This window comes from Maylandia zebra, linkage group LG6, assembly GCF_041146795.1.
Source record: "Maylandia zebra isolate NMK-2024a linkage group LG6, Mzebra_GT3a, whole genome shotgun sequence".
NCBI lineage: Eukaryota > Metazoa > Chordata > Actinopteri > Cichliformes > Cichlidae > Maylandia > Maylandia zebra.
The window spans coordinates 16,868,186-16,934,634 of record NC_135172.1 but is presented as its reverse complement, the minus strand read 5'-3'; the positions used below and the strand labels follow the sequence as shown (position 1 = coordinate 16,934,634).

General features: G+C 41.2%; 3 protein-coding genes across 3 annotated transcripts; all 3 read left to right on the top strand.

Moving 5' to 3' along the window:
- The first annotated feature begins 2,327 nt into the window (after positions 1-2,327).
- fgg (fibrinogen gamma chain) lies at positions 2,328-5,616 on the top strand. The gene is made up of 9 exons (XM_004576415.6): positions 2,328-2,595; positions 2,680-2,727; positions 2,849-3,035; positions 3,157-3,241; positions 3,675-3,805; positions 4,080-4,213; positions 4,625-4,809; positions 4,975-5,252; positions 5,352-5,616. The coding sequence occupies exons 1-9, from the start codon at positions 2,533-2,535 to the stop codon at positions 5,534-5,536; spliced, it is 1,296 nt and encodes a 431-aa protein (XP_004576472.3). The 5' UTR covers positions 2,328-2,532; the 3' UTR covers positions 5,537-5,616.
- Positions 5,617-17,471: 11,855 nt separating this feature from the next.
- On the top strand, positions 17,472-23,357 carry plrg1 (pleiotropic regulator 1). The gene is made up of 15 exons (XM_004568375.2): positions 17,472-17,629; positions 17,835-17,941; positions 18,848-18,984; positions 19,203-19,256; positions 19,341-19,434; positions 19,572-19,662; positions 19,748-19,846; positions 19,958-20,050; positions 20,349-20,498; positions 20,793-20,894; positions 21,604-21,706; positions 21,821-21,929; positions 22,324-22,463; positions 22,563-22,756; positions 22,851-23,357. Exons 1-15 carry the CDS (start codon positions 17,621-17,623, stop codon positions 22,908-22,910), a joined length of 1,542 nt encoding a protein of 513 aa, XP_004568432.1. The 5' UTR covers positions 17,472-17,620; the 3' UTR covers positions 22,911-23,357.
- A 3,981-nt stretch (positions 23,358-27,338) lies between these two features.
- Positions 27,339-57,098, top strand: dchs2 (dachsous cadherin-related 2). The gene is made up of 20 exons (XM_004568374.5): positions 27,339-29,338; positions 31,930-32,121; positions 32,209-32,440; positions 33,085-33,321; positions 35,073-36,095; positions 36,185-36,372; positions 37,289-37,388; positions 38,046-38,203; positions 38,518-39,361; positions 39,555-39,794; positions 42,042-42,176; positions 44,913-45,122; positions 45,673-46,533; positions 46,609-46,722; positions 47,295-47,506; positions 47,593-47,744; positions 49,996-50,126; positions 50,275-50,561; positions 50,904-51,045; positions 53,577-57,098. The coding sequence occupies exons 1-20, from the start codon at positions 27,608-27,610 to the stop codon at positions 56,171-56,173; spliced, it is 9,786 nt and encodes a 3,261-aa protein (XP_004568431.3). The 5' UTR covers positions 27,339-27,607; the 3' UTR covers positions 56,174-57,098.
- Positions 57,099-66,449: the final 9,351 nt, after the last annotated feature.

The window sequence follows — 66,449 nt, the reverse complement described above, 5'->3', positions numbered from 1 at the left end:
AGGCTGCCGGACACTGGCGCCACCGGGCCCTCTGACCACCACCAGCAGGCAACGGGTGAAGTGTCTTGCCCAAGGACACAACGACGGAGACTGTCCAAGCCGGGGCTTGAACCGGCAACCTTCCGATTACAAGGCGAACGCCCAACTTTTGAGCCACGATCGCCCCAATAATGTTTGGTTTCTAAACTCTGGTCCTTGAAACTGCTTGTTTTAGGTTTTTAGGTGCTTCTCTGCCCCCACAGCACTTGATGTAAGTGATTTAATACCCATAGTATTTTTTTAATGAGTGTACGTGATGTGTTGGTTGTATGGTTGTTGTTTGTTTTGACATACTGCGAATCAATTTCCCATCAGGGACAATAAAGTTACCATTGACCATTGACCTGATCATTTGACGTGTATGAGCAGGGATTACAGTCACGTTCCCAGAGCATTGTGTGATGGCATATATTAGCTGATTTGTTGATTGATTTGTCAACAGGAAACCCCAAGGGTGAGTAGTATAAAGGCTAGCAAAAAATTCCTCATGATGTATACATGTATCAGTATGTGTATTTTTATGTAGCAAGAAGGCTCAGGGCTCAAATGCACTGGGTTCATTAACTCAGTTAGCTGTTATACTACTGTTATTGCAGTGTCTGCGGACACTGTGGAGTAAATCTGACTATGTGTTCATGTATTGTCTTATGGGTATTAAACAACTAAGTACTATTGATAAATGCAATAAAAATGTAAATTCCCTCAGAAACACAGTATTGTCTAAAAAATGTAATCTGCTAACACTCACCCTGCATGCAGATTAAATGCTCATTGATGATGAGATTACTTCAGATGGCCTGAATGGGACTATATGTCCCTCTAAAATAAAGCAACTTTAAAAAATGTTTTAAAATGGATTCATCCACAACAAAGCTGTTGTTAGTTACACTGATGTGTCCATGAAATTGGAATTAGCCACTGACAAAGAGTGCTGCAGTTACTCATTAATCATATCTGAGCTTTCTTTGACCACACGCCACAGTTTGGGGTTTTTCTTTGCTCTTTCACGTTGGTCTGTATTTGCTTCAGTTTGACTCCAGCTCAGACAACAATAACGCAGCAGCACATGTGCTCCTTATAAATTAAGCCTGTAACTTAGCTGCTTTGTTTTCCTAGAAAAGTAGATTTTTCCTGCAGAATTAAGGAAGAGGATCGTTAGTGTTCCCCTGCATACATACAGACTGCAAAGTCCACAGGGATTATTCCACTATGATTATTTCCAACAGCATTTTGTTCACAGACACTTTGTAACAGAAACTTGTTTTCATGAAACTTCAGTAAGGCAAAGCTTACTTCGGTGCACTTCAGTGCTGCTTATGTAGCTTATTTTCAAAGATTTAGATAGTTCTGAAAATGGTGTTAGAGTTGTCTGTTCTCGCTCAACAACAACAAAAAATAACCATTTAAAAGTCAGTTCACTGCATCAGTTTGGTGGTGTGTTTGGTGTCCTGTGTATACAGTATGTGTCTTGTGGGGTCTATTGTGATTCCACAGCCACTAGTGGTTGGTTTTACATGCCCGTGCAGTCAACTTTCAAAATAAAAGTTTCAAAGTATCACAGCCTGCCCTGTTATTGTAAAACAGTTTATCTAGTAAACATATTTTAGCGACATTATAAGGCTTGGTGGATTCACTACAGAAAGGTTTTAAAGGCTTTACAAGTAGGCTGCCCGTTGTAGTTATGATGAAGGCCTTTCCTGATTTATACCATGACCATATCATCACATGTCAGAAACCACAGATAACTACTTTGCTAGGGTTGGGGGACCCTTGTTAGGATAGTAAAGAATAGTAATAATTTTAACCGGCTGATTGAGAATCAAAGTGATCATTAAATAAAATTACTGTTGTAGGGAGAAAAGTCTCATTCATGCAAGTGTAAATTAAGCAAGCCAGAATAATTTATTAATGTGTAATTTTGGTTATTGTCAGTATGGACACTTAACACTATCTTTTGTGTTGTTAATAATTGTCATTTTTAATCAGTCTAAAATATAAAATCCAGTTTTTGTTCACAGGAACATATTATGGCATTTTTACAAGGATTGCTTGTTGTTTGTTTTATGGAGCAAAGATTAAGAAAGGTAAATAAACTATGTTACAATCTGAACTCTTGGCTAGAACGAGCTCAATTACGCTGGTTTCCAAATTCAATAATACTGTCAGGTCTTAAAGTGCAAGATGAGTCACGATTTCTTCAAACTTGCTGACAGCCTTACCATCACCAGAGTTTACAAAGACGTACAGTACATGGCGATCTCATACAAGTGTCCTTTACCACAGCTATGAGTTTCAGACCGCGTCAGCTCCTGACAATGATGGCTGTTGGACATTTGAGTCACAGGATTTTCACAACAAAGTGAGTGGGATTGTTTACCTATGAACCCCTTATCAAAGTCTGGACTGAGGACCTTGTTCAGATAAATAACCAACAGAGTCGAGCTGCTCTTCATTCTCCAACGAGACGAAACCACAACTGGCAACCAAAGAAACATGGCTCCATCACTTCTTACAACAGCAGGGGGACTTTTATTACTTTTCTCTTTCTCGTCAGCAGTAAGTCACTGAGCACTGTTGCACTTTTGCTGATGTAGTTTTATTGAGCATAAAAATTGTATTGATTGTTCCTTTTTTGTGCAGCAAATCCGAGGAGACAACATACAAGAATGCAGGCTCAATGATGGCTTTGTAAGTGCGCAGCTTTAAGTCAAAGCTTTAAATGTTCTTTCGGGATGGATTATATTTCTATAAAAGCACACTATCGTAAAGAGTTTTGTTTGTTTTGTTGACATGCTCCATCTGTGTTTAGGGAAAATACTGTCCAACCACATGTGGAGTTGCTGATTACATGCAAACATATACAGAAACGGTGGACCGGGATTTGGACAGCTTGCTAAGGGAACTGGAAACAATTGCCAATTTGACTCGAGGGGCTGAAGAAACAATTACCTACATGAAAGATACAGCTGTGGCACATCAAAAGAGCTCTGACCCGGGTAACGCAGTTATTTTGTGACATCTAATCATCTTAACACTTACATTGATGCGATCAGGTTGAGCAGCATATTGATGCGAAATCGAGAATACGGTCAAACCGGCTCATTTTTTCCATTTCAGACGTGCATTTCAAAAAGTCAACAAGTATCCTGGATGATGTTGTTCGGTTTCAGAAGACCATAACTGCTCAAGAACGGCAAATATTGTAAGTTACCTTACCAAAAGTTCAATTTATACTCTTATAACAGTTAGTTACTCCACTGCATTTGGTTACAATGCTCATCTGTTGATTGATTTTTTTTAAATCAACAACATATAAATGATTCTTTTTGTTAATATAATGTGTTGTTGCTGAATAAACATGAACTTCTGTCACGTTCTCAATGTGCAAAACACAAAACTCTAAAGGAAGCTTGAAACTGAATCTCGATACATAGCAGCATCAGTGTCCACCTATTCCCACAGTTCAATGCACTCAGGAGACATTTGTTGCCCACCCTATGTCCCTAAAAATCTTTGATCTTATACGTTATATTAGATCTTTGTATAAGTTTGGGTTCATACTCAGGATTCATCTCAGCTTTTTATCTATGTATAAAACCAAGGTACATGTCATAGACTGTAATCCTCCCTTCCAGTGAACTTCAGAACGTAATCTCCTCCAATGACAGAAGAATGGCAGACTTGAAACAGCTCTCGAATCAGCTGCAGCAGAAATGCAATGAGCCCTGCAGAGACACAGTTGGGATCCAACCCACCACAGGAACAGGTAAAAAAAAGAAGAAACAGACCTCTAGGTCCGTTTCACAACAAGTTTCTCAATCTTGTCTCATCCAAACAACATTTGTTCTCTTTCAGCGTTTAGTCACAGGCTAAATCAATATGCTGCTTCAGAGCAGAGCAAACATTTATCCTAGATGTAATGTCCTGTGACCTTTTCTAGTGGATGTGATTACATAATTATTTACCCAACTTAGAAAATATTCAGGTTTTTGTGTTTCATAATAGGCTGCTCATTTTTTAAAATGCGTTTTTCTAATCAGACTGCCAGGACGTTGCAAACAAGGGTGCCACCACCAGCGGTCTTTACTATGTGAAGCCAATAAAATCAACGGAGCAGTTCCTGGTCTATTGTGAGATTGACAGCTTTGGACGTGGCTTCACAGTAATTCAAAGGGTACGTATCATCTGAGGCCATAAGTATCTTGATCTTACATTAAGTGATTCCTGTGTATTTATTTTGGGATGGAAATGAATAATAAGAGTCAGACAAAAGTCACGTACACGTGAAACCTAAGAGTAACCAAAAATCGAGGCTTTGGCTTTAAAAACAAGTCCTCTTCGGTGTCATTAGCATTTCTTTGGACCGTCCCTTTGACTTGAGAAATCACGACAGTGATTTAATAACAGAAATCATAAAATGAAACGTTTGTGATCTATTTTAATTAATCTCTAAATTTATGTAAAATTAAATATTCACTACAATTTTCATTAAGCCATGAAGGCATTAAATCATTAATGTTTTGTTAAGTAAGTGGAGAAACCACCCAATAAACTGATGAATCTGATCACGCCTTCCTGCCTACAGAGACGTGATGGCAGTCTGGACTTCCACAAGAACTGGGTCCAGTACAAGGAGGGCTTCGGTTATCTCTCACCAGATGACACCACAGAGTTCTGGTTAGGTAACGAGAAGATTCACGCGCTCACTACCAGCACCAATTTCCCCACTGTGCTCAGGATAGAGCTTGTCGACTGGGACGGCAACAAAAGGTACACACACACGATAACAGATTATGTAAGAAAGGGACTTGTGGACAAGGCAAACATGACCGCTCTAGTAGCGATGTTAGCTTAGAAGAAGAAAAGAGATGATTCAACAATTGTTACCAAAAACTAACTTTAGATCCACGATTCTCGGTGGCCGTATTTCTCCAGGTATGCCGACTATAACATGTTCAGAGTGGGACCAGAGATCGACATGTACCGGATGACCTACGGTTTCTACTTTGGTGGAGATGCAGGAGATGCATTTGATGGTTTTGACTTTGGAGAGGACCCCAGCGACAAGTTCTACACAGCACACAATGGCATGCAGTTCAGCACCTTTGACAAGGACAACGACAAGTACGACGGAAACTGTGCTCAGCAGGATGGCTCTGGCTGGTGGATGAACAGATGTCATGCTGCACATTTGAATGGAAAATACTACCAGGGTAAAACCCTCCTGGCTAAGAGCAGCCATAGTTAGCATAAACAGAGACAAATGTACTAATTAATGTGAGGTCTAAACTGTTTGCATTATCTTTATGCAGGTGGCAGGTACACTGAAAAGGATGCTGGTGAATATGGCTTCGACAATGGCATCATTTGGGTCACGTGGCACAACCGCTGGTACTCCCTGAAAGAGACCACCATGAAACTCATTCCCCTCAGCCGCATCACAACAGGAGGACAGCAGGCTGGAGTTAAACAGTTTGGTGGACTTGGAGATGCTTAAAAAAAGGGACCAGGTTTTTGTTATGCTCTCACTAACAGCCCTGAAAACTCCTTAGACTAAATAAAATGCCTCCATAGAAACTTACTGACTTTTTGTTTTTCTGTAATGTCTCCAGAATATCTGAGTTCCTTTTTCCTCTTCACTGTTTTTCACATCTTTAAATAAAGCTCTTTGCTTCTCTAGAAATGGGTGGTCAATATTTATATGGATCAAGTTGTTGTCAGCTCAGATATACATTAATGTAAAGTCAGTTTGGCTAGCTGCTTAATTATAAAACCAACAAAAAATATGTTTAAATGAAACAAAAATCTGTCTTAAGGTATAATGAACAGTCAGTTATATACACCTGTGTGTGAAGACATGCCCTGACATAAATGCCACCTTAAATACTTATGTTGTGTCCACTTTATTTGCTGTAATAAACCCCACAAACTGAATGCCACATCAAAGCCCTCTTACAGAACTTATTGCCAACTGAGTTTACTCTAAAAGCAACAAAACACGGAAACTAGGCCATGATTTTTTCTCTTTCATAAAATGAGCAGTTGTAAAATATCAGCATTGCCAGCAACCATCAAAGCACAACACCAAAAAGCTGGAAACACTTCAGTACGAGTACATAAAGGGTTCTTCAGAGAATATCTTCATTACAGTAATGAAACGTAAGGTAGGAGCTTAATAAGCATGCCCCTTATACCTTCAACCTTTTTATCATCGAAGAATTCATTCAATTTGCTGTCAGCGTTAATGTCGTTAGAATAACATTAACGCCATAACTGCATTAACACGTCAAATCTCCATATTTGCCCCCCGCCCCCCTCCAGATCTCCATCTCCATCTTTGCCCCCCTGGACACAATCAACGAGTTAACGCCATTTTAACGAGATTAACGCTGACAGCACGAATATATGTATATGTATGTATATATATATATATATATATATATATATATATATATATATATATATATATATATATATATATATATATATACAGTTTTTCACAGTTTTTCACAAATTAATTAGATCCCCACCCAATGCAAGGGAGGTTTATGCCATAGCTGTGTAAAAGCTAGTAAAAGTACTAAAAATACTGACTAGCAATTCTTTATTATTTTTTATGTGCAAGCTCTTTAAACATAATATTTTTAATGCCACAATATAGTTATTTTTGTTATTCATGAATTTTCACATTTACTGTTTTTCAAAAAGCAGAAAAAAATGCAGCTTTAAAAAAATAGTTATTCATTTACTTGAATAATAAATACATTTACTGAAAGAATTATTCCATTAATTTGTGAGAAGTTCAGTGTGCCAGATCAAATTTGTCTATTAGAAATTGAAATTTAAAAAATAGCAACATAATTTTTGTTATCGTCATTAACGATATAATTTTGGTTTAAAACAATTTCTTGAGAGATTTACAAAGTATTTGTGTTTTCCTGTTTTTATGGCAGGTGGTCTAATGAATTAGTTACTGTGTGATCTCAGCATGTTGCTAACTGAACAAACCGTGTTGTGTGCTTGTCTGACCTAAAGCCATTTGTCGTATTGTTGCAGAGTTATTGGAAAATCACTGCCGTGTTTCTTTTGAACCACACCAACACCATTTATTTATTTTGTATTGTACTGGTTGTTCTTGTCCAGACGCATCATCAGACTCACATCAATATCTCATGGAGTTCAAATTCCACCAGATCCTTTGTACATAATTATGCCAAATGACACATGAACTGCTATGAACACTGACCAAAGACAGTCGGTGATATTTTTGTTCTGTTTTAGGGTTTTTTTTAAATTGTTTTTATTAGTTTTTTTAACTAATCTCACAATAATGTCAGTAAAATATTCATCTTAAACTAGATTGTTTGAATTTGCCATCCCACGGCACAGGCATCGCCCACACACAGCTAGGTTAAAGTTTAGACTGGATAACCTTTGATAGATGTTCTCTTCTGGGCAAACATAGTCAGGTACAAGAGGAGGGATAACCAAACTATGGCCCGTGACACCCCCCCCCCCCCACCCCCCCACCCCAAATTAACAAATAACATTCTCATTTTATAAAAAAAAATGTTTTAAATTCTGACATTTCTGTGATGAATACTGTGTAAAAGTATAAATCATTCGGTGTTTTATATTTGTATTGATATTTTGTATTTTACTCCTCGATTGAAATTATGTTCCCATGTAATGATTTTTTTGGTTATGTTTACATCGTAGTCGAATGCTGTAGTTTGTAGTCAACTTTTACTTTTGTTTGAGTTATTTCGAACAATTATCGAGGTAAATAAAGTATGTTACAAAAGAGACTCGGTTTGAGTTGCAAATCCAAATCTAACAATTTCATCATCTCCTCAATGCAAAAAATGAGTAATTGTTATTGGGAACTTGCTTTGTTGTCATTAAGTGTTAGGGGCTGGGTCTGTGACCCAGCGTTTTGAGTTTATTTTGTATTTTTGTCTTTCTTCTGTTAAATTGCATCAATGTTAAGTTCTCATGTTATTTGGTTCAGGGTTCATTTGTCAGTTTCTTGCCCTCTTAATGGGGTTGGGACCATCAGTTGTGTTGTGCAGAAGTCATGTTGGTACACAGCTGACAGCCCTATATGACAACTGTTAGACTTCATATTATGACAAGAAACAATCAGCTAAGTAAAGAGAAATGACAGTCCATCATTACTTTAAGAACTGAACTGAAGGTCAGTCAGTCCAGAAACTTGCTAAAACTTTAAATGTGTCCTCAAGTGAAGTTGCAAAAACCATCAAGAACTACGACGAAACTGGCTCACATGAGGACCTCTCCACGAAAGGAAGACCAAGAGTCCCCTCTACCGCTGAAGATAACAGCACCTCAGATTAGAGCCCAGATAAATGCCACAGTTTATTTTAGTTCCAGTAGCAGACACATCTCTACATCAACTGTTCAGAGGACACTATGCGAATCAGGTCTTTATGGTCAAATAGCTGCTAAGAAACAACGACTAAGGAAAAGCAACAAACACAAGAGATTCGTTTGGGCCAAGAAACACAAGGACATTAGATGAGTGGAGATCTGCGCTTTGGTCTGATGAGTCCAAATCTGAGATCTTTGGTTCCACACGCTGTGTCTTTCCACGACGCAGAAAATGTGAACAGATGGTCTCTACATGCATGGTTCCCACTGTGAAGCATGGAGGAGGAGGTGTGATGGTGTGGGGGTGCTTTGCCGGTGACACTGTTGGGGATTTATTCAAAATTGAAGGCACACTGAACCAGCATGACTACCACAGCATCCTGCAGCAACATGCCACCCGTTTTATGTTTAGTTGGACGTCCAGGCGGTGTAAGAGCTGTTTGACCAAGAAGGGGAACAATGTCCTGGCCTCCACAATCACCTGACCTAAATCCCATTGAGATGGTTTGGGATGAGATGGAGGTGACGACCTCATGAAGCTCATCGAGAGAACACCAAGAGTGTGCAAAGCAGTAATCAAAGCAAAGGTTGTCTATGTTGAAGAATCTAAAACATAAAACATGTTTTACAACATACTTTTAGAATATTTCTGCTTATCTGAAAGTCTTTACACGGTTTACTCTTGTAGGATCTATTTCTCTTCTTACATCTTACATTTCCCTCTCCTGAATTTTTTCCTTCTTTTTGGCTATTATAAAAAAAATTCTGCCCTCCTTGTAAGTGTCCCAGGAACCACATGCCCGTCCATGTAAAGTTTATTTTCTTCCCACATCTTTGCAGATTTGAAAGTTAGCTGTAGCACTATAAACTAAAATCTTTCTTGTCTGCCTGATATGTGTCAACCAGCAGGGGGCGGACGTGAGTAAAGGTTAGGAAGCACTAAAGTCTAGGGTTAAAGTGTGCCATTCCACTACCTTCAATTATGCAAAATCATGCAAAATACCACACATTGCTGTCAGAATCAAAACTAAACAAAACCACATGAAAAGTGGTTGAAGTTATATCCTGATGATTTTAATGGATCTGCCTCTAAAAATATGCACTTGGAGAGTAATTTACCCATATTGTAATAATACAACACCACTGTTTCTCTACAGAAAAGGGAAGCTAATTGTCCCCCTGAGTTGCAGTAGCATAGGTCAATTGATCATAATGAACCTACTGGAGCACACAAGGCAAATTATTACGTGACTTACATCTAATGCCTTAATTTCTGCATGGTTTTTACTTGATTTTTTTATTTTGGTTTTCCTTACACTGCCAAGACAGAGCAAATAAGAGAGCCACCAAAAGTGGTCTTTACTATGTAAAACCATTAAAAGAAACAGAGCAATTCCTGACCTATTGTGAGACTGGAGCCTGTCCCAGGTGTAAAAACATTTGTTTTCTGATCTTCGATAATAATTTTTCATAAATTCCCTCTGTCGTCAGTTTTTGATGAAAAATCTGTCAGAATTTAACAAATGGTTCTTGTCTCTGCTCATTTCTTAATGCCTGACGTGATGGCAGTCTGTACTTCCACAAGAACTGGGCCCAGTACAAGGAGGGCTTCGGTTATCTCTCACCACAGAGTTCTGGTTAAGCAATGAGAGGGTTTACCTGCTCACTACTAGCTCTAACTTCCAAGTTGTGCTCAGGATACAGCTTGTTGACTGAGAGGGCAACAAAAGGCACACACACACAAACTCACACACACGATAACAGATTATGTAAGACAGGAATTGTGGACAAGACAAACACGACTGCTCTAGTAGCGAGGTTAACTTATAAGAAGAAGAAAAATGACTCAACAGTTGTCACCAAAAACTAACTTTAGATCCACAATTCTGTGACAGAGACAAAAGTACTAATTAATGTGAGGTCTAAACTGTTTGCATTATCTTTATGCAGGTGGCAGGTACACTGAAAAGGATGCTGGTGAATATGGCTTCAACAACAGCATCCTTTGGGTCACGTGGCACAACCGCTGGTACTCCCTGAAAGAGACCACCATGAAGCTCATTCCCCTCAGCCGCATCACAGCAGGAGGACAGCAGGCTGGAGTTAAACAGTTTGGTGGACTTGAGATGCTTAAAAGAGAGACATTTTTAATGCTCTCACTAACAGCTCTGAAAACTCCTTAGATAGGACTCGTGAAGCCAAGTTTCAACAGAAAACCACAGTTTTATTGCTGGCAATGAACAGAACAATGAACCAGAACTGGGAACACACAGGTAGACTCTGAAGGTACGACACAACACTGAGCAAGGGCAAACACTGGGCTAATATACACAAGGAAGTAATCAGGGAATGGAAAACAGACGGGAGACACAGCTGGGAGACATTGGGGCTAACGAGACAGGAGGAGCAAAGCTGGACACACTGACATAAGACACAATCCTTCAAAATAAAACAGGAAACAATACACACTAACCTAAGACACGGACTGGATAGAGAGAGATAGACTAGACACTGAACTAAACCTGCAATAAACATGAGAACACAAAACCTAAGAACTAATCCCTAAACAAGAATAACTGAAACATAGATTAATAATCATCATCATCATCATCACCAACACAAGCACTACAAGAGAATAAGAAAATAACCCATAATGCAAAAACACACCAAAACACAACAACTCAAAATACTGGGTCAAACTGACCCAGAACCGTGACAGGGGCTATGTTATTGGTGGGCTTTTGTCCCCTGCTATGGTCTCCCATGTCAAAGCTGTCCTGGGTGAAGGACCTGACAAAGAGCTGTTCAAAAACCCTTATGAAAAGATGATCCAGGGAGCAGTTCACCCTGCCTGATATAGAGTTACTTGGGCCCTGCCCTAAAGTCAGGCCCAGGGAGGGTGACCGAGGGCAAACACCTGGTGGCCGGGCTTTAGTGCATGGGGCCTGGCCGAGCACAGCCCATATAAGGGACGTGGGCCCACCCTCCTGTAGGCCCACCACCCTCAGGATTTCCCGTTGGGGGTCAGGTGCAATGTGTGCTGGCTGCGCTCAGGGGCAGAGACCCTGGCAGACCGATCCCCGACAACCAAGACTAGCAACTGGAACATGGAACATGACCTCTCTGGTGAGGAAGTAGCCTGAGCTAGTGCATAAGGTCGAGAGGTACTGGCTAGATATAATTGGGCTCACCTCAATGCACATCTTGGGCTCTAGAACTAGTTTCCTGGAGAGGGGGTGGAGTTTTCCAACATAGATGGCAGGATTCGGGTCAGGAAACAGGTCCTTACTGTCATTTGCATCTTTGCGCCGAACAACAGTTCAGAGTACCAGGTTTCTTTGATTCCCTGGGTGGGGTGCTTGAGGGTGCTCCACCTAGGGACTCTGTCATCTTACTGGGAAACTGTAACGCTCATGTGGGCAATAACAGTGAGCCCTGGAGGGGTTTGATTGGGCCAGATCTGAATCTAAGTGGTGTTTTGTTACTGGACTTGTTACTGAAGCAAACCACAGTTTGTCCATAACAAGCACCTGCGGGTGTCCATAACTGCATGTGGCAACAGGAGACCCTAGGCCTCAGGTCGATGATCAATTTTGTAATCGTATAATTAGATCTGTGGCCATATGTTCTGGGCACTCGGAGGTGCTGAGCTGTCAACTGATGGAACTGGAACCGATGGAGAATCTGAATGGAGGCGCCCAGAGCTCCAAACAGAAAGGAGAATCTGACCGTTAGTTGAACCTCTGATACAGATGGAACAATGTGGTTTTCATTTCAGTCATGCAACACTGGACCAGACCTTTTTCCTCTCAATGATCAATCTCACTGTTCACAATGAAGCAGTTCGCAGTCATGTGTGAAGTGGCGGGAATAAGAATCAGAACCTCCAAATCAGAGGCCATGATCCTTGACCGGAAAAGCATGGAGAGCTCACTACTGGTCCGGGACAAGTTTAAGTGGAGTAGTTTAAGTATCTTGGGGTCTTGTTTGCAAGTGAGGAGAAAGTGGAGCGGGAGATCAACAGATGGATTTGTGCTGCAGCGATGCGGACACTGTACCAATCCATCATGGTGAAGAGAGAGCTGAGTGTAAAAGCGAAGCTCTTGATTTACCGGTTGATCTACATCCCCACCCTCAGCTATGGTCACAAGCTTTGGGTAGAGACCGAAAGAATGAGATCTCGAATACAAGCGGCTGAAATGAGCTCCGAAGGGTAGTTGGCCCCTCCCTCTGTTCGTAAGGGACAAGGCAGTGTAAGGAGTTCGGCCATCCGGAAGTGGCTCACAGTAAAGCCACAACTCCTCCATATCTATAGGATCCAGTTGAGCTGGTTCGGGAATCTGACAAGGCTACCTGCTGATGCCTCCTCGGTGAGGTGTTTCAGGCACTTACCACTGAGAGGAGGCTCCAGCTCCAGGACAGAACCAGGATACGCTGGAGGGATTATATCTTTCGGCTGGCCTGGGATTACCTTTGTGTTTCCCTGGACAAGCTGGAGGAGGTGGCCACGGACATGGAGCTCTGGGCGCCTCTGCTTAAGCTGCTGCCCTTGCAACCCGGCTCCTCTTGAAAGATGTTAACTCTGTATGAATTTGAATTTAAACACTGGGACCAGGATAACAAAAGGTTGAACATAAGTGGTGCTGGTACTGAAGTAAGTGGTACTGACAAGTAAACTGACAAGAAAATGCAACCGAAGGAGCATTTTCAACTAATTAGGTTAGCTGACAGCAGGTCAGTATAAAAAATCAGCATCTCAGAGAGGCAGAGTTATCAGAAGTAAAGATGGGCAGCGGTTCATCAATCTGCAAAAAACTGAGGCTACAAATTGTGGAACAATTTCAGAATAATGTTCCTCAGTGTAAAATATGGAAGACTTTTAATATTTCATCATCATCTGCAGTGCACAGGGAATCTAGAGAAATCTCTGTTTGTAAGAGACAAAGCCGAAAATCAGCGTTGTATGCTGGTGATCTTCAGGCCCTCGGGTAGCACTGCATTAAAAACAGGCATGATTCATCCATGGAATCACTGCATGGGCTCAGGAACATTTCCAGAAATCATTAAAACACTCTCTTTAGAGAGAGCAGTTGTCAACTGTCATGCCAACGTTCAGCATGCCTTCCTTAGAAACATACTTCATCAATACTTTCTTTTTCATAAAATTAATTGTAATTAATTAGCATCGCCAGTGACCCTGAAAGCACTGTGATATAAATGACACACTAGAAACAGTCCTGTATGGATACAAGATATGTAACTAGATCATTCTCCAGTTACAGTAACTCAGCGTTGTTGTACCGGATTCTGGATGTAGCAGCTTAGTAAGGATATTCTTGATGCCATCCATGGCCCCTGACTTTGTTTTATTAAATGATTATAATAATTTGCTTTGGATAATCAGTCTTTTAATCATTTTATTACTTTTTACTTATATTACTTGTGACTTTTAGATTTTAGTTTGCAGAAATTTTGACTTTTAATAAATATTATCTTCTTTTCCTGTGGTCGCCCAGATAAACTATCTTTAAAAAAAATGCCTAACTGAACAAACTGTGAAATGAAATCTTTGAGGACAGAAAACCATTTTGTCACATTGTTGCAGAGCTTTCAGAGCGTCTCAGTTGAATTGTTTATTTTGAGCCACAGTTTATTTACTTTGCATTGAACTTGTAGTACATGTCCCCGTGCATCACCAGACTCACATCGATAATCCAAATTCTGCCCAGCTATTGGCATGTGATTTTGTCGAACAATGCGCAGATTTCTAAAGCTTCTTAACAGGACAACATTATGTTAGTACAGCCAGTGATTCTTTCAAAAGCCAGTTTGTTTGTTTTTTTATTAAATTGGCCTCAGAAATTTTTGAAAAACACTGATATAAACATGACTGTTTAAATTTACTCTGCCACAATAACGCAACACACACACACTGCACCATTTAGGTTCAAATTCGAAATGGATAACCATTAATAGATGTACTCTGCTGGGCAAACATGATCTGGCACAGAAGGAAGCAAAACCAAATTTGGCCCTGCCCTCTCACCAAATCTCAAGCACACCAAATCAGGAAATCAAGAAAATGATGAAGAAAAGTGTCGTTGAAATATACATACAGCCCTGAACTCAGTAAGCTTTATGACTGTGTGGCATAGAAACAATCAATCAATCAATCAAGGCTTTATTCGCCACGTGCAGGTTGCCCTGCAGTGAAATAGGACCCCCCCCACCCCACCCCCACCTTACAGACACAACACAGACATTACATGGGGATACAGGTCGGAGATCTGTAGCATTACAGAAAAAAAACCACTGAAATATACACTACAATGGAAAAGTACAAGAGGAAAAAAAGAGACCTCTACTCATGCTGGGCTCCTGGGAGGAAAGCATGAGAACAGGAAACAAAAAAACTCCTCTGCACAAAAAAGCAATAAAATTTCCACAGCACAACATTATGGAACACGTGACAAGCCACAGGGTCGGGTGGGGGGTGAGGAGTAATCCAAAGCAAACACAGCAGCCATCCTGCCCAGCGCTACCATTCCAGTGCGGGCTCAGACCCGCTGTGTTCCCAGGAGGGAACAAGCATCGAAGGCGTTTGGAAAGGGAGGAGAGATGAGTGTGTGCATATCAGTGTATATGTATAAATGGTAAATGGCCTGTATTTATATAGCGCTTTACTAGTCCCTAAGGACCCCAAAGCGCTTTACATATCCAGTCATCCACCCATTCACACACACATTCACACACTGGTGATGGCAAGCTACATTGTAGCCACAGCCACCCTGGGGCGCACTGACAGAGTATGTGTGTGCGTGTCCAGAGTTCAGCTGAGACAGTGTCCTTCGCCCTGCTAGGCTAAGTAAACAGTCTTCCAGCCAACCCAATGTTGCCAATGTGGATTTGTTCAGTCTCTTATATTGAGGATTTCATTAGGGACAATGAAAACAGTTCCAGCTCACACATTCTGAGTGGAAGCTGAAGAAATGCCACTTTGACTCCATAAGAAACAGTTCACTGCTAACTAGGCGAGGACTAGAGCAAATGAAAGTTTGTGTAATATGGTTATGTCCCAACAGTTCTTTGTTCATCTACTGAACATTAAACATGACAATAATTTGACTGTCGCCATCCATTAAAATAGGACCCTCTGGGAATCACCAAGACCTTGTATATTATGAGCTACTATTCATCAGTTAGAGGTTAGTCAGTCCAGAAATAAGCAGTCAAGGTGATCAGAAGTAAACAGACAGAACCATTTATAATAATAATAATAATAATAATAATAATAATAATACATTTTATTTGAGGGCGCCTTTCAGAAACCCAAGGTCACCTTACAAAAAACACAATTAATAAAAGGAACAATAGTGATAAAATACATAAAATAAGTTAAAATTACAAAACAGAGCGTGACAACAGATAAAATCAGCATTAAAGCGAATAAGCCAGTTTAAACAGATGTGTTTTGAGCTGTGTCTTAAATACGGAGAGGGAGTCAATATTTCTTAGTGCAGGAGGAAGAGAGTTCCAGAGCCGAGGAGCAGAGCGACTGAAAGCTCTGTTCCCCATAGTGATAAGGTGTGAGGACGGAACAGTAAGATGAATAGCAGATGATGATCTGAGAGTGCGGGAAACAGTGGTGATATGGAGCAGGTCACACAAATATGAAGGAGCAGATTTATGGATACACTTGTATGCAAGAAGTAAGATTTTAAAATTTATCCTGGCTTCTATGGGCAACCAGTGAAGCTGCTGAAGAACTGGGGTAATATGAGCACTTAACGGAGTGCAAGTTATGACCCGAGCTGCAGAATTTTGAAGAAGTTGGAGTTTATGAAGGGACCTTTTAGGGAGACCAAATACGAGGGAATTACAGTAATCAATACGGGATGTAATAAGACTATGGACAAGGATGGCAGCAGCATGGGGAGTAAGGAAGGGACGGAGTCGGTGAATATTACGTAAATGGAAGTAAGCAGACCGTGTTATGTAATTAATGTGAGACTGGAATGAAAGAGTATTATCAAGTATGACACCCAAACTCTTAACCTGAGGGGAGGGAAGGGTGGGAGAATTTTCAACGTTAATGGAAAAGCTGTGGGATTTGGTTAAGATAGATGGTGTACCAACAAGTAAAACTTCAGTTTTATTACTGTTAAGTTTGAGGAAATTGGAGGAGAACCAGGATCTAATCTCAATAAGACAGTCTGAGAGGGAGGTAGGTGGGAGGGATGAATTGGGTTTAGAAGAAAGGTAGAGCTGGGTGTCATCGGCATAGCAGTGAAAATTTAGATTATATTTTCGGAATATATAACCAAGAGGAAGCATATAAATAATGAATAAAAGAGGCCCCAATACTGAACCCTGGGGCACACCAGCAGAAACAGGATAGAGAGCTGAAGAATGGGATTTAAGTTGGATAAACTGAGTGCGGTCTGAGAGATAGGAGGTAAACCAGGTAAGTGGGGTATGACTAATACCAATGGAAGCTAACTGTCCAGTTCAGAGTCACACAGGTAGCTGTAGCCTGTGCTGTGGGGCGAGAGGCAGTACACTGAACAGACAGACAATCATTCTCGCAATTTAGAAGCACTGATAAACCCATGCATTTTTTTTTCTTTTGGACTATGTCAGGAAATGGCTGGACACCACTAGATTTGATCCCTGTGGATGTAAAGAAACAATGCTAATCCAGAACAAGCAGCTATTAATGATAAACCTTTTAAGTGCAAAAACAAAAAAATCGTGGCCACAGCAATGGAAATAGGGCATTATTTCTACAATTAGCAGGAGTGGTAAGAAAGAAAGGAGCAGTAGAGCGCAGACTGAACTGGTTAAAGCAACTTGGAGAGCACAAATTATTATTATTATTATTATTATTATTATTAGTGTCAAGAAAAGAAGGACATGCTGTGTTCTCGCTTCACGCAGGAAATATAACGAGATTCGGAAGAGTAGAGGTTAAAGATTTGGCTTTTTTCCATTTCAACCTCCTGGCCTATAGGTGGCGCTAATAAGCTGCTAGCTGTCCTTTTACCTCTTTACTTCCGGGGTATTCGGTCGTTGGAGCGTCGCGGTAGTCATGTTTTTGCGTCCGTGATACTTTTCGGGGAGCGTGCTTTGTTTACTGAAAAAAGGGATATTTTCCGCTTCTTTATAATACTGCTTTATTTTTACCGCCACAATGACTGAGGTAAGAAGATATTTGAAGTCCGTTTTTTTTGTCTTTTTTGTGCTTCCGCCCGCCCGGCAGACACATAGCCACGCTCGGCTAATAACTGCAACCACACGCTTATGGTTTTGTTTGCATTACACATAGTAAAAAGTAATTACTCCCAAAGTTTGCCGTGGTTGCACTCGTTTAAAACCCACGTTTTACTATTTATTATCATCTACAGGATGTTCAGAAGCACTCAGTCCACACTCTGGTCTTCAGATCTCTTAAAAGGACTCATGATATGTTTGTGTCTGATCACGCCAAGTCCATCGCGCTGGATGATGAAAGGTAAACGTCACAGTGTTACCTTCTAATGATTTGAAGTTGTGTTTTGGGGTAAATTAAATTCACATAGCAAGCTCTAATGTCATGTGAAATTGTTGTAGAGGTTCGATTGAACAATTTTGTACTAGCGCTTTGTATTAATATTGCTCGCTAGTCCAGATAAATGAGGAGGGTTGCCTCAGGAAGGGCATCTCATGTAAATAAAAAAATCTTTGCCAGTAGTGAGACCTACTATCATTTATGGTTTGGAGAGATTGGCAATGACAAAAAACAGGAGCTGATGCTGGTGGTGGCAGAGCTGAAGAATCTTTTCATTGGGCGTGACTGGGGTGGATAAAAATGAGTATATTGCAGGGAGATCTCAGGTCGAGTACTTTGAAGACAGAGAGCTGGATGTAGAGAAACAAGGCGGAGATGTTTTGGACATGTGCAGAGGAGGGTTTGGACAAAGGGTGTTTAAGATTGACCTCCCAAGCAGGAGAGAAAGACAAAGGAGGACATGCAGAGTGTTTGACACAGGACGATGTTCAGGATAGGGTGAGAAGGAGACATATGTTCTGCTGTTGTTGGGGAACAGTCAAAAAAGAAGGATTTGTAGATGCAACACTAAAGAGCATCAATTTGTCAGGAGTTTATTTTCAGTTTACCAGCAACTCTTTTTGTCTGTAAATTTATACTGACATTATGGTAATAAGTAGGAAGTTAAAGCGCTATCAATTTCCTGCTCCAAGAAACAGAAATCTCTGCTGCTGAACCCCAGAATGTAAATTATATCTACTTTAATACACCAGTAAAAACTTCAGGATATTTACTGTGTGTTGTTCATGTGTTTCAATATCATTATGCTAATTTAATCAAACATATTAGATGTTTTAAGGGGAAATGCATCATTATGTCATCTGCTTGCAGCCACAAGTTGAAGATGGGGGTTAAACTGAAAGCAGACTACGGTGCAGTGTTACACCTGCCCATCCTGAGGGAAGGGAAAGACAGAGCCTCACACCTTTCGGGCAGCATGGAAGGCCACCAGAACTACGCTCAGCCAGGTGAGGATGAAAGTGTCACTGCATGTCAGAGTCACTCTTAAGTGTGCCAACAATTTATTATTAACAAATATGTGGAAATGTAGATATTTTTTTTATTATGTTTTGCTGTCAAAAAGCTCCGTTTGTCTTTAAATTTAGCTTTTCTTTGTTATTCTGAAACCTTTTATTTCAAAACTACATGATTTAAAGACATTTTGGGAATATTATTTATGTTTTAGGTGAGGACCCAGAATACCTGATCACTGGGACACATGCCTACCCGTCTGGACCAGGTAAATACTCTCAATTTGTGACTTTTTAATTTAATTTCATCATCCAATTGGAGCGTTTATAACCAGTATTTTTTTATTCGCCAGGGGTGGCATTGACCACTGACACAAAGATGCACAGGAATCCCAGTGACACCGGAGTACACTCCATGGCGTTAGTTTTACCCCCATCGCAAGCTAGGTAAACTTTGGCCCTCACACACACAAACACAGTACAAAGGCAGTCAGTCACCAGTAGTAATTTAGCATAAAAGCACTAATAACAAAATGATGCTTACTCACACATAAACCATCATTTACTCTGTGGGTCATTTGTAGGCAGGACGCGAGTCGCACAGCAGCCAGTATTGCTGACATCCACCGGCATGCAGGAGGAGCAGAGCGATCTCACCCTCCGTCATCTGCAGTGGTAGGTCACAGTGTATTCCTACTTTTACTCAGCCTTATTGGTTTGAAAGAAAGAAGTGCAAAACTGATCATCCGTGTGTTTTCAGTCACTCCTGGAGGGAGGTGGGACCAGAAATTCTGCCCTCATGAGGAGAGCGCCCACAATGCCCAAACCTCAGTGGCATCCGCCATGGAAACTGTTTCGGGTAACTATAAATCATTTCAACTTTTCTAAGTTTAAGCTTTGCTCGACACGATACAGTGGGTAAGGTCTGGGTTCTGTGTTTTGCTTAACTGTAGTTTGTTTTGTCTGGTAGGTCATCAGCGGCCACCTTGGCTGGGTGAGGTCCATTGCTGTAGAGCCTGGGAATCAGTGGTTTGTCACAGGCTCTGCTGATAGGACTATAAAGGTGAGTCAAGCAGGAAATAACAGTAAGCGACAAACTAAAAATGGCTCATCTGACATGGACTGACTAAATTAGCTCTCCTCTGAGTCATCTCTCCTCGGGATCGTTACCTGTGTTTGTTTCATAGATTGTTTTCTGTAGGCTCCAACATGCCACAGTGCCTGCTTGCAACTTTAATACCCTGCTCTTCACAGATGATTAAGTTATACTAAAAGCCCAATTTTTACCTATTAAACTGACTATGTTTCTAAATTAATCTCAGATTATCTTAATTTGACTTGAAGGCTGCCTGTCTTGACAGATCTGGGACCTGGCCAGTGGAAAACTGAAACTCTCTCTGACTGGACACATCAGCACAGTGCGTGGGGTGGCGGTCAGCAGCCGCAGTCCTTACCTTTTCTCTTGCGGGGAGGACAAGCAGGTCAAATGTTGGGATCTGGAGTACAACAAGGTATACTTTCAAACAAGGGAGTTATTGGTTTGTGTCATTCAAAACAGTTTATTTAGCGGCTTTATGCTGTAATGATTTACACATTCACCTGTGAAGGTTCCTTTGGGAGGTGACACAAATGTTTTTTGGGGGCTGCATCTGGCATAAAAGCTTTTCCCAATAAAACAGGCACAGCCCTGGTGAATAAAGGTGCAACTGAAACTAGCTAACTTGCTTCTGTTGTGGCTCATTTTCTTCTTTTTCTCTCCTTGTAATGTTGTGGATGTTTCTTGACTATATTGGTTTATATTTTAGGTAATTAGGCACTATCACGGACACCTCAGCGCAGTGTATGATCTGGATCTGCATCCAACCATCGACGTGCTCGTGACGTGCAGCAGAGATGCCACAGCGAGGGTAAGCTCTTACTTTGTGTTGAATCAGCGAATGACATTGATGGAATGACCTAAATGGATCAGGTTTAAGCAGTACAGTGCAGAAAACTGTGTGACAAACAGCCACAGACTGAGCAGCAGGCATACCGTCATCTAAATGTTCTCCGTTGATGTTTCATCGTGGGACTTTCAACTGCGTTGGTATAACGACCCCTCACATATTGAGGTGGTTGTTAATCATAATGGAAAATGACCGAAACAGAGTAGAGTCAAGGCACATAGGTACTAGTGAAAAGAAACTTACCAGTCATGGATCGGCCCCCTCCAGCGCTCAGACCTCAAAGTGTGGGATCATCTTCACAGAGGAGAGAACCAAAGACAGCCAACATCCAAAGAAGAGCTTTGTTTGTCCACCACAAAGCCCAGACTTAAAATTACAAGAAAGCTTGTCTCAAAGAGAGAAGAGAAAATACGAAGAAACGAGGGGTGGCTCAACCCTTTTGCACAGTACTATATTATAATAATAATGGATTGCATTTATATAGCGCTTTTCGAGACCCTCAAAGCTCTTTACAGTTCCACTATTCACTCTCACATTCACACACTGGTGGAGGCAAGCTACAGTTGTAGCCACAGCTGCCCTGGGGCAGACTCTTCCACTAAAGGGCTGTGTTCAGATGTGATGTGGGTTATGAGATGACACTAACTGCTTGTCCTCCCGGTCCATGCAGGTGTGGGACATCAGGACGAAGGCAAATGTGCACACACTGACCGGTCACACAAACACTGTGGCCACGGTGAGATGTCAAGCAGCAGAACCACAAATTATCACAGGTACAATTATGTTTTTTCAAATCGCTCACAACAGCAGTATAAACCCCTCAGTAAGACAGGCTTTAAAGTGGTTTCTCTTCACTCTTGCCCCTAATGTGTGCTTGGTTTGTGCAGGGAGCCACGATTCAACCATCAGGCTGTGGGATCTGATTGCTGGGAAAACCAGAGCAACTCTTACAAACCACAAGAAGTCTGTGCGAACTCTGGTCCTGCACCCCAGACAGTAAGTGGTGTTTTATATGGTGGCGTTGGTTGGAGTGGAGGAAACGCAGCATGCAGACTCCTCAAACAATGCATATTCAAAATTGGTTTGTTGTTATAAATATGTTTTTACAGAAGCTCCTTCGACATGAGGCAGGTAAATGCAGGTGTTACTAATCGCATCAGTTAGTTTTAAGCCTAATTAATGTGATTAGTAACACCTTTGTTTACCTGTTTGATGCCAAAGTGAATCCTGTAATTTAAAAGAAATAAAGTTTTGATTGATAATGAAGATAAATTAAAGCTTGAGTCATGATTTAGGATTACAGGAGCACATTTGTTCATAACTTTAATTGCAAGAACTCATTAAGAGTTGTTGTTCTTCAGATATCGATGTCATATTTGTTGTTTTGCAGATATACTTTTGCCTCTGGATCCGCCGATAACATCAAGCAGTGGATGTTCCCAGATGGAAACTTCATCCAGAACCTGTCGGGCCACAACGCCATCATCAACACTCTGGCTGTTAACTCTGATGGCGTGTTGGTGTCTGGAGGTAATAAAGAGCTGCGGTGCTGTCTTTAACTGTCTGCCTTTTTTGTTTGCTTGTTTTAAATCATTTTATTGAGGCTAATGTTGACCTCATTACACACAGCCGACAATGGAACTATCCACATGTGGGACTGGAGGACCGGATACAATTTCCAGCGTATCCACGCAGCCGTGCAGCCCGGATCTCTGGACAGCGAGTCGGGAATCTTCGCTTGCATGTTCGACCACTCTGAAAGCCGACTGATCACGGCAGAGGCTGACAAGACCATTAAAGTTTACAAGGAGGATGACACCGCTGTACGCTACACTGTTACACTCTACTTGTATTTCTGTGCCGATTCTTATGCAGCAGGAAATAAAATAAATAATAACCATGTTTTCTTTCCTGCAGACAGAAGAAAGCCACCCAGTCAACTGGAAACCAGAAATCCTCAAGAGAAAAAGATTCTAAAGATTTATTTGTTTTTCTTGCCACAGTAACAGCAGTGAATTATATTTCCACCAACTTTTGTTTGCTTGTGCTTTTTCTGTCAGGCAAACTCTCAGCTTTCTCAGAAGCATGCTCTTTATTCTAAAAACCATTTGCAGTCCTCGTTGTATGATGTTAGTCCGATAAAGCAGCCGTTACGGACTGCCAGGAACCTCCCCGAGCGTTTGTTCTTGATGATAACGGCTCTCTGATAGCTCTGATCCGACTCGTCCACCAACAGAAGCCACTCTTCACCTTCAGAAGGACAGACTTCAGAGTGGACCTGCTCAAGTCAAACCCTTCAAAGGAAATGTGTTTGGAAGTTTTAGCCAAGAAAGAAAAAACTTGTATTGTTTCAGCAGAATTGGTGTTTGTACAGACATGGAAAGTTTATTATGCTCCATTTGAATAAAGACCACATTTTTCACATGCCTGCGTTTGTTCAGTTGAGGTGGGTTTTGTGTACTCACCGAGGTATCCGTGGGTGAAGGCGTTCCTGTAGTACTTACAGCCGTCACCCTTGATCTCCTCTCAGTAGCACTGATCTCCACAGGACTCGCTGAGCTCCACTGTGGTTCTGCTTTCAGCAGGTTTCTGCATTATCTGCTCACCTGTGAGGTCAAGTTGGAACAGCAGAAATGTTAGATGAATCTAAAGTGGCTGCCACTTTGTAATTAAGTGGTTGACTATCAGTAGACTTGGGAAATGAAAGGCCTAGTAATGCTTAATATGTATTCATGCTGTGTACAACGGGATTATTCTATGAATAATTTTCCATATTTTTCTCCCAGTTAACAGTAATTGAATTGCTTTCATTAAAGCGAGTTTTTACCAGACAACCTTTCTATTGAGGGGGATTTATTATTCCTGTTGTGTAACGATGTTCAACTAAGTTTTTTATGAAAATGTGGCTCAGCTACGAAACAGTCTGGCAAATTTCTTCTGACCTCTGAAAATATCTTCACTTAGAGAACTGCTCATTGGTTATTTTCTCTTTTTGAGACCATCCTTTGGCACATGGTGTTGTTTGTTAATGTTTCCATGGCTACCTAAGTCCTGCATGTAGAGCTTGGAGAGAGAACGACAGAAGGCTCGGCCAGGTTTCTTCTTCAGACGGGCTTTTCTTGGCTCTGGCTGCTCCTCCACCTCCTTCGGAGGTTCTTCAACCGTCAGTAGGTGGCCCGCATTATACATGATCTCCTCTTCTAGAGACCTGAGACACATGTCAAAGTGCTCTTCATCCTCCTCTGCATTTCTGGGAGACGACAGCATTGATGGTTGAGAGTTCAGATGTTACAGTTAGGTGCACTTGTGATCTCTAAAATATATTTTATTTAGCTAAGATATTTTTTTCCAAGACAACATGAAATGGTGACATTGTTCCAGGAAATTCAAGGACACGTGTGACTGAAGGACGACACTTTCTAACAAATGCAGTTTCCGTCCTGCTAAAATTTCAGGTTTTAAAACGTGTGCTCCTCACCTGAAGTCCACCCACAGCAGGCCTGCAGTGATCAGTCCCAGCCACTCACTGGCCTCCCAGTTGTTTGTCAACATCACCGGCATAATGATGACCTGCTGTTTTTCGGCATAGTTGAGTTCCTTCTTACAGCACTGTGATGCCTGGTAAGCCGGAGTCATAAACGGACAGATCACAGCAGCCTCTTCCACTCCTGCAGCCATGCTGAAAACGCACACAGATTTAATATGCACAACACAGTAGTGATGAAGCCCATCAGAGATTAGAACAGATGAAACCTGTTATCCACGTCACTTTGCACTCACGCGTCGTTGATGTTGGCCAGGACTCCCTTGCAAAAGAGGTTTTTAATCTCAATGGGACTTTTCCTGGTTAAATAAAGGTTAATAATAATAATAAAAAATGTTGCCCGTCACCCCTCCTTCGATGTCCCTGTGTCCATCCACACAGGGAGCCCCTCATCTTTCAGGTGATCGTATATCTTCTTGACAAGAGGCTGATCATCCCACTGGTAGGAGAGCAAAATGTGAGACGGCATTTTTTTGGTTTTTTAAATTTTACTTAGATTTATGAGAAAGAAAAAGTCCTGTGATGCTTTGGAGTGGGTGGTTTCTGAGTTGCTGAGCAAACTAACCCAGACAATGAGCCCCTTAGCTATGCTGCTTGTTTACTGTGGTCAGATTACACCTGTTGTGCGGTTGCAGCAGGCCATGATCGCAACTACAAGCTGCAGGACAAACGAGAGGTCAGCAATGACAGTAAACTGTAAGACCAGCATTTTCCAGCCATTCCTACCATTTATTATTTATACTGAGCACAGTTTAGACTTACAACAGACAGACTGAAGTCTGTTATGAAGAAATAAGAAACGCCCTATTTGTGTTTATGATACCATTTACTTTAGCTATGACGGATATTATTGTAATGTTTTTCTGGTTTAAATATAATTAGTTTAGGTTTTTATGCAACAGTGTTTTTAAAGAAGCACAAACTGCACAAACAAATTTACATTTATTCAGAAATCCTTGTACATTAGTATCAGCTGCTAACAAACTGCAATCATGTCGTTATTATCAGGGTGGTTTCTTTCATCTTGTGTTAGTTTTATGCTTCCGTTTCAAAGAGAAAATCATAAAAAAAAGTATCTTGTTTGTGAAGTTTTAAATATTTTATGCAGAAACATTGAAATATTCAGGAAAAATTAACTATCATCATTGTAAAACTGTAAAATTGTATATAAAATAGGTTTTTGTTTTTTTTTCCCCAGTGAAGGAAGCAAGCTCCCATGCAGTAATCATCTTTTATACATTTCAGAGCTCTTGCTTGCTTTATGCTCCTGAGAGCTGTGGCAAGAATCTTCCCATTGAACATGAGATATCAATGTAAAGCCCAGGATGTCCTCTATTTGGTACAGCAGGACTTATTGGGATAGCTAAAATAAGTCAAAAGATATAGACCAAGAATAAATGTCTATTACAGAGGACATAAATGAATAGGCTGGTTCTCAGCTATTCATGGACTTTGCAAATGCACAACCCCCACACAGCCACTAGGGGGACCCCAAGCTGCAAGCTCAGCCTCATATATTTGGGAAAATATTTAAATGACCTGTTTTCATTTGGAGCCAGCTGCTCTCTTCTGTGTGTTTACTGAAACACTTGTGTGGTTAAAACTGAAATGTGGGATATTGCCAAAGCTTGGCTGCAACGACAGGGAAGCTGTGGTGGATCATTTAAAAAAAAAAAAATCACCATTAGGATATCTTGTTGTGAATGAAGTCTGCATATGATGTATGACTGACAGCCTCACATCTTCACGAGGAGAATAAGGGTGGCCCAGGCTGCAGTGAAACCCGGATTGCATCAAAATGTGTTTATTTTTTAAGCATAAAATTAAGAAAAGAAGAAGAAATCTACAGAAATATGCCCATGATAAAGGAAATATTTGCTTCTGTGGAGGAGGAGCCAGAATTTGAATAAAAAAATAAAAACAAAAACAGAAAGCTGAAGTTGAAGAGGATGTATTACTCTTCTTATTGTTGTTGGGCTTTTCTTATTTGAACTTTAAAATAGATGCTATAGTTTCTTTGTATTTTAATATGGTATTTCACTTTATTTTCACCTTATGGTGTAATTTTCACACCGGTGTGGATGCCAGTTAGGTTTTGATTTGAAATAGCGGTTTCATTAATTTTATGTTCACCTGGAAAATTTTGGAGGAAAACTGTGCGAAGAAGCTTCATTATTTACTTTTATGTAGATTTTAATTGCTTGCACCAATTTTTAGGTCTTTCATCTGAATTTGAGATACATAATTATCACCATGGATCATTGGATCAGCTTAAAGAATTTAACCTCTCCACCCCCACCCTCCCAGTTATCGTGTTATAAACAGCGATCCCCAAAGAGAATCTCAAAAAGGTAGAAACGGCCCTGATAAACTTCAGTATTTTGCTGAGAAGCTCGTGTGGATGTTACATTGAGAATCCTTAGACCTGAGGAGACATCGTCACCCCAACCCCCCTAGGACTAAGTGACCGGATAGCCTTGATTTTTCCTTTCTTTTCCTTTTAAAGAGTGGTACAGTTTCTGCTTTTTACCAGCAGAGTGAGCCACCCTAACACTTATATGTTCCTTTGCTTAGACGGGAGCACTTTATTAAATCACTTCAAGCTCATACTAACCACATTACCACAAAGGGGCCTTTTAGGACACCGTTTTGGCTCAACTGGTGTGATATCCGTATTTATTCCACTTTCCACCTGACTTCTTCCACAGGTCAGCTATACTAGGCCACGTGTCAGCAAGAGGCACTGAAGGTAATCTCTCAGCCTAATTAAATCTTAAGCAATCAGGGCCACAGATGGAGCCGACCAGCGTGGGACGCGCCGCCTGCCAGGAGGAGTGTTCACGGCGCACAGTTGGTGCCAGTCAGAGGTGTCGAGTTATGTGAAGGAGCCAAAGGGGGATTTGCACTGTGCCATGGCTGGTTAGGCAACGGTTCACGCAACAAGCTACTGAAGTACGGTGAAGGAGAATGACCGCTCGCAGTCGCCCTGCGCGCAAAAACGCGTTCGTCCGTTTCGGTTCGGAAAAGTGCGCTCAAACGTGAGGACAAAACTGAGGACTTCGACTCGAGAATATGCTGGCGGGCATCGACCTCAACAAACCGAGAGCTCAAAGCCACGCGTAAAGGAGGAATGGGGTGCAAGGATGCCTCAGCTTCGCTCCTTCAGACGCTCGTCCTGTCCCTGCTGTGCGCACAGTCGCTGGGACAGGTCTTCAACCTCACGCTGTCTGTTAAAGAGGGTCTTCCGGCCAGAACTATCGTTGGAGATCTGGGAGCGGGACTAAGCAGGCCGAGCACTGGGTTTTTCATCTCAGAAAGCAGAGACTCGTATGTTTTCAGAGACTTGGAAATAGACGCGGACACGGGCATCATCTCCACAGCTGTAGTCCTGGACAGAGAGAGCAGGGATAAGTATGAATTTGTGGCAGCCACTCTCACAGGTGAGATGATAAAAGTGACAATAGAGGTGAAAGATGTGAACGACCATTCTCCCGTGTTCCCCTCCGAGCAGGTTGAGCTGGAAATATCAGAACTGAGCCCACCGGGGAGTCGGTTTCAGATTGAAGGTGCTAAAGACCAGGATGAGGGCGAGTTTGGTACTCAGGGATACAGGATCACAGAGAGTGAGATGAGTGACTTATTCCACCTGGATTATCGCAGTGGACCTGAGAACCACCTCAACCTGGATCTAGTTCTTAACAATAAGCTAGACAGAGAAGCGCAGGACTTGTACACGCTGACAATCGAGGCCTTTGATGGGGGGATCCCAGCCAGGACTGGGACTCTTCAGGTGAACATCCACGTCCTGGATGAGAATGACAACCCGCCTGTGTTCAACCAGACTGAATATCACACCTCAGTGCGTGAGGATGCTCCAGTCATGTCTGCTGTGTGTCAGGTGCAGGCCACTGACTATGACCTGGGTGACAATGGCAGACTCACATATGAGATCAACAGGAGGCAGAGCGACCCAAATGAGGTTTTCTCCATCAATGAAACCACCGGGGTGGTCTATCTCAACAAGCCGCTTGATTTTGAGACTCAGGCTTTTCATGAGTTGATCATCAGCGCGAGAGACAACGGGGTTCAGCCTGAGTACAGCAGCACTTTCGTGGGTGTCAGAGTGCTTAACATCAACGATAACAGCCCCACCATCAGTGTACTGTTTCTCAGTGACACAGGAGATGCTGTGGTGTCGGAATCAGCAGCAGTCGGGGACTACGTAGCCCGGATTTCAGTGTCGGACCCCGACCTCGAGGGGGAGAGAATCACTGTCACACTCGAGGGAGGTGATGGGAAGTTCACCCTGAAGCAGACAGATGACTTTCTGTATGCACTGTGTGTTAACTCTGAGCTGGACAGGGAGGAGAAGGATTTGTATGAGCTGAAGGTGCAGGCATCAGATTTTGGCAACCCTCCCCTGAGCAGTGAGACGGTTTTCCTCCTGAAGGTGTCGGACATGAATGACTGTTACCCAGTCTTTGAGAAGGATGCGTATCTCATAAGTATTTCTGAAGATGCTCCTCAGGGGAGTTCTCTCATCCAGTTTCAGGCTCGAGACGCAGATGAGGGTGCAAACTCAGAGGTCCGATACTCCATTCTGAAGTCCAACCAGGACAGCCTGATCGGCATCGACCCGGAGTCAGGCCTGGTCGCCACAGCTGCAGCTCTGGACAGAGAGACGCAGATGGAGATATGGTTCCTGGTGGTGGCAGCGGATGGAGGAGAACCGGCTCTGTCATCCACAGCGACAGTCACGGTGCTCGTGGAAGACGTCAACGACAACGAGCCAGTGTTCGAGCAGCAGCTGTACAATGTGTCCATACTAGAGCAGAGCGATGTTGGAAGCTGCTTTTTACAAGTATGTTGGAGGATATTCAGCATCATTTTGGTGACTTATCTAAAAGAACAACACATTATTGTTTCTGAATGGTTCTAATTACATTTTCTGTCCAAGAAGGATCCACAAGATGATAATAATGATAATAATAATTGGCACTGAATCAGAAAAGCTTATTAACAAGGCAACAAATATATATATTTTTTTACAATTTGGGGAGCTGACACTCATATGAAATCACATGCATATTTATTTATTTTTTTACAAGAACACATCCACACACAGACCAGGGGAGCGTTTCACTTGACTTGGCACTCATCTCAGTAAAATATCAGCTAACATGGATTCACAGAAACAAAAATAAAGATATCTTTGTAGGTTCTGAAAGATTCACAGTAAATATCCAGCATCTTGTGCTCTTTTGCTGTGTCTGTCTTACGTCTTATAAGACAAAAGTAGCCTTCAGTCTGTTTGCACAAAGCCGTCAGTGTTCCTCCTAAAGATGCTCAACATGCACCCTTTCCAGCTTAGCTCTGTGGCTTTAGTATGACAGATGTGCTGCCTGGTACCACACTCCAGCAGGCTGGCACAAAGTGCATCCCAACACAAAGGAACATTTGTTTAAGGGCACATTTTCTGCAAACAAGAGATTTGATGAATATATAAGGACTGAAAATTTCTAAACATCTGGCTGACTTTTAGTTGTTTAGTTCCCGATTCGAACTTTAGCTACGACGCTTCAGAATACTGAAGATGTCATCCAAAATAAATGCGAGAACTAGCAGGAGCAGAGGTAACCAGAATATCTGGGAAGTCGTCTATAAGGAACCCCCCTCTGTCGCATGATTTTGCAAACGCAGCACATATGCTTTATTCTAAGAAGCAAGCTTCAAAAAACTGACTGGGTTTGCGTGACTGTCCAGACCTTGACCCGTGTCTTTAAACTTCCTTTGATCAGAGTTCACAAACTGGGAGGTGATATCATCTTTATGACTGTAAAATGAGCGCTCTATCTGTGAGACATGTCTGCAGTCACAGCCACAGGCAGACATGAAAGGAGCTGCACAGGATATAAGGCGCGTTTTTACTATAATCTTTATACTGCAGGGATGGTCCTCGCCCTTTGATTGTGGGGATTTTTTATGCTTTTATTATGTTGACTCTCACTGTCAAAGGAAGACGCGTATTATGATTCATAGTACAAAGCTTAATCTAAAAGCTGGCAGTTACTGTAGTATGGGAGTGCTGTTTTACAAGGAATATTTCTTCTAATATATAAACACTTAAACATACCAAAAACTGCTAATTTTTACATAAAGTATTTGAGTAGGAGCACTTCATAATTTACTATATATATATATATATATATATATATATATATATATATATATATATATATATATATATATATATATTGCAGTTATGTGCACACAAGCTTCATAAGATGAGGGACATGAATTGAAACACAAAGCATGAATGAATTCATGTGAAACTGCATGAACCACAAAGACTGTCTAGTGTGTGCTTTGATTCAAGAACAATATATTCGTTAATGCAGTTATTGATTAATAATAATTAGTCAGTTATTAATCACGTCCATGTCATTTCATACTGAACTCTTTCGTTCTCAGATCACTTAAAAACTGGGCAGCGATGAACACAAATGTCGTAATCATTCAATCATCACTAACTAAGGGGCGATCGTGGCTCAAGAGTTGGGAGTTCGCCTTGTAATCGGAAGGTTGCCGGTTCGAGCCCCGGCTCGGACAGTCTCGGTCGTTGTGTCCTTGGGCAAGACACTTCACCCGTTGCCTACTGGTGGTGGTCAGAGGGCCCGGTGGCGCCAGTGTCCGGCAGCCTCGCCTCTGTCAGTGCGCCCCAGGGCGGCTGTGGCTACAATGTAGCTTGCCATCACCAGTGTGTGAATGGGTGGATGACTGGATATGTAAAGTGCTTTGGGGTCCTTAGGGACTAGTAAAGCGCTATATAAATACAGGCCATTTACCATTTAAGGAGGTGTTCTTCCTCGCTTCATCATATAAGTTCAGTTATATTGTTGAGTTATTGATAAAGGCCTTGTTATTATTTTCATTTTCAACGAGCAGTATCAGGTACAAAATCTAAGCTCACCTAAACCAAATAATCTACCTGTGGACATTTTTCAAAAGTGTTTCTCTTAATTCTTTATATTTTTATTAAACATATTACATGTTTTACCTTTGTTTTATTTTTAGCATTACAGTGTAATTGTTTAGGGTTTCCCCTTTAAACATGTGCTTATTAAAATAAAGGATCAGGGCACCATTTTTACCAGAAAGGTAACAGTTACCTGTTAAAGTTGTGAAGAAAATCATCTTAGATGATCATAATTACACCATATGCAGCACATATAGCACATTATAGGCTGATGATAGGTTTTAAATTAATTATTTAATGTTTTTTTTTCCCACATATGACCTTAGATATGAATATATAAGTTTTACACTAAATTGTTCCCAGTTATTCTGCAGCACTGGTTTTAATTGAATTTGTCTTTTGTGTTAACGAAATGATTTAAGATGTTTTCATTTTTGCACCTCCTGTTTTCATGCCTGCATTTCTCTTCTCTTTAGGTCGTCGCTACAGATGCAGACAGCCCTGAGTTTGGGACGCTGCTCTACTCTCTGTCTGATGGCTTCGACAAACAGGCCACACATCCGCTCTTCCAAATAAACCCCCACTCCGGAGAGCTGTGCGTCTCCCAGGATATTGATCGAGATACGGGACAGACAGTCCACGACATCCTGATCAAGGCTGAGGATCCAGTGAGTGACACGCAGATATATAACAGTGGATTTCATTTAAACAATTCGTCCCTAATTTCTGGGTCCTAATAAAATTCTCTCCCTCAGGGAGGCTTGAGTGCTCAAACCTATGTGCACATTGAGATCGAGGACTTGAACGACAACGCTCCAGTGTTCAGCCCTGAGGAGTACACCGTGAGCATCAGCAGCCACGCGCAGCCTGGCACAGAGATCGTCAGCGTTATTGCCACTGACAGAGATTCTGGCAGGTTTGGCCAGGTTACCTACGACCTCCTTCCTGGCGACATGTCCACTTTGTTTTCGCTGGATAAACAAACAGGTAGGGCCGTAAAGATGTGAGAACACTTTCTGTTGTAGTCTGAACATAAGTGTGTGGACACAATTTCCAGTGAACCAACTGTTGCTTTTCCAATACTGAAATAAATAAAGCTTTGTGTAGGTTTCAGTCTTGGTAAAGGATAGCATTTTGACTTCTTAAGCTTGATTTGTCACATTGATCCAATCAGTAGTCTTTAAGTAAACCGTGTGACTGGCAGGCTCCATTATTCAGGGATAAACGACTGCTTACTTTGTGTAAGTCCCCATGAAATGATTGTCAATGTCACAGCTCAGCAGGGGTGATGCAGAAAGCCCCAAAAGGCTTAGATCCCCAGGTGGCTAAGGGGTAAGATAAGATTCGTGCTCAGCCAAAATTTAACACCATGAAATGGATAAATTATAGGAAAAGAAAACTTTAATCTGACACTTTTCTGCCTGCATTTGTTTATATAGACATATATTGATTCTCTTGCACTTATAAGATGCATTTTGGTTACAAAAACAAGCCCTGTCCTTCCCATCTGTCAATATAATAAATGTGAAGTGTTGTGAATCTCATTTCACACATTTGAAAAGCAGAAAGGAACTGGGGAAAAATAAAAACATTTTAAATTAATTTCTTTATGTCGTATTTTTCTTCTGTAGGAATGCTTCTCCTGACCTCCACTCTGACCCACCTGGGCACAGCTAATGTAAAGCTCTTGATAACAGCACAGGACGGAGGAGGCTCGATCTCAGTCAGACCTGCAGAGGTCACGATCAATGTTTTACGCAGTGCTCAGGCTCCAGCTGTGTTCCAGAGGTCACGTTACGCTTTCACAGTGCCTGAGGACGCACCACCAGGGACACCTGTGGGGACGGTGCAGGCCATCAACCCAACAGGTTAGACGTGTATTATCTGCTCTTTATTATCCAAACTGATGTTAGAGCAGCTGGGAGAGAGTCATCACAAGGTCCCAGACTCTACCTCTGCTGAACATCACTACAGCAACGGGAGAAGTTTAACAACTAAGATTTTGTTGAGTTACTGTAGAGGACACAACATACACCATATGGGGGAAAAAGCACTGGGGTCACCTGTAACTTCACCTGCTCTGCCACTTCTTGGCTGTAACCCCACTAATAGGTGATCAGGGAATCACTTGGAGGGACGAAATCCCACAAACTTATTTGTTGCATTGTTGAAGTAACATTCTCAAATTCATTGAGCCATTTTGGCACCATGATGCTAAAATTTTATACTCCAATGGGACTGAAGCAGCTGAGTTCAATAACAGAGAGGTGTGTCCCAATACTTTTGTTCATATAGTGTAATTTGTCAGTCCAATTATACTCTGAGAGCTTCAAACTCTCAGTAAAGGATCTGAATCAGTCCCTCAAAATAAAACATCAGTTTTAAAGCTGAAAAACATTTTGAACATTTTATAAGTTTCTCTCTTCTTTATGCTTTTGTCACGAGTGCAAACAAAAGGAACAAAGCGTAAAAGTGTTCTTGCATAATAAAGCTATAGTAAAAGCTTCAAGCTAGTCCTGCTCCAGCGTCCTGCTGTAATCACGTGCTGCTGAGAGTTACGTTTGTGTGAGCAGAACTCTGAAAATCACTGAGTTTCTTTTTGGCCTCCAGTTCAAAGAAATTCAGTTCGGATGGTTCGTAAACTTTATCAGCTTTATGGTAAGATAAGCTAAACAAGCAAAGCTAACATCTGTATCTTGAAATATATATTTTTTAAACCTATACAGCTGTTTAATATGAGGTGGATTAGTGTAGGTACTGACATTATCGTGCTTCATAGGTCTCTTGAAACATAATAACTGGATTTAGACACATTCAGAATAGGTGGCTGTTACACAAAGGCATTAATATCCCAACAGATGATTGCGACAGAAAAGTTGCTCAAATCTCCTTTCAGACATGAAGAAGCTAAAGTTTAATCTTTAATCCCTTTGAGTCTCACGAACACATGACAGATAATAAAGAGTAGCTGTGCAGTGTACTGCATCTACATCAGAAACAATCCTGTTACAGATCAACCTGCTCGTTTTCTTCCTTGTTGTCCTAAACTTATTTATTGGGCGCTTTCTGTTAAATATAACAGCAGGTTGTGGTGGCAACAGTTTAAGTAATAGAAGAGTGGATATCATTTATAATTTTATTCTCAGTATCTTAAAAACCTCTGCGTAGATGGTTTTCAAAGAGTAAAGGGATTCATAATTATCTCCTCATAGTCTTGTTTTTCCACCGAATGCCTTCAACAGCTAAACGCCCCAACAGCACTAGACAGTCATTCAAGGCTGTCTAATCACCTAAGAGATTAACACTTCGACTTAAAGCAGAAACAGCAGAATTGGGGCTGTTTGACAGGAGTCAAGCACCATTAAGCTCTCTGCTTGTTTCAGGAGTTTTTAGTTTACAGTCGAAGCACAACAAACACTTGCAGGGGATTAATGGGATCTTCTGGCCTGTGCTTTAATTACTTAAAGTGTATTAGCGTGTGTGTGTGCATTCAAAGTTACATCTGATTAAATCCCAAGACATCTAGAACAATGTCTTTAAATGTCTAATTTATGTAAGCCCTTTAAATTTTTATGACTATTTCAAAGGGAAGAAAGTGTTTTTTTTGTTTTTTCTACAGACTCCATGGAATCTGTATCTTATCGAATCTCTTCTGGAGACCCTCAGAGTTTGTTCTCCGTTCATCCAAAGTTGGGTCTGATCACTAACCTCAAGCCCCTGGATCACGAGTCTCAGTCGTACGCTCTTCTGGTTCTTCAGTCCTACACCGACGCCTCTCCCGTTTACAGCACCACCCAAGTCAACATCACTGTAGCTGACGTTAATGACAACGCCCCCATTTTCCCCAAACATAGTGACACCATCACGGTGTCACAAAACACTCGACCGGGAACCGTGTTGTTCATCGCTCACGCGCATGACTATGACAGCGGTGCCAATGGTCGGGTGCAGTATTACCTGAAGAGCAGGGAAAATGGCGTGTTTGTTATTGATCACAATCTCGGGACGGTTACGCTAAATGAGAGTTTAGAGATGGATCATCAGCAGGGATACAAGCTGGAGATTGTGGCCAAAGATGAAGGAGAACCTTCCCTGAGCTCCACCCTGACCCTCTCAGTAAACGTAGACCAAACGACTGCCGAAGACAGCCTGGCATTTGAGACCTTGATCTATCACGTGGAGATTGGGGAGGGCTACAGGAAAGATGCTCGGGTCATCCAAGTGAGGGCTCACCGAACCCGTGGAGCCCACATTTCAAACTCCGGCATCATCTACTCTTTGGAAGGAGAACCTGGCTTCCCTCTGGTTCCGTTTCGGATTCACCCAAAGACGGGATGGTTGTATCTCTCAGCCAACCTGGACTATGAGACAGAGTCCAAGTATCATTTTCGAGTGTTGGCTACGGAGGCTTCACTGTCAAATACCACGGCTATGGCCACAGTGACGGTGCTGGTGCTGGATATCAATGACAACGCCCCGGTGTTCAGCAGGGACGTTTACTACTTCACTGTGTTGGAGGGGTCGTCGCCACAAGGTCTGGTGGGAACCGTCAAGGCCGTGGATAAGGATTCTGGGAAAAACAGCCAGTTGTCCTATCTCCTGCTCTCAGATGGGAAATTCTTCCGAATCAATGCTAAAACAGGTACAAACACATCAAGTAACACCACCTTAAAGTTACCTTGTGCTCCATGGTCACCTATGTGACATTAACCTTTCTCCATTTTCTGCCAGGTGAAATCATCAACTGGGTGGCACTGGACCGGGAACAGTATAGCCAGCACAGTCTGAAGGTGATGGTGACAGATCAGGGTCACCCTCGTCTCAATGCCACCGCCATCGTTCACATCCTGATCGCCGACATCAATGACAACGCACCGCAGTTCACTTACCTGCCAGCCAGTAAAGAGCTGAATGTGCAGGTAAGAACGATGCGTCTTCATCACAACGTGATGCAACTACTGATGCAATCAAAAGCAGTCTTGATAAATTACAGTTACATCTGCGCTCCAAACTGCACATGCTTCTCAATAACATTTAGCTGTTGTTGCCTTTTGATGCATCAGGAAATGCATTTGTCACTTTAGCGGTAAAACTCAGGAAGTTCACATCTAGGCAAAAAACAAATTGTTAGTCTGTAAAGGTACTTTAATGTTGTTTTGATTAATACCTAACCAAAATGACAAGCACAAGGGCAGGAAAAAGTCCTTTACACTAAGAAAAAACAGAAATAAGAAGAAGACACAGAAATAGTGAAGACAGACACAGAGCAGCTCATGAAGCAGGCAGTTAAAGACATGGAAAAGAAAAACTATGTGAAAACTAAGTACAGGTCGACGAGTTAATACAAAAAAACATGACAATATTCCCCATATACCAGCATTATTTAATATTAGAAATTATTACACCGTCACAACATCCCCCACATGTATCAATACATGCTACACAAATTGATATATTATAGATTTTGGTGTCATCGTGTTGTCTCTCAAAGACCTAGTACCAGGCAAAAATGATCTAAGTGGGATAATTTATCTAAGTAATACTGTAGCATGTGTATATGCTAATAAGGACCATGTATGATCACTACACAACATATTATCAGCACACATTAAAAAGCAAGTTTAAGGAGAGCAAATATCAAAATATCATAAATTACTTCAAGCACTAATTTACTGTGAACATAAACGTGTATATGTGCCATGAAAAAATGAACTCGAGATAAATATGACTTAGTGTCTAAGATTAGATACAGTTGTGCAAATTCTACACTATATCTTTAGTGTATGTGTTGTTATGTTGTCAGATGTAGTTATGCGCTCTACGTGTTCACTTCAGATATGGGCTGGTCTACAGTCAGGATCCTTGGTCACGAACATGTTTGCCAAAGACTTGGACGCAGGAGAGAATGGAACAGTTATTCATTCACTGGTCACAGGTGAGCTGTAAACGTGTGTCCTGACTGACTATACAGACTTGGTCTGAAAAAAAGTTTTTTTTTAGCTGCATGGGATGTTTTTGGTAAATTTTATGGTTTTTAGGGTGCTGAATCTAAAAATGATCTCCATTTCCCTCAATCACGTAATCACGTGAGTTCACATAAAAAACAGCGATGGAAAAAAATAAATATTATTATTACAATTAACTATGCATAGTGTTTCTGAGATTCCTTACCTTTCACTATGAACAAAATAAACCTGTTGGGACACGATCATCTGAGCTCCTCATGCCACCAAGCCCACCGCACCCCGACCCCCTGTCCTCAATTCCTCACATTTTCTATTTATATTTCTCTTGAGTTTCACTCTTAGAAATATTAAATTAATGTAAGAAATTATTATTGGATATGTTTTTTTGACTCAAGTATAGGATACCAGACTTCAGTTTAAAAAGGGGCATCGTACGCTTAATTAGACTAAAAACAAGAGTTGTGGAAGCAAACCTGACGAGGATGGAATTTAAAAGATATTTTTCATAGTTTCAGTGAGTAAAAATCTATAAGAAACAGTCAGAAAATCCCGTGCCGTTTTTTTGTTGCAGACCTGTGTTATTAACAGTTCGCTCTGTTCGCATCTCTTTTTGTCTGCTTTCGAAGATGATGATCTGGAGCACTTTGAGATTGACAGCGAAACTGGAGATATCACAACAACAGAGCTCTTCAACCAAGATGCAAAAGCGTACTACACTCTGAAAGTGACCGCCAGGGACAGCGGAGTCATCTCTCAGGAGGACACTGCAGTCATTCATGTACAGGTACGGGCTGTGCTCCAGTTAGGCCACACCTTTAAAAACAGTGACATATTATTTAATTGCAGTATGAACGATCAGCTTTAAGTCAAGAGATTTTACAAAAATACTGCATTAACTGTTTTGGAAGTTTACACTCATTTTTATACAGTACAGTATTTTATTGCTTTATTGTTTGTATCTTTTCATGCTAACTTTAAATTAATAACCGTAAAGAGTAAAGCTGGGTTTGGACAAGTGCTTTCCTCCCATAATCCAAACGGAGGGAAAAAAGGTAATTATAGCAAACTAAAACTTTGTCTTTTTTTTGTGCTTTTCAGATTCATGGATTAGAAGATCCGTACGGCCGCTCCGATCGCCAAATTGTGAGACGCATTTTGGTGCGGGAGGACACGGAGCCTGCGACTGTTATTGGCTCTGCACATGTTTCAGATAAAGGGAGCTTTCACTATTCCATCACTGAGGGGGACGGGAGTGTTCACTTTGGGATCGACAGCTCCTTCGGTGACATATACATCAACCAGCCGCTGGATTACGAGGCTGCCATGCAGTACTTCCTCGTGGTTCGTGCTGAGGACGCCAGCCTCATTCCCATCGTGAATGTGTCTGTTCTGATTTGCGTGATAGTGGAGGATGTGAACGACCACACGCCCTGGTTCCCTGATAAACTGGTGATGTTTGGTCTGAGGGAGGACGCTGCAGTCGGATCGTTGGCGTACGCTTTTCATGCCAGAGACGCTGACGGGACCTTTCCAAACAGTGCCCTCCGCTATGAGCTCGCCTTTGACGCTGAAGTCAGCGGGTCATCATCACCCTTCCCCTTTCGGATCGACCCTTACACGGGGAGCCTGACTGTAGCAGCACCTTTAGATCGCGAGAGCACCCCCAGCTTCGCATTCACTGTAACAGCCACAGATCAGGCGAAGGAGAAGAATGAGCGTAAACAGGCTTCGGTGACGGCTCAGCTTTTCCTGCTGGACGTGAACGATAACCGGCCGGTGTTCGTATCGGCAGACACAGCTCAGGTGATGGAGGACGCAGAGGTGGGGAGTCTGCTGCATCATTTTGTGGCCATAGATGGAGATCAAGGTGAAAATGGGATCGTTTCCTTCTCTATTATTTCTGGAAACAAGAAAGGCTTGTTCACACTGGAGGAGAAGACAGGTATTTGTGATTTTTGCACAGCGGAAAAAATTTATTCTAAATAAAATTTTACCTAAAAAAAAAACTCATCAGACTCACCACATGAATATCAGACATATGAACGTCTGCTGATTCACAGTGAATTCAAACATCAAACATTTCACTTTTAAATGTGAAAATTAATTCTTCTTTTATTTCCTTCCTTCTTTTTCAGGCCTCTTGCTTCTCACTGCCCCGTTGGATTATGAGACAGAACGTTTCCACCGTCTGACCGTCCGTGCGCTGGACCAAGGCCTGCCCTCACTCTCCTCCACCCAGACTCTGACAGTGGAGGTCGGGGATGTGAATGACCAGGCGCCTGTGTTTAGTCAAACCATTTACACCGCCACTGTGGCAGAGAACAGAGACCCTGGAGAACCAGTGATCAGGGTCTCTGCCACTGATGAGGATTCAGGTAATAATTCATTTGACTGGCGATACGTCAGAGGTAATACCAACAAATAATGGCTGAAATGGGACATTTATACTGAGGTAGTGTACATTTAATTTTGAGCTCCAACTATTTAAAAATTCCTAATTTTTGATTATATTTCACAGCATTTAAATTTAGTTTGAAATTGCCCTGATATTAAAGTGGAGACGGCAGTTTCCCTGTGAGCTACCTAGATGGCAGCACTAGCACATGTCCATGAAGCCTAAAACCATAAATCCGCTAACCATGAAAAGATGAAGGCATCAAAATAAAGTAGGAGCCAAATTGCAAAACTACAGCTTTTCCTGGCAAGACAAAGTACAACAGTCCATGTTTATTACTTTTTTCTCGTACCATGTGCCGTAATGCAGCTCAGCTTCCTTGTCGAACTTCAGCTCTGCTGTTTTTTCACTCCATTAACAGTTTAATTGAAACCACACCCTGCTGTTTTCCTCATATGCTTTTCGGTTTGTCTGCTCTGCTCATTGCACATCCCACCGAATCTCATTCACCCGACTCTTTAATCATATTCCCAAATCTACACATCGACACTGTTTATTTTAACACATCGCGCACGGGGCCTTCTACATCCCTTTTCGTCTCCTCATTGTTGACAGTAGGATTCTTTTTAAATACTGGAGATGGAGGGCGTGCGGCAGGGGGACCTGTACAGGAGGGGTTTCAATGTGAACTAACATTCTTGGGGGTGAGAATTGTCCAAGAACAGCAAGCAGACAGCTCCTCTGGGAAATCTGAAAGGTCCTCTCTCATCATGATTTCCATAATCCAAGCCATCTGTGCCAATAGGCGCTGTGTGTTCTCATCCATCTCCTCAAATCGCCTCGTCTGGCAGGCCGGCCTGCTCTCCCACCAGTCTTATTTGATTATCATTTGTGCTGCTTTTTTCCCTGCAAACTCTCACCAGAGATGACCATTGTTTTGTGTCTCTGATGATCTATGTATGTAAGTTTCCATGTGCTGGAGTCAATCACAGAAGAGCTGCAATGTGAATGAGTGTGACAGCTAAACTTCTGAGCCTTCTGGATTTCCCTTTGTTAAGCAAGAGTTGAGATTTTGGGAGGGATTTTTTTTTTTTAAAGAGTAACTGTGCTGTCTTTGTGTTCAAAAGAAGAGTTTGATTATTTACAGAGGTTTGATGGTAAGATTTGGTCATTGTGCCAGGGTTGCACTTTGACTGAAACTTAAATGTTTTGATGGAACACTTTTGTTTGTTAGTACCCGGAGTGGGAATTGTTTATGGTTGTTTATGCACAAGAGACAAAAGTGACACGGTTTACACCAAAAGAGTTATGAAGAAGACATTGACAGAGTTTTGTAGTTTTGACACCTACCAAGCAAACCAAGTTAACAGCAATGTAAATTAAATCAGTGAACCAAACAAAGCTAAGCAGAAGAAGTCTAGTAATCGAGTTATGCTCTTATAAAACATCATACAAGTGTGTGAATAGACCGTAATTTCAAAAACGTGCAAATGCCCCGTGATTCAAATGTTTTACTGCTATCAGCATAAAAGATATCTTAGTAATCATAGCCTTAAATGCTATACGCATTCCTCGCCTTGTTCTATCTTCTGAAACTAACGTGATGTGAAACGTGCATCATTGTGATGGTCATCAAGACCACAGCTTGCACGTAAAGTTGAAGTGAACTCTGCGTTTGCTTCGTATCACAAGAACCATAAAAGCTGCAAGCAGCAGGCTTTCGCTGAGGTTTTAACTGCCTTGTGAAGTTCAGTGGCCACATTGTTCTCTTTTCCTTGAGATAAGCGCTGCCTGAAACAGAAGCAGCAATAAACATGAATGGACTTGAACTAAAGTTGAATGTGTGAGGTAGATAACGATTCAACGACTAGAGGTATCGGTTTTTCTGGAGATCGTGAGCATAAAAATGCACTGTGTTGTTTTTGACATCCATAGTCTCATTAGAGAAGCCACATTTTTTGTCTCACCAGTGTTAAGGCCATTTATATCTACTTGAAACTGGAAATGTTTTTTTCAATAGAGAAACTAGCGTGTATCGTTTGTCGGGGAGCATATCTGTAATGTAAATCACTGGATTTCTGTAATTATGCAGCATCATCTGATATATGATCAAGTTGATTTTTTTTTTCTATTAACCTTGATTTTCCTTTTTTTTTTTTTTTGCTTGAGCATTTGTTTTGAGGTCTGTGACAGCATTTACATTCGCCTCCTGTGTTCATGTCCTCAGAGGAGAACGCTGTGGTGTGGTACAGTCTGCTGCCGGGTCCCGGCTATGAGCTCTTCAGCATCAACCCGTACACCGGCCTGATTACCACCACCTCCTACCTGGACAGAGAGCAGCAGCAGCATTTTACTCTCAGAGGTAGGACACATAAGCAAACATCTGTTAGTCCTGAGCAATAACATTTTAAATAACAGTTTTCAACAATAAAAGCCAGAAGTAAAGCACGTATCTATTAACAAAAATGAGAAAGTTTAATTATAAGTTCAGGGTTAACAAACTCAAGGGAAAATCGGCAGTTGTGCAAAACAATGCAGTAAAAGTCACATGTTTAATGACTTCCAGAATGATAACACTGAAGACATCAGAATTATGCTCAGAAACTAAGTAACTCATCACCAAAATGGATTTTTTTCTGTAATAAATCAGAGCAATCTAATACAACAACAGTGGTAAAAGGAAATCTTGTGTTTGTCAAGTGTCGTGACAAACGCGCCAGTCAGTCGTACAGCATTGGGCAAAAGTCTTGGGAAATAGGTGGAGGAGTTTGTTGAAACGTGTAAAAAAGTTTTCTTCTAATGCTTTAAGTAGTCTTCAGGAATAATTCTCCAGGCTTGTCGAAGGACATCTAGAGCTCTTCCTTGGATGTTGGCTGCCTTTTTTTCGGTTCTCTGTCAAGATGATACCACACTGCTTCAGTAATGTTGAGGTCCGGGCTCTGGGGAGGCCAATCCAAGACTGATGGTGTTTAATGGTGTGTTTTTCTATGCAGGTATGCTTTGACTGCATTGGCAGTCTGTTTGGTATCATTGTCAATCAGATACTTTTCAGATAATATTGCATAGTTGAACAATACCTGACGGTACATTTCTACGTCCATAACTGGTTGGAATGCAGCCGCAGACCATGACTGAGGCTCCACCGTGTTTTACAGATGGCTGTAGACACTCACTGTTGGATCTCTGTTCTGACTTCTTCCCCACATATTAAGATGATTTGAGCCAAAGATTTCAAATTCATTTTCATATCACTCCATAAGACCTGATTTTCATTCTAGTTTTTCTGTAACTTCAACCTTTTCTCCTGTTTCTATTCTTTAAGAATAGCTTCTTGAAAGCCAATAAGACCATTTCTGATGAAGCTTTAGTGAACAGCAGATGGATCAACTGAAGGGACAGATACATCTCTCAGGTGCTTTGTCAGGTCTTTGCTGGATTGTTTTCCGATTTGTTAAGGACATGACTTTTAGATTCTGTTCATCTCCTGCAGATAGTTTCTTACTCTTGCCATTTCTTCTTTTTTCCTCCAGTTTCCTCAGATTTTATAAGAACGTGGTGCACACTAAGTTTTCAGCCAACAGGTCTTTAAGAATCATCTTGTTGGTGCAAAAATACATTACTATTCCTGTCAAATGTGTTATGTTTGGTATTTTTTGTGGATATAACCAACGATGAGATGTGTTTTTGTGGCAGGGCGCTAGAAACAAAGGGAAAATGAAACTGAGAATGAGTGAAAAAGCAGCCAATGTTTAGCAAAAAGACTTTGAAAAACCTCCAGAAAGACCTGGAGAACTATTGCTCAAGACACAAAATATAAAGAAATAAGGGGTGGCTCAAGGCTTTTGCACAGTACTTAAAGTCAGTGCAAATTTCTGTAATTGTTCAATTACAGCTTGTCAGGCAGAAGATACAATCTGCTGATGAGGCAGTCTGTATGGAGGTGATGTTTGTGTTGAGCTGCCCTGTTATTGCATCACTAATGGCTATGATCAAGATGTCCTGAGGAAAACTGGTTTCAAAGACATCCCAGCTAATGTGACAACAGCTGTGTAAACAGAGGAATTTGATTCCTTTCATATCACGACCTTGCTTGCTTAGCCACACACTCACAACGATAATTGGGTGAGAGCCTGCATCTGAAGGGTTATACAAATACTTTCATTCTGTACCTTCTCCTTTGTCACGCTTCACCGGCAAAGCCGTAAAGAATTTAAGGTCGACTTTCTCCGTTAAAGCAACGTTATTCAGCAGATTGATTTATGTTAAGGAAACAGAAGACTGTTAAAGGGCTGAGCTACAGTATAGCTAACCTCTTCTGACTGCACCGCTACACCCTTCTGTCTTTTCGAGAGTTTGCTTTCGCTCTCACATGGGTGCCGTGCAGTAATTACATTCAACAGATTCACCAGCGTTTGGTGAAATGTTTTCACATGTTTTACCATAATATTTGTACAGTTGCCAGTATAATTAAAAATAAAGTCCCAGTAATTAAATATAATAACAGGAAGGCCTGAATATTTAGAAGCCACGCCAAAATCTCACAGGGCTTATTGGGAAACACTGAAATGAATTGGAAAGAAATAAAAAAATTCTTGTCAGCATGTGTTAAAAGCTGTGTCTCATTATTTTCCGTTGACTGATTTTGGAGTTTTTACTGCTATTAAACATCCAATCTGGCCACACAGTGTCCAGACACACAGCCAATAATTGCCTCATTGCTGTGTTGTAAGAAAGAATCTTGAGTAAAATTGTTACATATAATGTGTACAGCATGGCTTTTTAAAATTATACTCTAGTGTTGAATGAGTTATTAAAATAACAGCGTGTGACATATCTGAGACATTCAGACATTAAGACATCAGGTTTACAATAGCTACACTTTGCTTTTGGTGCTATTTGGATGCTATTTAAAACATGCCAAAGAAAAATAGAAAAAAGGGTCTAAAGAACATGCTAATAGTATTAGGCACTTGTTGTTTAAAACATCAGTACTTATTATAAAGCCTGTGGGTGTCAAGCATTTGAATATTTTAGTAAATAATTAAAAAAGAACTGGTGAGGAAGCCTCTGTGTCCTTCCTTTCTGTTCCTATCTCCAGTCCAGGCTCGTGACAGCAGCGCTCGGCCACTTTCGAGCACGACGACGGTGATGTGCTCTGTGCTGGATGACAACGACAACCCCCCAGAGTTCATGCAGTCATCCTTCCGCATCAGCATCCCGGAAAACCTTCCTCCTGGGGTCATCCACACCGCCCAGGCCTCTGACCCAGATCATGGAGAAAATGGCACCATTCACTACTCCATAGTTGGTGAGAAGATCAGACCTTGTTTTGTATTTCAAGCAACTTGAAAGTTTTACCTGTACTTCATGCCGTCATTCAGTGAATTCAAGGCTACTACTGTAATGATGCCACCTTTGCAACAAGTCCATTATTGGCTCGCATAAAGTGGCAGCTCAGGCAAAGTTGCAGAGCAGGTTAGTTGAGTGCTGATGCAGTCTGAGCAGCTCTTGTAGGTGCGTAACTTGTGGGTAGTCCAGTATTTTAGAGCATATCATTTATTTAACAGTTAAAGACTTGCACAAACTGTCTGTAGTGAAGGGACAAGCACAGCTTATCTACTAACTTCTTGGTTCAATATTGAGCTGTGTGCATATAATGTTTCTGCTTGGAGAGACCATTAGCAGCATACATTTAGTCTGACCTTCAGATAAATGAAGCAAGCAAAATTCTAAATGGATGAATGTCTGACTGCTTGCTTTCAAGACATCAAAAGTGCATTGTTGAGTCGAGTGGCCAAAGTTAAAGTGGAATTATCCTTTATTTCCTTTCCACTGATGTCATCTCTGATTGTCTGCAGGTGAGGACTACAGAGGTCGGTTCACCATCAACAGTCACACCGGAGCCATTAGCACCACACAGGTCCTTGACCGGGAGGAAATGCAGAATTACACACTCACCATCCAGGCCCGTGACTATGGCCCCACCCCACTCAGCTCCTTCACCCAGCTCCATCTGGTGCTGCTGGACCAGAACGATAACATCCCTTCCTTTACCCGCAAGAACTATCATGCCTCTATCAGCGAGGGCCTCCCCGCAGGAGCTGAAGTCCTGCGTGTAAGTGCGTCGGATCCTGACGAAGGGTCTAACGGGGAAGTGACCTACTCCCTGACAGATGATAACAGCCAAGGGGCCTTTTTAATCGACGCCTTCACGGGAGCGATCCGCACCACCAGGTCTCTGGACCGAGAGAGCAGAGCTCAGTACAGCCTCAGAGCTGTCGCTACCGATGGATGCACTCAGGGACCGCTGAGCTCTTTGGCGTCGGTCACCATACAGGTGGAGGACGTGAACGACAACATGCCGGTCTGTGAGCAGACTCCCTTCAACGCGTGGGTTTCCATGAGGACGCTGGCGAACCAGATAGTTACCACAGTGACAGCAGCAGATGGGGATCAGGGTGAGAATGGGACGATACATTATGCGTTATCAGACGAGGACAATCTGTTTGACATCAACACAGAGACTGGAGAGATTTCGCTGAGAAGACGAGTGAGAGCGGGTTTCTCTGGGAGGAAGCTGCAAGTTGTCGTTTCAGACAGAGGACATCCTGCTCTGACCTCTACCTGCCTGGTTTTTATCCATCTGAAGGGAGAACACGAAGGACTGCAGTTCACAAGCAAAGTCTACAACGCCAGTGTCAAGGAGAACAGCAGAGCTGGTACGTTGTATCTGTTTGTCTTGTTTTCTACCACTGAACAGCTCAGTCATTGTTTTTGTCTTTTTCTTTCTAAAGGCACTTGGATTGCAAAGGTGGAGGCCAACGACCAAAGCAGCAGCAGACAAAGAATAACATACACCATATTTAGCGGCAACGAGAACCAGGTTTTCTCCATTAACCGTCACACTGGTAATTAAAATGTTAATTTCTAAATACAACTTTTTAACCAATAAAACCGTCTAATCCCGCAATTTAGGTTTTCTGTTAGTTTTTTGTATTATCCCTAAATTACCCCTTTTCAAAAAAAAAAAAAATCAGCTTTTCTGGTCCTTCTGCATTTTTTAATACATAAGTATTTCAAAACCATGTATGATTTTATCATATTTTCCCCCAAATTCCTTTTTTTGACTCACGTCTACATAAAGTAACCGTGCAGACATACCAAGTCAAATACACAATCTCATACTGATGTTGGACTGAACGTTCACCACAAAAACTTGAACCTAAAAGTACTTCTGTCAACACCTTTGTTGTCAGATTGAAAGCTGTGTTTTTCTTTCCACTACTTTACCATGACTTTTCTATTATTTGGTGAAAAGAGGCCAAAGAGGAAAAGGCCCTGTTCACAGAAGGGCGTGAAGTAAGATGTCAATTAAGATTATGATTTGTGTTTTTAAAAATAAACCTTATTGGCTTGATATTAACTGAGCTGTACTTCCTTTTGAGTGCAGCTTTTACCTTCATGTTACCGTCTTATGTAGGTGAAATCCGAGTGCAGAAGGATTACTCTCTGGACTTTGAGGTGAACCCCCACATCCAGCTGGTGGTGCTGGCTGACAGTGGGCTGCAGACAGCTCACTGCAGGGTCTCCATCACTCTGGTGGACATCAATGACAACGCACCACAGTTTGAACACAGCAGCTACAGGACAGCTGTCTGGGAGGGCCAAGTGCACAATACCTACATTATGCAGGTAAACTTTCGGTAATAAAGCCCTCATTGATGTGAGATGCATGCAGTGATCCCTCTAATACTGACCGCTTCTCATATTTTGAACAGGTGTTTGCCTCCGATGCTGACAGCGGCATGAACGGCCAGATTGAATACTCCATTCTCTCTGGTAACCTTAATGGAGCTTTCATTTTGGACTCTGTACGAGGAATCCTTGCGACCAATGTTTTACTGGACCGCGAGATCACTCCATCATACAAGTATGCTCAAACTGCTCAATAAAAAATATTAAGTAAAACTTTATTGCACACATAAAATTGATTCTACTTCCAAAATGGAATCAGCTACAGTTGCATGTTTCTTCTACTTCACTTCTTCGTAAATGTTAAAGCATTTTAACTGGCGTAGTACAGCAATTATTTTGGTGGCATTTTACAATCTTCCTACAGTCCTGGTGAAAAGAAGATACACCTTCTTTCATTTCTAAGCTTTTACGTATCAGGATATAATAAAAATGATCTGGTTCTTAGCAGGTCTTAAGCTCGGATAAATACAATATCAGATAAATCACAAAACGGGGCATATTGCACCCACTCTGCCTCCTGAGCTGCAAAACTTCTGGAACAATGTCTGCTGGACAGATAAGATCAAATGTCTTGTTAGGTGAAAACCACACACAGCATATTAGCAATAGTCAAGTGTGTGGTGATTTGGGACCTGGGCACCTCGTATACCAAGTCATCTAGACTCAAATATGAGGCCATGTGCCTGACAGGTGAAGTCTGAAATTGGGTCATGTAACAGGAAATAGATCCCAAGCACAGCAGCAAATCTACAAAACAAAAGGGAAAAGAATGAAGGCGTTGCAGTGACTCAGTGAAAGTCCAGACCTCATACTGATAGAAATGCTGTGGCAGGACCTTAAGAGAGCTGTGCACAAACAAAGTACCTCAAACCTCAATAAGCTGAAAAAACATTGCAGAATGAGCCAAATTTCCTCCACTACCATGTGAGAGGCTGATAAAGTCATACAAAAACGATTAGTTCAGGTTGTTGCTGCCAAAGTTGGTGCTACAAGCTACTGAATGATGGAGTGTGCTGAGGTTTTTCACACACGGTTTGGCTTAGTTTTGATAAATAACTAATGATATGGTGTAATGTGTTGTTGCTCATCTGAGGTTGTATTTATCTGATCTTAAGACCTGCTAAGGACCAGATTATTTTTATTTTATTTTTATTTGTAAAATGTTAGAACTGAAAGAGGGCGTACTTTTTTCTACCATGACTACAGGTGAAGATTTTCAGGATTCAAGGTAGCAGCAGTTTGGTTTTTTTGGGGTTTTTTTTTTACAAAGTACTGATTTGTCTCTTTTACAAGAAGGGGCCAAGACAACGTAATAAATCTGAATTAAGCCACCCATGGAGCCTGTAGTTACAACTGACAGTAAGCCTAACCCTCTTCACTGCACTGGTCTTCCATTTCTTTGAAAGGCAGAAAGGAATAAGATAAGATAAGATAACCTTTATTAGTCCCACACGTGGGAAATTTGTTTTGTCACAGCAGGAAGTGGACAGTGCAAAAGTTATGAGGCAAAAATTAGAATACAATAAGAATAAATACAGTACACAACTGTACAGAATAGAATAAAATAAAATACTATATACAGTAGAATAAAATAAATATACAATAAGATAAAAATAGAATACAAATACAAATACTATATACAACTGAGTAAAAATACAACGATGACAGAAAGGATTATTGCACTTAGTATTATTGCATATGTATGGATGTGTGTGCTTGATCAGTTAAAGTCTTTATTATGGAGTCTGACAGCAGTGGGGAGGAAAGACCTGCGAAATCTCTCCGTCCCACACCGTGGGTGCCGCAGTCTCCCACTGAAGGAGCTGCTCAGTGCTGTCACAGTCTGCTGCATGGGGTGGGAGACGTTGTCCATCAGGGATGACAGCTTAGCCGCCGTTCTCCTGTCACTCACCACCTCCACTGGGTCCAGAGGGCATCCTAGAACAGAGCTGGCCCTTCGGATCACCCTGTTCAGTCTCTTCCTGTCCCCAGCAGAGATGCTGCCGCCCCAGCAGACCACGCCATAAAAGATAGCAGAAGCCACAACAGAGTCATAGAATTTCTTCAGGAGTGGGCCCTCCACTCCAAACGACCTGAGTCTCCGCAGCAGGTACAGCCTGCTCTGCCCTTTCCTGTAGAGGGCGTCTGAGTTATGAGTCCAGTCCAGTCTATTGTTCAGATGAACACCAAGGTACCTGTAGCTGTCCACAGCCTCAATGTCCATACCTTGGATGGAATAAGACTTGACTAACTTTTCCTCCTCCACATTACAATAAAACAGGATTATATCTTTGTGATTGTGGGTGTAACCAAGAAACTCTGTTTTACTCTGAGTCAACAGGCCCGCTCAGCTGAAAAATGGATTTGAGAATTTGACTAAAGCTCAGTTGTATTATTTGCTAATTTCCTACCTTTCTATATTACAGGCTGGTTCTACAGGCAGCAGACAGGGGGAATCCTCCACTGAGCAGCACCGCCACCGTTAGGGTCCAAGTGGTAGATGTCAACGACAACAGCCCTGCCATTCCCCCCATGGATCCTGTACTTATAACTGAGAGTAAGCCTAACTCCTGTCAATGCACTGCTCTTCCATTTCTTTGAATGGCAGAATCTCTTCAGTACATCAATACTTACAGTTTTTGTAGGACAAGATTTAAATCCAAGTTCATTGTAGTTTAAACTACAATCTGCTATTCTCTGCCTAGATCTGCCAGCAGGATACATGGTGACCCAAGTGACTGCAAATGACGTTGACCTGAGCTCGACTATCACCTACAGCTTCTCAGACAACAGCAGCACCAATATTCCCTTTGCTATCGACCGGTATACTGGCGTCATTACCCTGACTCGAGCCCTGGACTATGAGGAGCAGACAGAGTACACTCTGACGGTCTGGGCATCTGACTCAATTCACCAGACCAATGGAGAGGTTAAAGTTCAAGTGCTCGATGTCAATGACAACGCTCCAGCGTTCACCCAGGACTCCTACCAGGTGCAGATACAAGATTTTTCAGTCAGATGGTTGAAAGCATTCATAATCTTAATTATGTGGTACTCAAAATATTCCCCCATATATATAGATATATAGATATAAAATAAATATTCCCCCCTCTAGCAGAGGCCTGCGCTCTTCTGGACAGCACCTTATATACCATATACCAGCACCACATATATAATAACTCATCAAAGTTTGGATTGGATCATTTTCCTAAAAGCCCGTGGCCTAATTGAATGAAAGTTAGAAAAGGAGGTGGAATATGTAAAGAGTAAAAACTTTCAGTAGATTCAGAAAACTTTCTGCAGATGTGATTTGCTCTTTGTTTTTCTCTTGGAGGTGGAGTTATCAGAGCTGGTCTCAGCAGACACGTTTGTCGTGTCCGTGTCAGCTACCGACAGAGATTCTGAACTCAATGGCAAGATCAACTACAGACTGCTTTCATCTCCCCTGCAAGGCTTTTACATCCAGCCAGAGGATGGTAAGGAACGGTGCAACTCATGAAAAGGGAAAGTGCTCCCATACATGATGTATGAACACTGACAGCAAACGATTACTCTATACTCTTTGCGCACATGTATATGGCACATGCAGTATCTAAGTATACCAGAGTTACTATACTCTATACTCATACTCTACTGATATCAAATGTTATGACTGTCTAGTGGTATGATTTCTATATTTAGGAGTTGCTCTCTACATTGAAGGTATCTTTACTTGCACAGTTAAAGTCATGCATGCCTTAACCAACGGCACACTGAAAACCTGACTGGGAGCAGCTCAGGATACAGCAGGAAATGATACTTGGACTTTTTCTTCTGCCAGTAGCATTTTAGCAATGTGGAAATATATTTTTGAAGTCTTGTGCTAGTGAGGTTCTTGGACAAGAGCGAAAAAAAGCCGATTAGAAGTCAGCAAGATAGAGTGCTTTGGATGAGCCGTGCCTGTGTTATTATCTCCCTTTTAAGAATCCCTAAACCCAAGAAAGAAGATAAATCCTACATAGCTGAAACCAAACCAGCTCCCCTCAGTTCTGGCCAGTTCTCTTTCACTTAAGAGTAATTTATGGGCTTTTACCAGGTTTGAACCCCAAATTTAATATCAGAGAAATGCATTTGCCCTGTTTTGTGGTGAGATGCACTAATGGAAATTTGCAGCAATGTTGCCGAGTATGGTGTTTTCTGTGGTACGGTGTGTCTCTGTTAGAGTAGAGCCTCAGAGTGAATGCAATCGTCCTGTAGAAAACCTTAAGTGGCACTGAAGTGGAATAATAAATTAGATGAACAGACACTTTGTTGCATTTCACCAAGAAAATTGCCCTTCCAGTCAGCACATGGAAATAATGTTGCAATGCTGTGTCTAATGACCACGGTAGTTTTGATTTAACCCTTAATAAATTGATAGATTGTTACAATACACTGATCTTAAGAGGAGCAAATCCTTCAACTGTATATTTCTTAAACTGAAGGCCAGGTCTTTGAATTCAGTGAAGAATATTTTGGTCTAAATGACCATATAACCATGTATTTATTTGCTTCCTGATATGAGCTTCTTTTCATATCAGGATTGCACTCGGAGACTAAGAAAGGTTTCTTAGTCTCCGAGTGCTTCTTGAAATATCCAGTGTGCATTGGGATCATTATTCTGCTGCATTGAGTCTGTTAATCCATCTTCACAAAGAAAAATGAAGCATCTGGTGTTGTGCTGCTCCTCCTGGGTCAGATGAAGTCCATTCAGGGAAAGTGACCAACTCCAAAATAACCAAAAAAAACCCTTGAAAGTTCCCACCAGCATGTTGCACTGTGGATTTTTCTTCCATGGCAGAGTCATTATCTCTAGTCTTTGTTTTCTTGTATACACATTTCGGTTGCTACCATAAGCTGAGAGAAGAACAGTTTGTTTAGAAATCACTATGGGTGCTTTACAGATTACACTTGATTTAGTCATTTCTATATCTGTGATGAAGTTTTCTGTCCGTCGGGCTTGATGTAGTGATCTTCTGATTACTTTTCATCTAACAAATCTTGCTTTACAAAAATATTATATTGTTCTCCCTACCGAGAGGAGGAGGGGTAGATACCAAAAACAGCTCCAACTCATGGTCACACTAAAGTCAGTAAAACTTTATTTTACCCACATTTTTTTATAGATCGTCTTCAAATTCCACAACCTCATATTAGACCTCGGGTGGCATGACTGCCTTGGTTGGCTAAACATTTGACCTTTGTTGTTAGCGCCAAAGATCAAAGTTGACCTTGGAAAAATAATTTCAAGTAACCATTTTGAGTAATATATCGTATGAAAGGGCATGGAGGGAGCTGTACAACTTACTCTTTAGGTTTTCAATGTAACGCCTTATGATGTCACAAAGACACCGTAACAGGCTGACGTCAGCATGTTGTAATAAAAACATCTAAGTTTTAGTTTAGCCCCTGGCCTTCGGTGGAGTTGTGCTCTCAGTGTTCTTGTTTTACTATGTTCTGTTTTAAGGGTTGTCAAAATATCTGATTATTACCAGATTTGTTGGTCATGTTTTTACATGTGGTTTCAGACATTCGGATCCACAACATTTTGAATCATGTTACTGACTACCTGAAGTTTTATCTTTGTTCCCGTGCTTGCCAGTATATATATTAAAACTTATTATTAGATGCAGCAATGTATTTCTGTCATAGATGGTCATAGCTGGGAAGACTGCAGGCCAAACCAAAACCAAAGTACTAAACTATGGGCTAAACTTCCAAAGAGTTAAAGAGTTTTGCAATATTAGGGATGTATTGTAAAAAAAAAAAAAAAAATTATTTCCCCTTGTTGAAAAACAAAGATGTGAATAAAGCCTTTATATTAATTTAGCCTTTATTTTAAGCCTATGATTATATGCTAATAGTCCTGTTTGTGACTGTTACTGCCTTTAGTAACAGTCATGAATGTTAGAACCATTATCAATACAACAATATCAACTGGTCCTTTAAAGCAACTCATTAACTGATGGGAATATATTCTATTTTGCAGGGTCTATTTTTACTAACAAGCCCTTAAAGGCCATCACAAACAGCAACCTGATCCATCTTCTGGTTGAAGCAAGAGATGGAGGAGATCCTATGCACTCCACCGTTACCTCCATAGACGTGCTGATTTTGGACACCAACGACCACGAACCTTCGTTTTACCAGGACATATACACACTCACCGTCCCGGAGGACACGCCTATAGACACTACCCTGCTGACTCTTTCTGCAGAGGACCAAGACTGGAGCCCTGAAAATACCTATTTGGACTATACCATCACCGGAGGAAATGAGGAGAAAAGATTCTGTCTGGAAGTAAAAATGGTTCAGATTGAGAATCAGATTAAAAATGTTGGAAAGCTTGTTCTTTGCAACGCTTTAGACCGTGAAACTACTGAGAGCTATGCATTAACAGTGAGCGTTTCTGATCGAGGAATGCCTCCACTGAACAGCTCTACCGTCGTCATGGTGACTGTAACAGACTGCAATGACAATGTCCCTGTGTTTTCCAGCACAGAGTACCATGCACAAGTAAGTGAAAACAGCCAGTTAGGTACCAAACTGGTCCAGGTCAGTGCCCACGATCCCGACCTCGGAACCAATGGCCTGGTGCGGTATGATATAATTTCTGGGAACAGTAAAGGTCACCTTAAGCTTGATCCTCAGTCTGGCCTCTTAGTAGTCAACAACTCTCTCGACTATGAAAAAGACTCGAAATACATCCTCACCATCAGAGCATCGGATGGTGGCAAATCATCTGAAAACCATAAAGTGGCATTTACGATTGTCTTCATCGCGGTGTTGGATGAGAATGACAATACCCCATATTTCATGTTTCCTACAGTTAACTGTTCTGTGCTGGAGAACCTCCCTGCATTTACCCATGTATGTTCTGTTCACGCTGTTGACAATGACTTAGGCCCTTATGGGCAGCTCACCTACTCTGTTATGTCCTCCTGCTTCATGAACTATGGCAGCGGTAACCCAGAGAGGAAGGAGGCCTTTGCCATCGATCCCCTGACAGGCGACATTCACACCAGACAAACCTTTGACTACGAACGAGAAAGCGAGTACTGTTTTATAGTGGAAGCCAGAGATAAAGGTGACAAAGCTGCTACAGTGAGAGTCCAAGTAAATATCAAGGGAGTGGATGAATTTAGTCCGGTCTTTACCCAGAAGCAGTATCACTTTCTGTTGCCAGAAAACATCAAGCCTGGTGATACGGTCGGTTACGTGATGGCAATGGACCATGATGGAGGTGTGGACGGGGTGGTGGAGTACTCACTTGTGAATTCATCACCTTTTTTCTCCATTAACAGAACAATTGGGGCTATCTTTGTTTCTGGTCCTGTGTATCATAGGGCAGGCAGCCAGGACATGGTAGAACTGGTTGTTTCTGCAGCTAGTCCTAGATTAGGCTCCAGGACTACAACCTGCCTGGTTTTTGTCAATATCTCTAGTTCAGCTGAAGCACTAACTGGAGTCCCCCTGGATACTCATATGCTCAGTTTGACTGTTTCATTAATCATGTTTCTCTTTCTGCTTATCCTTTTTGTGAGCTTGGTTCTCAGATGTAAGCTCAAAGATGCAGCCATCAGAAAGGCTGCTGCCATTGCTACGCACTTGAGCCATGGCACAAGCTCGCTCACGAGACATAATAACCAAACACAAAGTTCCATGTCTTTGCATGACATTACACGCCCAAGCATCATGGTGACTAAAATGGACATCTCAAAGCCATATAATCCATCAGACTCGAGCGGGCGAGGTTCAGCGGAAGGCGAGACAGCCGAGGACCAGGAGATCAAGTGGATCAACGAATACCCCTGCCGTAAAAGAAACGAATCTGCCCAGAAGTCCACAGAGATCCCAGACTCTGCCTTACTAGGAGATAATATCTCTTGCAGTTCCATCGATGTAGGACCAGAGCACATCTTATCAGTCAATAAATGTTTAGTCTCAGGGATAGCCAGCACAGAAAGTCTCTACCACTTCAAAGAGGAAGGAGGCGGCGAGGGACTACTTCCTGGAATACTCAGGATGAGAGATTTAAAGGAGAACATGGGGATAAAAGGGTTCGCCCCCCTTTCTGAAGCCCAGGCTTCTGCAGATTCTCTCTCCTCGCTGGTGTTTCTAGACGAGGAGTTGCAAGGTAGCTACTGCTGGGACTACCTTTTGGACTGGGAACCCCGTTTCCAGACTCTAGCCTCCGTATTTACTGATATTGGGATGCTCCCTGATGAGGAACTTGAAGGTGGCCGTGAGGACTTAGCAGCAGAATCGAGTTGTCTCATGTACCCACCACCTCTTATAACAGGGGTAGCACAGCAGGGCATAAGGACCGTTCCTCCACGAAAGCCAGGGCGTGTGCCAAGCATCGTCAGACGACCCTCTTACCGGAAATATGCTTATTCCCCCTTAGCCAGGAACACTGGACTTACCCCTTCAGCTATGACACCTAATTTCTCCCCATCACTGTCTTCGCTCACTATAAGGACCCCCAGTGCCTCACCAGTTGTCTCAGACACTGGAGTTGGGGGGATCAGACTTGAATCAGGACCCCTCACTGCTAGCCTTTTAGAGGCAGAAATACAGGTATAGCCAAAGATTTTAAGTGACATCACTTTCATTTACGATTCACCTTTTTTTGGGAGACACTGCACAGTTTGGTTGTGATTTTGCTGATATTCAGATATATTCCTGGTATCATTTCCATAATAGTCTCATTGTCCACTTGTAGGGTTTTAAGGGGTGATACAGTAATACAACACAATAATATCCTATTGAAGTTATTGTAGTGGTTTGCATTCCAGGCGAAATCGTAACTCACTTCAGTAAAAATACTAAATTAATATCTGGAAAACCCGGACTGAAACCTGTCTTGCATTATATCCTTGTTATGTACATGTCTGAAAAAGAGCAGATGTTCTAGTCAGCAATTAATTACCGAATGTTTTATTGTAAACATGTATATGAGCAGAAAATGAAACACTTTGTTATTGCAGTTGGTTGCAGCTTCTAAATGGAAACTTTTTCATGGTTGATTTAACTTTAATAACCAAAGAAAGGCAATATTTTTCTGCGGTTAGCTATGTTAGCTGCTTCCTGGAATAATAAAAAATGGTATTTTGAATCCAGGCCTTTTTGCCTCCCCTTTTCATATAATCTCTCAATAAATCCCAGTGAGAAACAGAATACATTTTATTCCTTCAATTTAATACTTTAATACTTTTGAAGCTAAAAGAAAGACTGGGTTAGTGCAGCTATCTCTCAAAACCAAAATGCAGTTCAGGAATTCCTCACTGGTACGAAGTTTATACAGATTGTACTGTTTCTGCTGTCTCTATTCCTGAACCAGCTCCAGATTTTTGTCATTTTCTCATGATATATATTCATGATTGTTTCTGTGTGCTGTCTGTAAACTTTGGCCACCCTGTTAATAAACAGAACTTTAGGTATAATTTTCAGAGAAATGTATAATCTAATCTAAAACATTTGTAAGTAAATAATTTGTAATAAAAAAGTTTCTCTTGGGCTTTTTTGTGCTACCGAGTTTCTTTAGGATAATTTGATTTGCATGTGTACGTATTTCCTCATTTCCAGTGATAAAAATGTTTTTTCGTCACTGTAACTGAGAATTAGTGACATGAACCAGTAATAAAGACAGGATTCTTGTGGTGGGGCAATAATAAAACAGCTCTTTAAAGGCATTTTTGCAACAAATACATTAAACTTTTATGATGTGTTTTCCCAGGATATTGCATTTTACGCTTCAGACGGTTTTCTTTTCATGAATCTGGTCTTTCACATGGTCAGCTTCAATATTTTGCATCTGAACAGCAACAAGAGGTTAAATTCTTTGATAATACTTTACATAAGAAAAATGGGATAAAGGTTTTCAAACTATGTGAACACTTGTGGTGGTGTGCAGCGCTATCACAGATTCTGTTCTTATTCTTCACTTTTAGGATCCTGATGTAAACATTTACATCCTGTGTAAATGCTTTTTATAGACCAACACTATAATATGTGTACACTCTCGAACCACTTTGTTAGGTACACCTGTTAAAGTGTTTTTTAATGCAAATATGTGTCTATCAGCCAATCAAAGGGCAGCAAATCAGTCCATTTAGGCACATAGACATGGTCAAGATGACCTGCTAAAGTTCAAACTGAGCATCAGAATGATGATTGAAGTTACTTTGCCAGTCCTTTAGTATTTCAATTGTCCACACAACCATTTCCAGGGTTTACAAATATACAGCAGCAGCAAATCTTTGCCTGGTAATTAAACATCAAAACATCGGAGTCTGGCTTTTCTAATGTGAACATTAATTCAGGTTATGAAACAAACTGATTAAAATAGAGGAAAGCCAATATCATCACTAGTATATTTCAACCTAGTACTTACTGATGGATTATAATCCTAATAATGAGTTATTGTTGTTATGTTTCCCCCTTTTATTTCAAGTTTTCGAGACCTCACATCTCTCCTGTCTTGTTTAAATGATCTGAAAGTGGTTCAACATGGCTCCACGTGGTCTGCTGTTAATCCAAGTGTGCTGCCTTTGGGCAACATATGAGCCGAGGAAGCAGAAGAGCTAAAGTCTTTATCAGATAGTTTCACAGAAGATAATAAACAGTCGAGCCTTGAACTATACTGGCCAAGTGTGCCCTGCATGTAGCCACTGAGAGATGTTTAAGTATTTATTGACTTAGCCAGCTTCTCTACTGCACATCGCAGGGCTTTGACAAGGTTTCCACTCTTCTGTATTTGTGATTTCAGTGGGTCTCTGGCCTCAGGACCACAGTGATGAAAGATATCTCTAACTATATCAGGTGATCTGGCAAAGCAAGCTTGTGTGTCTCAGCACATAGCTCAGCAGTCCCTGCACCAATGTTAAGAGTTATTCGGTGGATCTTTATAAAACGCTGCCCATCACTCAGGCAGTCAGGTATGAGTACGTTTACAAAGAAGGGTCAAGAAGTCTCAACCACACTAAAATGTTTCAGTACTTACACGAAAGAAAGAGAGGTTTGTGAATAATGTTGAACACATGCTTGAGAAATGTTAACGTCATATTAGGCTGGCTTAAATCATCAGCATGACCAGATTGTTCAGATTGTTTATCCACCGTGTGCTAAAATATTACATAAATGTTTATGTGGACACAGGGGGACCACATCCCAACAAAGTAAATGTGAGGCACATAGACTATGACTGTGTGCTACAATGCGGGGTGTCCTGCTGAAAAGGTGGTCTAAAAAATCAGAAATATCTCACAAACTGCAGGCTAGAAGTTTGGCGTCCAGCATGTGAAAGACAAATCTACTTGGTTTAACTCGCTCGCTAAAGCATTCCAATAAGCATACGCCAAAGTCTATTTTTATCATGTTATCTGCTATTATTGTTATCTAGCGTCTGTGCGGTCTGGTAACACTCTTTGAGTTTCAGCGGGCTTACGTCACTACGACTCTTTTTGAGCATCACATTTTTTGTGATACTTGGGTAAACTGGTCCTTATGCAGCACGTTTCTATTTTATCTGCGCACTTAAGGCACTTTACACAACTCGCCTCATTCACACATTCATACAAGCATTTTTTTTCTATGTAAGTGCTTTCTATCTAACGATGGATTTGTTAGGAGAGAGCAACTTGGGGTTAGTATCTTTCCCAAGGATTTTTGGCATGTCCCGCTCTATCCCCTGAGCTACAGCCACCCTGTGTCACTTCATGTCATATTTACCATAGTCATGGTAAGCAGCAAAAGACAGTGATAAATAGTGCTGCTATCTTCACAGCCATTAGTTATGACAGCAAGAATTTAGAAAGTATAGAAAACGGGACATCGTCTTACTGAACTGGAAGCCTGAAAGTCAGATTCTGACGCAATGATAGTCTCATTCTGTTTAACTTCAAAAGCCAGACTGACTCTGTGCAATAACCTATTGTTTTATGTTTGAGAGGAGACTTTGTTATACCATAACCCATAGAAGCTGTAGTAGCAGTTTGTCAGGCAAGTAAGTCAGCTTTTGACATGTTAATTGAAGACTTGCTATAGGCTGATTTAAGAGCCATATGTTTTACAACCATTAGATTCTTCTTGACTTCTTCCTGCTGTGCGTCATTAAGCGCAGTACTCGATCTATTTGAAAATTCCAAAGATTCGGCCATCGAGAGGTCTGGAAACGAAGGCAGTCTGTTTTAAACAAAGAAAAGCCACAGCTGCCTCTAAAACCTCCTCCTCTCTTCTACTCCACAACCACTTCAGACACTTCTCTTATGTACACATCTGAGCTCACTCCTTCGCAACAAACATTTAGCACATCTTGAAGCATAGTCACTGAGAGACGCACTAAACAGTTTCGCCTTCAAAGAGCCGATCGTCTTGTCCCGTCACACCGTTTGACACGTTTTGAACGGTGGATGTTTGGGTCTTGGGATCCAGGAGCATTGCTCCCTGAACAAAGGTGGTAATTCTGCAAACTTTACCTTCTTACAAGTCAGACGTATGCATTCAGCTCAATGAGTGACTCTTTAATTTTTACTGTAACGTGCAGATGGTTGAAGTGTAAATTAAAAGCCTATCGCCTCATGTAAAAACAACACATATATATATATATTGCCAACAGCTACAGAAACAGACATGTTTCCTGGTGTGCACAAAGAGAAAAGTCTGTTTATTGTGTATTTTGGGTGAGACTGAAGGCAAAGCACAGTACATTTTATTGCTCATTACAAGATGATTTAAGGGTGGCATAAAATGTTCCTAATTCTGATGCGCTCCTCTGGATACGTGATTATGAGAAACTTGAGCTGTGTTTTGGGTAGGAAACTTTTTGTGCGGTTAATTTTATTTGAGCTCAGGACCTGAGACAAAGCTCTTTGTTTTTTATTATATAGAGGGGTTTTTTTGTCGTTTATATATTTTGACAAATGCATCACCACAACTACCAACGCAAGGCAACTTATATAAGACTATGAGCTTATACTGGATCCTCTATTGTCGGATCAGGTCGAGCTAATACTATTCCTCCTGAACCAGGTTTTCCTACCAAAAAGGAAGAAAAGAAGAAAAACGCTCGTTCGGCCTGATCAACTGGAAGAAGAGGCACTGACAAATAAAACCCAGCTGTGTTCTCCTCCTGGATTGGATTTCATATTTATCTCTATTTGCATTCTGTTGAGATATATGCTGGCCTCTAAATAAGTTTTGCATTGTGGTTTCTGGCTCATATCACAGGGGGCTTGAGGCCCTATGATGCACTGAAAGAATTTAGGTTACTTCAACTTGGCTGAGAAACTGTTTCACGTCGAGGAGCAATCAGGAATACAGCTGAGGTTATAATTAAACTGTTTACATACTCATCATTAAAGGTGTTGATGACTGTTAGGGGTTTTTTTTCTCCTTTTGGCAAAACAATCACGATTTAATGGACAAGTATATAGGACACTATACAGGATGCTGCGAGGCATATTTGTGTGTTTTACCTCACACATATGTTTGTGTTTGTGTTTAGCTAATCAGGAAGTTTGAGCAAGGACCAGTTTAATGCAATCATAGGGTTCTGATACTTTATATTATTAGCCATACACATTGGATTTAAAGAAAAAAAAAATACAAAGTTTGTAATGCTAGTTCACCTGCTGATACTAGTACATATTGTGAAACAGTAATTTTATAATACACAAATATAGACTATATCCATTACTTGCACTTGGCACAAATGATCCCTAATACATGTGTTTACTACTGAGAAGCATCTGTAACATCAATCTGAGAGCATTAGCTCAAAATCACAATAAAGAGAGTGTTCTCCATTAGCACAATACATGGCACGATGATACAGTTTATCTGAACAAGGTTTGTTGTCTATCAGTGTTTTTTCCAGCATTTGCGACAGTCCCGTCCAGTTTGTGCCTGTTTGCCACAGTCATATCATATGAAACGGAGATTTTGAATGAATAAATATTGTTGTTCTGGCTATCCCCAAATCTCTTAATTTCCTCCTAATTTAAAGCTACTAACAAAGTTATTCGAGTATTTTCACAGACTAATCCAAAAATTATCTACAATGCAGAAACATCAATCTTTATAAAAGTAAGTTCACTCGTGGTGAACAGTGTGGGGTGGCATGGAGAGCATGTGTGGCCAGCTCATTGGGAACGGCTAAGATGTTCTTGATGCCCAGATTTCTTTGATGGCAGCTTTAGCATGCAAAACTTATCTTCATCTGAAAGCTTTGGACCCGTGACCACTAGTCCACTTTTAACCAAGCTAGGATGCTCTTGCTGTTGGAGTGGCTTTGCTGTGCTATTTGTGATGTGACGGTGTTACCTCCGTTTTCTGAAACTGTCTTAATGCACTGCGTGTGAAGCTTGTTACTGTTCCTACCACACTTTTTCTTGCAGTTAGAATTCCATTAATATGACTTACAGTACTCTCCAAACAGCCAGCCTTTTCAGCGATGACCTTCTATGGCCTCCTTGTGGAGGATGTCAGTGATGGTCATCTGTCCAGCTGTCAAGTCAGCAGTGTTCCCCATGACTGCAGTTGTGTACTGAACTAGACTGAGAGACACACAATATTTACACTGTTTAAATAATATTTAACTCAAACTGCTGTTTGTGATTTTCATAAGCTATTACAAGAATAAAGCCAAGGCTTTAAATATTTCACTAAACATTTATATAGAGGATATGAAAGTTTACTTTTTCAGTTAAAAAATGAAAAATAAAAACGTTTTCACGATATTCTATTTTTTTCTAGATGCACTAGTGTATTATAATCTTTGGGGAGGGACTGATTAAACTTTTTTTGCAGAATGGTTATAATTGTTGACCCTGCTGGTTACTAGGAGCTATAATAAGCTCAAAGCAGCAGAGAGGACGTGTTTTTGTCATGGATTTTGTTTGGACTTTGTCAACATTGTGCCAAAGAAAATAGACATCATCGTCCTCACTATCATCAATCACACTGGGACACTAAATTCAGACAATTAACATGTGTGCAGCATCTATTATACAGTGGGGCAAAAAAGTATTTAGTCAGCCACCGATTGTGCAAGTTCCCCCACCTAAAATGATGACAGAGGTCAGTAATTTGCACCAGAGGTACACTTCAACTGTGAGAGACAGAATGTGAAAAAAAAATCCATGAATCCACATGGTAGGATTTGTAAAGAATTTATTTGTAAATCAGGGTGGAAAATAAGTATTTGGTCAATAACAAAAATACAACTCAATACTTTGTAACATAACCTTTGTTGGCAATAACAGAGGTCAAACGTTTACTATAGGTCTTTACCAGGTTTGCACACACAGTAGCTGGTATTTTGGCCCATTCCTCCATGCAGATCTTCTCGAGAGCAGTGATGTTTTGGGGCTGTCGCCGAGCAACACGGACTTTCAACTCCCGCCACAGATTTTCTATGGGGTTGAGGTCTGGAGACTGGCTAGGCCACTCCAGGACTTTCAAATGCTTCTTACGGAGCCACTCCTTTGTTGCCCGGGCGGTGTGTTTTGGATCATTGTCATGTTGGAAGACCCAGCCTCGTTTCATCTTCAAAGTTCTCACTGATGGAAGGAGGTTTTGGCTCAAAATCTCACGATACATGGCCCCATTCATTCTGTCCTTAACACGGATCAGTCGTCCTGTTCCCTTGGCAGAAAAACAGCCCCATAGCATGATGTTTCCACCCCCATGCTTCACAGTAGGTATGGTGTTCTTGGGATGCAACTCAGTATTCTTCTTCCTCCAAACACGACGAGTTGAGTTTATACCAAAAAGTTCTACTTTGGTTTCATCTGACCACATGACATTCTCCCAATCCTCTGCTGTATCATCCATGTGCTCTCTGGCAAACTTCAGACGGGCCTGGACATGCACTGGCTTCAGCAGCGGAACACGTCTGGCACTGCGGGATTTGATTCCCTGCCGTTGTAGTGTGTTACTGATGGTGACCTTTGTTACTTTGGTCCCATCTCTCTGCAGGTCATTCACCAGGTCCCCCCGTGTGGTTCTGGGATCTTTGCTCACCGTTCTCATGATCATTTTGACCCCACGGGATGAGATCTTGCGTGGAGCCCCAGATCGAGGGAGATTATCAGTGGTCTTGTATGTCTTCCATTTTCTGATGATTGCTCCCACAGTTGATTTTTTCACACCAAGCTGCTTGCCTATTGTAGATTCAGTCTTCCCAGTCTGGTGCAGGTCTACAATACTTTTCCTGGTGTCCTTCGAAAGCTCTTTGGTCTTGGCCATGGCGGAGTTTGGAGTCTGACTGTTTGAGGCTGTGGACAGGTGTCTTTTATACAGATGATGAGTTCAAACAGGTGCCATTCATACAGGTAACGAGTGGGGGACAGAAAAGCTTCTTACAGAAGACGTTACAGGTCTGTGAGAGCCAGAGATTTTCCTTGTTTGAGGTGACCAAATACTTATTTTCCACCCTGATTTACGAATAAATTCTTTACAAATCCTACCATGTGAATTCATGGATTTTTTTTTCACATTCTGTCTCTCACAGTTGAAGTGTACCTCTGGTGCAAATTACTGACCTCTGTCATCATTTTAAGTGGGGGAACTTGCACAATCGGTGGCTGACTAAATACTTTTTTGCCCCACTGTATATGTAAATGCTGTTAAAATGTTCTGTGTAGATTTCATGATGTAGATGACTGATTTATAATAAGTTACATAATTTCATGAATATATATAGTTTGTGTTGAAATGTCTTTATTTGAAATGTACATGTGTAAAGTGTAAGAGCTAGTGTCTCGTGAGAATACCCTTAACGAGAGTACACAAGACTTTTCATGGACTGCGAGTGAGCAGATGTTTCTCATGAAGCGATTTTAAGCTAAAAGTTTGCTAAAAGAAAAGGCAATACAAGGACTTAAGGACCTCTTTTCAGGACAAGCAGCCAACGAGGTATTTGTCATTTGAGAAATGTTTTTTTTATTTGTGTTTGGACTTAATATGTGTACTGTAAAGTTGCCAATTGGTTTGTACTGTTCGCTCGTGACCAGTTCTCACGGCGTAATGGCGTATCGGCGTACTGGTGATGGTGAAGCTGAGGAGAGAAGGCCCAAGTAATAAACGCCCGTTTCAAAGAACCGACCTGTGTCTGTGTTGTCGTGAAGAGAGCTACAATATATATTTCTCCACAAATCTATAAGCTCATCCATGCTGTGCTGCTGAAAGATTATATAAACATTGTCACACTGAGTGCACGTTCTGTGATTAATTTACAGGCTTCAACGCATTTGATAGGTGACAAAAGAAAAGTTAATCATCGTGATTAATTATTAATGAGGGCCGTTTAGTATTTATTTATAATACAGAGACTTTACCCACAGACATTTATTATCTTAACAAATGATAGCAATGCTATTTACCTACAGGATTAATCACAGAACAAGTAAGCTGCACTCTGTACCCATATTTACCTCAGTTTTTATCGGAAACATGTGGAACATCCTTTCGATGCTTTTCAGATGTTTGACAAGTGTGCGGGACGATATACACCAGAGTGCCTTGCTGTGCCTGCTCCTGATGAAAATTCATACAGACATGATGTGAGATAGCTGAGCAGAGCCAGGAACAAGAGGTTGAAAATGGGGTTCACGCTGCAGAACTGCAGAAACAGACTAGAACTGTTCTGCACATTCATGTTAAGAAGGGAGTTTCCACAGGATTGCATGGAGAACTGAGTAAACTTAATTTAGAGAAAACATCCATATCTCTTAAATATACGAAATGGTTCCTTACAAACAGCAGCACTATTCTCCATTCAAATATAAGTGATAGTTTTACTCTATGCTATTTAAGAGGAAAATGTTGCACTTTGCATTGATTGTTATGAGGACTCCAATCACCTTCTCTAGTACAGTCTGTTTCCAGTTACAGCCTAAAATAGTATATATAGAAATGTCCATAAGACATTTGGTAAAGAAATTTAGTTTACATTGATTCATAAAAGTCATAAAGGTTCGATCATCTTCAAAACTTCTTGAGCACCACAATGAAGCTGTGTCCCAATTAAGAGACTGCACGCTTGAAGTACGCATTTCAAGTGCGGTTACGTCACCGCCACACGACGACGGCTGTCCCAATGCGAAGTGTACTTCAAATGCATACTCCAAATGCGCCGTCGAGTTCCCCAAATATCAAGCGTGGTCCGGTGCACGCTTCGTGTCCCATATATCCCACAATTCATAGCGCGGCGGTGGGTGTGGATAATTTTGGGGGGGATGTGACAGACTTCATAACAACTTTGTACTTGAAAGCTGTGACAGCTCATACCTTAAACATTTCTGAATGAACTTCAATCAATGATAAACCTTTTTTATTGGAAATTAATTTAAGAGAGTTTAAGTAATATTCAATTTCAATCAAAAACAAATTAAATGATGGGGTTGAGTTTTGAAATTTACATTTATATATGTGGAATTTCCCTAATAAGATGGAGCGGCCGAAGAGTGAACTGTCAAAACTACTGAATATGACGTCACTTATTTATGTGCGAATGTTTAATAATTAAAGTCAGTCATATATCCACAAACACAACAAGCTGAAAGTTAGTGATATATGTATATGTATATGTGTGTGTGTGTGTGTATTTAAATATATATATATATATATATATATACATATATATATATATATATATATATATCATAATAATCTGACAATACTATAATATTGGCCATCTTATATGTACATTACCACAGTGAGATGACTTTAGTCTCATGAACAACATTAACTAATTGTTATTTACTAACTAATCTTAAATGACTGTTCAGCACAGAAATGAAGCCCAACAATCATGTTTTACAGTCCCGTGGTCTCAGCCTCAGATACTCAGCTAATC

Bases quoted from the DNA above. Each gene is read 5' to 3' on its own strand.
- fgg (XM_004576415.6), top strand. From the start codon at position 2,533: ATGGCTCCATCACTTCTTACAACAGCAGGGGGACTTTTATTACTTTTC. The intron at 3,036-3,156 runs GTAACGCAGTTA...TTTCCATTTCAG, and splicing joins TCAAAAGAGCTCTGACCCGG to ACGTGCATTTCAAAAAGTCA. The intron at 5,253-5,351 runs GTAAAACCCTCC...ATCTTTATGCAG, and splicing joins GAATGGAAAATACTACCAGG to GTGGCAGGTACACTGAAAAG.
- plrg1 (XM_004568375.2), top strand. The intron at 17,942-18,847 runs GTAAACGTCACA...ATCTGCTTGCAG, and splicing joins ATCGCGCTGGATGATGAAAG to CCACAAGTTGAAGATGGGGG. The intron at 22,757-22,850 runs GTACGCTACACT...TCTTTCCTGCAG, and splicing joins ACAAGGAGGATGACACCGCT to ACAGAAGAAAGCCACCCAGT.
- dchs2 (XM_004568374.5), top strand. From the start codon at position 27,608: ATGGGGTGCAAGGATGCCTCAGCTTCGCTCCTTCAGACGCTCGTCCTG. The intron at 29,339-31,929 runs GTATGTTGGAGG...TCTTCTCTTTAG, and splicing joins TTGGAAGCTGCTTTTTACAA to GTCGTCGCTACAGATGCAGA. The intron at 47,507-47,592 runs GTAAACTTTCGG...TATTTTGAACAG, and splicing joins ACAATACCTACATTATGCAG to GTGTTTGCCTCCGATGCTGA.